The 52,298-nt window shown below is 36.2% G+C and overlaps 1 protein-coding gene, 1 non-coding gene and 3 pseudogenes across 2 annotated transcripts; 1 reads left to right on the top strand and 4 right to left on the bottom strand.

Moving 5' to 3' along the window:
* The first annotated feature begins 7,913 nt into the window (after positions 1 to 7,913).
* Positions 7,914 to 12,200, top strand: LOC122144516 (annotated as a pseudogene).
* A 3,800-nt stretch (positions 12,201 to 16,000) lies between these two features.
* On the bottom strand, positions 16,001 to 17,948 carry LOC109099475 (annotated as a pseudogene).
* Positions 17,949 to 18,882: 934 nt separating this feature from the next.
* On the bottom strand, positions 18,883 to 18,969 carry trnastop-uca. Its single transcript has one exon. It is a non-coding gene; the product is annotated as a tRNA-Sec (tRNA).
* Positions 18,970 to 24,051: 5,082 nt separating this feature from the next.
* Positions 24,052 to 33,146, bottom strand: LOC109053129 (annotated as a pseudogene).
* A 1,338-nt stretch (positions 33,147 to 34,484) lies between these two features.
* On the bottom strand, positions 34,485 to 48,534 carry LOC109053128 (integrin alpha-E-like). Its single transcript, XM_042755452.1, has 29 exons — positions 48,380 to 48,534; positions 47,999 to 48,101; positions 47,793 to 47,872; positions 47,590 to 47,663; positions 46,776 to 46,887; positions 46,627 to 46,689; positions 46,462 to 46,530; positions 46,203 to 46,324; positions 45,963 to 46,114; positions 42,721 to 42,874; positions 42,288 to 42,432; positions 41,589 to 41,659; positions 41,235 to 41,355; positions 40,895 to 41,025; positions 40,424 to 40,561; positions 40,218 to 40,328; positions 38,606 to 38,722; positions 38,015 to 38,085; positions 37,758 to 37,881; positions 37,577 to 37,663; positions 36,571 to 36,650; positions 36,213 to 36,293; positions 36,028 to 36,103; positions 35,847 to 35,951; positions 35,721 to 35,753; positions 35,543 to 35,623; positions 35,375 to 35,461; positions 35,187 to 35,297; positions 34,485 to 34,907 (listed from the first exon to the last, which is right to left on the bottom strand). Exons 1-29 carry the CDS (start codon positions 48,405 to 48,407, stop codon positions 34,854 to 34,856), a joined length of 2,781 nt encoding a protein of 926 aa, XP_042611386.1. The 5' UTR covers positions 48,408 to 48,534; the 3' UTR covers positions 34,485 to 34,853.
* Between the last annotated feature and the right edge of the window lie 3,764 nt (positions 48,535 to 52,298).

Raw genomic sequence — 52,298 nt, 5'->3', positions numbered from 1 at the left:
AATTTTGTCATTAATCACTTACCCCCATGTCGTTCCAAACCCGTAAAACTCTGTTTGTCTTCGGAACACAATTTAAGATATTTTGGATGAAAACCGGGAGGCTTGAGACTGTGCCATAGACTGGCAAGTAAATAAAGGTGGAATTATTGAATAAAGTTATTTTTGTTTTCTACGCTTACAAAAAGTGTTCCCGTCCCTTCATGTAACCCAGATTGCACGTCTGATGGCAGATGGAGTATTCTGACGACGACTTTCATACCTTTAATTGTGGCTTACTTAGGGTAATGAATAACAAGCGTATGTACGGGATTAGCGAAGAGCGCGAAATGTATGCGAGGGCAAAGGAATCAGGCACTATATAAGTACACATTTTAAATTTTGAGAGTCAGAAAAAGTGTGCCTGTTATTCGCAGGCCTCTGAATTTTCTTTTATATGTCCTAAAACTTTATAGCATCTCAGCTTGTAAAACTTAATCATGCTGACATCAACTTGTCTAGCAATGCGGAGAATGTGCTCAGTCTTCTACATGAGAAACTAGTTCCCATTACAATCACACTCCACGCCGGACCACCACTGTGTCACGCCAGTTCTTGCTCGCACAGTTGACAGTCCAAGAATGCTGTGAGATAAAATGTCTGGTTTGTCCTAATTTTATTGGCCATGCACGTACTATCGGAATTGATTAGGCTTTTCTTTTTATTCGTTTAAAATTAAAGGCACTGTATTTATAGTAAATCATACTGGTGCAGTTTAAAATCCAGACATCGTTTTTTATTCATGTGTCTCCAGAGTTGATCAGTGGCTATTATTTGGATTTTTAAAAGGTGTGACATTGAACTCATATATATATATATATATATATATATATATATATATATATATATATATATATATGCTATATATATATATATATATATATATAGAGATATATATATATATATATATATATATTATATATATATATATAAAATACCTAAGAAAACTTTTGATTAATCCATATGAAGTGCATACTTGCTCCTCTGGTTTAGCATGAATCTCTGACCTTAAAACAAAAATGTTTTGTGGTTTTCCAATGCAAAGACTTTTGCTACCATAACTTACTTTTGTTTTTCATATTTAATAATATTAATACTAAAATTGCTTGAACAGGTTGGTTTTGGTTTAAACTTATATAAACTAGACAGCTTTTACATTTGAGATTTACATTTTGTTGGACAAAAACAAAAAGCTCACTCCCTTTTGATTGATAGGTTGTGAATTTTTTTGCCTATTATGTAGTGGCATATTTTACAAAACTAAGAAGAGAAAGGACATAGAAAAATCTGGTTGACAGGTGAAGGCTATATACAAAATAGACACGTTCTCTATAACCATTTCTGGTAATTGGCTTTGGCAGAATTTGGATGATACACCGAGCCCCAATCTCAATTTCACTTACATGTGTTCCGCGTTTTCACCTACGTCTGATATAATCCACAATTGGTTCGGGAGCTGCAGGAAAGCAAATGATTGTTTTATAGAGCTGTGTTCATATCACTAAATGTAATCAGGTTTAATATGACACAAGATATTTTGTATATTGCAACATCAGTTAAAAAGATTTCAGTGACTTCTGTCATAAGGATGCTCTGTGTGCACTCTCTTGTAGGTTGTCATATTATTTCTGCTATCAAAGTTTTCCATTAACAAAGCAGTGTTCTTTTGAAATAAAGTGAGTTAACATTCAACTCTTCAATATGGCGGCCCCTATACTGCGACCTGCTCCATTTAAAATGTCTATCATGGCGATCATTGTCAAACCTTCTCTGCCCTCGTTCCTATGGGTAAAACGTGCTTCTTTACGACAAAGACAGCTGAAACAGCTTTTCTTTTGACTTATCAAATTAAAGTTTAACTTTATGTCTCCTCGTGCGATTTGTAATCGATCTTTAGATTAAACCAAGACAAAATATCAACACAGAAATAATTAGCATATGCACAAAAGTCTCCCGCGCATCTAATATTAAAAATAAACTTTAAAGTTCTTTTGACACTTTTAACAATATTTTGGCTTAACAATAAAAAGGTTTACAGAATTAAACTTACATATACATTACAAATTCAAAAAAAAGAAAAAAAAACCCTTAAACTAAGACATGTTCGTGATCGGGAGGCTCCATATTGGTACCACTCGCGGGGGGAGGTGGATTGGGGTGGCTGTGGGGAAGGTACACAAAGTACAATTGAAAGTTCATTGGCCAAGCTGATCTCGCGGGTCGGAGACGACGCTGGTCGTCGTTCCCAGCACAAGACTGAATAACAACACCCCAGCGATTGAGGGCGTGTAGATTATACCCCACGCCGCGGACAAACACCCTGTTCAACACTAAACATTGGCAGTTTTTAATCCGTGGCTATGCCGTGCACCGTGCATGACTGGAGGCGCGCGCGCGATGTCCCAGCTGATATGCAGCGCACTTGTCCAAAGCAAAACGTGTCCGAATGACCTGCTGGAGGTTTAGCACGCCGCGAACCGCCATCACAATCGTTCAGATGTTGTCTTTTGTACTGGGTTTCTTAGGAGTGTCACGTGGTGACACCGCCGTCACGCGCAAGATTTTTGATGGTTTTTTGCAGGTGGGCCGCAGTGAGGTCAGCCCAGAAAACTCTGCCTCGAGGCCATTTGTTTTTTTTCACTACATTATCACTTTCTTTACAACAGCATTCTGGTCAAAGTATGTGCCTTTGAACACCAGACCGAATCCCCCCGCTGCCGAAGGCCTGTAGTTCGTCGCCAATGAATCACCGTGAAACGTGTTAAACATAGTGGGCACGCGCAGTTTTTGCCAGTGGGCCTGCCTGCACGCGCCAAACGCCCAGCCCAAAATCCTTTGGCATTAGTGATGGGGATTGGTGACGGCACAGTTAATGGTAACCGTGAACCCAAAACACCTGGGTCTGCTATTTCGGGCCCTGCTTCGGCTCGTGGGAGAATTCACAGTGCTCGTCTGTCATATGACTCTCACGTGGCCAAATGTGCCAGGCGTTTAATTTGTATGGTTTTTATGAAACTATGCTCTCGGTCGGGTAAGGGGGCATAGTTACATATGAAAACCCTTTAAATCAAACAAAGCAATTTAAACCAGTGCTGTACACCACTCGGGATCTGTGGCCCAGATATCATCTCTTTCGTTCGAACCTTAGCTAGTGCTGTGTTATCAAAGTCGGCACGCAATGATGAAACCAACAGGCGCAGTGTGCCCAAATCAACCCCCTAATTACTAGAGATCATGTGGCGATAGCAAACCGCTCCACTCGCTGAGCTGGTACCGTTTGTTTAGAACGGTGGTGTGTGTATTATAATATTAGTCAAATAGTTAATACGATTAATCACACACATCCAAAATAAAAGTTGTTTGTTTACATAATATAGGTTGTATACTGTGTATATTTTATTATGTATATATAACTTTTATTTTGGATGTGATTATATCGTGAATAGTATTTGACAGCCTAATATAAAATATAGATACATATATCTAATGTGTGTACTTGTGTGTATGTTCTAACATGTTACTCTTATTTGTTGTATATATATATATATATACCCTGTCATATATATATATATGTAACAAAACTTTTATTTTAGATGTTATTAATCGTGAATTATCAGTGACAGCCCTAATATATATATATCGAATATATAGTGTGTGTTGTGTGGTGTGTAATATTGTATATATGTATATATATATATTTGTATATATATAGAAGATATATATATAGATATATATGTATGTATAGTATATATATGTATATCTATCTAGCATCTATCTATCTATATATATATAGATATATATATTGTATATGTGTGTATGCGATTGATGTATTAATGTTTATATTCATCCAAATATTATATATATATTAGCCTATACATTTTTTAATGTACTTAATCACCCAAGAAGCATCCCATCGACCTTTAATAGATTTTCGATTTTATTATTAATGGATTAATTCATTTATTACTATCTATTATAACTGATCGTATCGGTTAATTTTAGGGACGGTTGGTGTAAAATTACATGTCTTGGTTGCGCTCTTCTTGAAACTCACCGTTTGTTAGTCGTGTCATGGTGATGAACTTGGGGTTTCCCCAGTTGTGCCGTAAAGGGGATTTACACCCACCAGATCAGCCTCTAGTACTAAGAAAAAAAAACGGGGGGAAGGAAATACGGAAGCGAAACGGTGTTCGGCTTTCGGTTGTCATGTCCAGTCGGTGGCGGCCTGCAAGCAACCAGATAGCGGTCTCTCTTTTTTTTCATCGGGATTTCTTTACACAAAAAAAGTCCAGTTAACTTCTCAGCCTTCCAAAAAGAAGGAAAAACAGGCGACGCACCAGGAAATGAGGTCCGTAAAACGCGGTGATCTCGATCACGGTTTCGGAGGGAGATTGCGATTCAAACAACAATAACGACCTACGAGAGGTGGTAACGAGATCATTTCTGCTGCTTCATTGTACCGGCAATGAGAAAACATGAGCGTTCGGAAACGGCCGCACAGCGGAGACAGGGGTCAGTCACTTCGGCCATGCCCGGTTGTCACTATGATTCAGCATGTTTTAGCAATATTTGATCTACCTTTTTATCCTAAGCCCGATTTATTATATACTAATGTGCCAACTGAGCTTGAACGGCAGCTATCGCCACATCACTTTATATTACGTTCATGCACAAAAGTTAATCAAAGTTGGTTTTCTTAGAGAAGGGGGGTGTTTTTAAAGTTACAGGCCTGTATGAAACACTAATACAGAGCCCGCGAATGTCTTTCCTGTTTGAACGTCGCAGAATAACTATTTTAGCTTGTTTCTACTATATGTGGAAGTATTCATGTTGATTATGTTTCATGACGTCGTTTTAGGCCACGGCATTTGTTTCTTAGCTGATAATAAATTCTATGCCCGATTCAGCTACTTTGTCATTAACTAAGTTTTATGTTAAATAAATAAATACATAAAATAGAATAAGTTGCTTGCAAGGTGGGCGGTTTCCGAATGCGCATGCTTTAAAAACTGATTGTTCTTCTCTGTTTTTTCACGCATCATGTGTCCCGCGTGGCAGACGGTCTTATCTAGCGTGTGAGTGTGGGCAGATGTGACGTCAATTGTGAGGTGGCCTTGGTTGTTCCACTTTGTTTCTTCTTGCATACATTGCGTGTTTTATATGGTTTTTAGGGATAGTTTGGGTCAAACAGTTGGTTGGTAGTTAGGTCAACTCCAACTTTATGCCTCCCCAATCCTGTCCCTTTCTATGGAACATCAAAAAGGAGATGTTGTGCAGTCCGTGCACCTACAGTCTCCATGTTTATCCGATGGGCAGTAACAGCAACACAATCATGTCATTTCTGCCTAAGCATCTGATCTTGTGCTTATATGGGGGAAAATGCAGTTAATTATAAACTGTGATTTCTTCAAGCTAGAGCTCTTGTTTAATAATTTGATTAGAACAACTGTCCTTGCAGATCTTATGAGCCAGAGTAGCTCACGGTAGGGAAAACGATCAAAGTAACGGACGCGTGGATGGCTGCCATGGTACTCCTCCTCCACCCTGTGGACGGCAGGACATCCAGCGGTTGATCCTCCGTGTTTGGGGGAATTTTTCGGCTAGAGGGCAGGAGAAGCACCCGCCCAGTGCATGGTCATCCAGAGGAGAAGCTCCACATGTGAAGTCTTTCTTGCTGGTACACCAAAACTGAAACCAAAAGAGCCAGTTGTTGTATCCGTTGCTTTAAAGACAGGCAGGCATTACTATTAAAGTACTGAAACCATTTTAAAGTGATATAGTTAACGCCAAATAATTAAGCATAATCATTTACTCCGCGTCATATCATTCGCAACCCTATATAATGAGCTTTCGTCGTGGGCGAACTAAAAAACAATATATTGAAGGTATGCTATGTAACCAGATGGACCATGCGTGACTTCAAAACGATCTTCTTTGGTCGTTTGGCATAAGGTCATACAGGTTTGAAATGAGCAGCGATGACTGAGATGATAAGTTTTTTTGGCTCGATTGCTGTCTGCTTCAACCCTAACAACATTAGGTGGCGGTCACTCATCCTTTATGGTTTGTGCTATGGATGGAACGATGGCTCTCAAATTCTGATGGCATCCTTGTACTGTATTTGCTCAGTGTTTTTTGGTAGGGAGATCGAAAACCTTGTGATTCATTGACATGCTAGGGCGTTTTTTTTTCTCTCTCATATCAGCGGTGATTGTAAATCGCGATGCCTTACCATTGCAGTTAGGCGTTGCTCATATGGCTTCTCATCCACTTCTGCCTCCTATAGCAAAGAGAGTAAGACACTATACCGCTGCCTCGGCTTCCTCAGCACGTCTCTTCGCATTGGCTGATTTTGTTCGGTCCAGGCTATGTGAGCTTTCCTGTTTCTTCTTCACACTGGCTCGTATGCTGGCTCTTCTCAGGCAGCGTGCTCTCTGTGTACGCGCTCTGAGTCAATCCTCAGGAATGTCCAGAACTTGGTGTTTGTGATGGTTGTTCTTGCCTTCACAATTCATTGTTTTTATCCCATATGTTATATATGAAAGGTGCTTCTGTGTGTTCGAATATCTGCATGTGATCAGGACAAAACTGTTTAGGCTCACTACCTCTTTCGTTCACCTCTTGTACCACACCTCACTTTCTCTTTGCCTCTTTTCTCTCGTTGCTGTTTGTTTTTGTTTTTTTGTGGGGGCTTTAGATGTGTAAATGAAGAAGAGTGAGCTGAAGGTGGGGGAAAAAAAAAAATTGTTTGTCTTTTCCATTAATGATTTAAAAATGATATTGGGGCAGAAGTGCAGGAGAGGGGGAAGCGTGTGATTCCAGGCGTAGTAGTATAAAACAAGGCTGAATGTGTTCTTCCTGTATGCTTTGTGTTGCTCGCGTCATTTATGTGGGGGTTGAAAATGAATCATTCAGTGGCTGGCACACCATTTATTTTTAAGCTTAAACATGTAAACCCTTTTATCTTTTTTGTTTTAAATATTGTGTCTCTTTGCTCTGTTCAGTTGTTTGTTCATTATTTGTTATCTGAAAATCCAAGCTGTTAAAGCCACACCAAAGTTTTAATAGTCATGTTATAACTATATGATACCTATGCGTCAATAATGACCAGAGGACTTAATCGTTGGAATCACTTTTTTTTTTCCAGCAGGATAAGCTGATTAAACATATAACAGCAATTGAAGCTAATTGTACAAAACACGCTTTTGCACCTGACTTTAAAGAGGCTACATCATTTAAAGTGGTATACACAACAAAGCGGCAGCACATGCTTATGATAAGTTACATAATCGTCTGGCGTTTTTGGGTTATTTGGACACTCATAAAGGTATTGTTATAGTCATCTTTGTTACTTTTCCTTGGTGTGAACTATCTGTTAAAATCTCTTTAGAACACATTAGCAAACCACCACTCCAAACAACCTTAGTAACTGCATAGTAAACACCCATGGCAACAGCCTGGATCGCTGGAAAATTCCTAGTAAACACCATAGTGATGTGATTAAAAACTATTCAGAACACTGGCAACCTTTAAAACATTTTAGTTACCTGGAGGTAGCAACTCCTTAGTAACCACACTAGCACCACCTTGGCAACCATGATAGAAAACCTTGGAAGAGCTAAAACATCTGTTCAAAACTCTTTAGCAACACCCTGGCAACCGTGCAGGAGACTATAAATACTGTAATAGCACTTGCTAAAAGTGATTTCAGAAATATTTGCAACTGAATAACCAATGAAGCTTTTCTACAGATAAGCACCATTCATTTTCTTCATATTTTAACATTTAGCTTGCCTCTCTCTTCTTTTCAGGGGCGAGAGCCCATACATCCTTGACCAGACCCCAAGTACGGCGCACCAACTGATCGTATGGCACCCATGCATTCCATGCGAGGCCAAAAAGTGCCATCCTCAGCGACGTGGAGACAGTCATCTGCAGCGACAAACAAGAGACTTCATCCTCCGCAGACTGGAACAGAACATCTGGAGGCGCTTCCTGAAAAAGCCAGTGCTGGTGGTGGTGAGTGGAGCAGCCGAAGGAGCGTGGCATGCGATTGCGGCTATGAGTGTGTAGGGACGATCCGCGGGGCAGGCATACTTGGAACCTCCAGCACTGACTCCAGCAAGACGCTGCCTAGGCCATTGAAGTGATGTGCAGAGGAAGAAGGTTTGGGATGGATGCTAATGAATGATCAAACAACTGTATTTTTAGGAGTGAGAATAAATGTAACCCTCTAAAGCCTGACATATGAAATAACAGGTCTGAAAACTATACCTTTTTTAAAATGGAATGTTTATTGAAAAAAAAGTCTAATACATCTCATTATGTGTGTTCTTGTTGAGTATCATACTTGATATATCAGGCTTTTGATGGCTCATATAGTATGATATAGGAGAAAAATGTAACACTAATGGCAAGTAAACCTAAGTTTCTTCAGTTCCAGTAAAGTACCATACTTAAAATATTACTAACAATATAAAATGTATTCTTACATTTTATGTTACTTTATAAACATCTGTAACGATTCACAAGAAGAAGACATGTTTTTACCATGACCTGAAGGCCGGACATTTTTGGAATTATACTAAAAGGCCTTTTGACTTTCTTAAAAAAGTATAAACTGCAATCAGTTTGTTTTCATTAAAGTTTTCATCATGGGCGATGATTTAGAGACCATAGAATTCAGTGTATAAAACAGGTAGGCTATAAGGGTTTAAAAAATGTTCATCAGTTAGACCTTGTGAAACTCTTATTTCATTTCCATTGTGCGTGGTCATATTTTTCCATTTACATTGACTTAGAAATTAATTCACACTCCCTTAGTTGATATCAGTGGGCAGTGTCTGGAATCCACCGTCTATCCCATAACAGTGGGGCATCCCCCTATCAAACTTAAACTTTTAATTGCAGTTAAAAATGAACGTACATGGGGGAGGTGTGTGATGCGTGGGCACACAAACAAAACATGTGCACACCGCTCATCTTTGGCCATTGTGAAATGGGTACTTTTCAACACAAGAGCCTGTGCCAACCGTGGCAACCACAAAGAACCGATTTCAGCAATGTTGTGGAAACAAAAGCAAAAATGTATTTTATCTTTTCACTGTTTTAGATTGGCAAGGCCCCATTGATAATATCAAGAAAGTGATGGTCACCGTGTCTCTTGTGACAAAGGACATCCCACACCGCCCACATCCACACTGCTTGGTCGGGAAAGGACTGTCGGCAGATGGCATCTGTGTCATCCCACATCAATCCCCACAGCACTCGCAGCTTTGCGAATCTGGGCATCCAATGTGTGCGGAGGAAGACAGTATGGTCAGTAGAACATGATCTGAGAGTAAAAATGTTATTTCCTGCCTGAGTGTGTTTGTGTTTTCCAGCTTTGCGAATCTGGGCATCCAATGTGTGCGGAGGAAGGAACTTGATGCCTCACTTCAGAAGAGGAGGAATAAGAATATTGATCCGTTTAACAGTGAGTTATTGAATGATATTGCAGACCGAATGCCTCTGTTCTGAATTCTCCGAATACCTATGATTCCTTCATAGCAGGTTCTAATAATACTCTTCCACTGTAGCGGAGTATGAGCATTTGTTGAATGTTTTTGTCTCGTTCGTCCACCAGGCGGGCCACTCTAAGACCATTGAGGACATGGACATGAACGTGGTGAGACTGTGTGTTCCAGTGTGAGCTGGAACGAAAGGACGGAGAGCGAATTCCCCTCGCACCAACTGTGGTTTTCCAACCCCATTTATGACAAGAGTAAGAGCAAAGATATATATGGGGCCAGAAACATACTCTACTCAAGTACACAGAGTCTCTGTAGTTTGCTGGTAGATCATGTTTGGATTGTTTCTATTTGTCTGATTAGACGCGACCACAACAGCAGAGCTGAAGATCAACGGCTTAATGTTGTCAGGGAAACGGCCCCTGCACAGGAAAGGGGGGACTGAAATTTACATGCTCTGTGACAAAGTGCAGAAAGGTAACTGAAACTTTGAAAGGTTCATATTTAATTCACAAGCATCTCGATTTGCCAATGCAGTTGTGCTGAAATAAATCAATTGTGTATCTGGAAACCTCCATAGATGACATTGAGATAATCTTCTGCAAGGACGATGGGGAGGCCAAGTCGGAGTTTGCTCAGACTGATGTCCATCGACAAATCGCCATCGTCTTCAAGTCCCGCCCTTCAGGGAGCAGGAATATAACGAGGAGGTGGAGGTCCGGCGTGTGTCTACTCGCAGCATTGTCTGACCGGATGGACCGCGAGCCAAGTCAATTTCACATATGTTCCAGACAACGCAGGTGAGTCATATAAAGACAAGATTATTAGATAAACATAAGGTGACAGATGATGAGGGAGCTAGCTGCGGTAGATTTCACTCTAAAATCAAAAGGTAAAAATATTATAAATCTTAAATGAATAAACTATTATGCTGGCAGAGGCAGTTTGAAGAATGGATAGATGGTTTATAGGATTATACTGTTATTAAATATTAAATTATTAAAATTAAGCACTTTAAAAAAGTATATCAAATTATATAAACACTCTATGAATGTATATATTGTTAGAGTTTTGAAAGAAGGGCTGCAAAAATAACTGTATTTGATAAAAAAATACAGTAATATTGTGAAATCTTATTACAATTTAAAATAACTGTATTTAATATATTTTAAAATGTCATTTATTCCTGTGATGGCAAAGGGTGAATTTTCAGCATCATTACTCCAGTCTTCAGTGTCACGTGATCCTTCAAAAATCATATTACAATACGCTTGATTTGCTGCGCACAAAACTTTTTTTATTTTTTATGTTGAAAACAGTTGTGTCTGCTTAATATTTGTGTGGAAACCGTGATGCATTTATTCCAGGATTCTTTAAAATAAACAAAGAACAAAAGAACAGCCTTTATTTTGAAACGGAGATCTAAAAGTCTTGATTCTTTATCATCATTTATAAATCCATTTAGTGCATGCTTCCTGAATAACAGTAAATAAATAAATAAATAAATAAATAAATACAAAAGGTGTAATGGTCCTAAAAATGTTAGTTATGTGGTGCTTTCAGGTTTCCTGTGTTTAAAAGTGATGGCATACAAAAGAAGACCAGTAGAACGGTTAAATGAAGCAAAACGCCTCACATCCCAGAAATGAATCAGACTTTCTCTTGCTAGTTCATAAAAATATTGTAAAAAGAGGGTGTGTCACCATGTCAGTTTTTCATTATAAAATAGCAGCATTATAATAGTTTAAACTGAAAAGTATGCATGAGGAAACGGTAATGCTTCATAATAGGTCTTATAGAACACAATAGAACACAAACCATTCTGTTACAATCAGTGCCATTTTAGTCAGCCCCCATCACATGCTTCTGTCACCCTGTAAACACGGAAGGAAGGTTAATCTGATTTGCACTTTTGATCTGCAGATCCTTACGGAGTCAACCGCAAGAGGAAAATGAAATCTGATGTGAAGTTCAGCGAGCCATGCAGCGTTCCTCAAAGTAAGGATGTTTGTAAAATAAACAGATACCTTAATATTTAGCAAAACTTTGTTGACTGGCATCAATGCTTTATTTCCTCCTCTCTCAGATCAAGACACTGTGAACGAAACTCGGCATGCCACAGCATTTGAAAACCCATTCTACACCTCTCCCGATTTTAAACATTCCCAATGCTTCCATGGCAGTCCCTGTTATGGATGGAGGCGTCCCACATGCCATCCCAGGTTATGGAGAAAATTCATTACAAATGACGACTTCAAACAAGAGGATGGTTGTATTAGCATGGACCTAGACACTTTAGATACTGTCTTCCAAAGCATTTCCCAATGCTTGGCCAGCAAGGTTCAGACCAGCTTCTAAATCAGTTGTTGTTTCCTGGCGATCTCAACTTTGGGTTAGACGGCACAGATACGAAATTGAACGTCAATCAACCGATGATGAACATGTCGTCTATAAACGACGTGCACTTCAGTCAGATGGTGAATGAGAGTCAGGTCTATCCAACAGATCTGGAGAACATCGAAGGCCCTCATTTTCTCCACTGTGAAGAACGAGAATGACCTGGACCACTGAATGCCACTGTGGACTCTTATGTCTTAGATACTATTGGGACTTTGTACATACAGTCAATGTTGACTATAAAATAATTCTGGACTAGGAAAAAGACACCGACTTCAGAAGTCAAACTTGCTATTGACTGCCAAACCTGTTCAGCTGGCACTATCTGACTTCCTGTTTGGTAGTATGAAGTACTAATGAAGTAAATAACCTGCTCAGCTCGACTGGTCTTAAGAATGGACAAGACACTGAGGCTAATGATAGCCAATGAAAGGCATTCTAGTAAAAAGGGAGCAACAGCTGCTGCTCAGCTGCTCGTGATGTGCCAGTTATGAAATGTGATCCGTCATTCATTCGCTAATTTATTGTGTGGGTTTCAGAGCAGAACCCTATTAGTATTGTGTAGATGGTCCCAGACCCAAATTCACTTCATTTTTTAAGTGTTATATGTAACATATTTGTTTTGAGCATTTCAGAATAGTTCATCCATAGAGGAATTTCAGTTAACAGCATTAAGGGGACAAACTGAGATATTTAAAAACACAATTCTGAAGTAGCAGTTGGATTAATTCATACCAAATCTGATAACATGATCAAGCTAGGTGTGACGACATGGTAAAAGCCATTTCTAATCAGCAACAATAAAATCCTGCACTGAATCCTCTACCCATTGGTGGCTGTTTGTAACTCCTGATGGTTAACCGGGTTGGCACACTATGCTAGGCTGTTAGGAGCTGTTCACACAGAACACATTCTTCAACTTCACTGTGATGCTTTTTCCATTGTTTTTCTATATAAACATGCGCTAGATGGATGTGTTTGACTGTGCACTTGTGTCTTGTGCAGCGTAGTGTGCATGACACAATGTTCTAAAAACAGCACTCAAGTTAAAAAAGGTCAGCTTTTAAAAAACGTGTCTCTTGACCTTGCGCTTTTGATTTAGTTTTTTTTTCATGTCTACTGCCTGTGTCTCATGCTTTTAAACACAAAGAAATCTGTGTGAATGGCTTCTAAGCTTGATAACCGAAGTCTTAACTGAAAACACAAATTAAGGTAAATGTTTCATTTCTTTGGCTTCGGTAATATAAATGTTTATGTAATTTAAAATACATTAACACATTTTAATAGGTCAGAGGGGAATTTGGATTGGAGCCCCACCCACAAAGAAATCTCATTGGTCTATTAAAGTTCTAAAATTGGAGTTAAAGTTGTATATTTAACAAGTTCTGGTTGGCTGCTTGCACAGGATTTTATTTTTTCAGAGATAACAGTCAAATTATCCTGGAAACTTGTCACGCCTGGTCATGATGTGAAGTTATTGGGAAACTGAAATGAATGTTGTTTGAGTCAGTGGCAAAAAGATTCCAGTGATTTTTGTCTGTCTGTCATATCAATGTTTGAAGGAAGCTGGGTACACAGGCATAACTATTGGAAAGCATTTAGTTCTTTTATACATATATAATGTCTGTAATACTGCTGTGATTTTTATTGTGCTGTGTAAAATTCCTTTAGTTGCATTCAAATATTGTCACATTCTGCTTCTTATAGTGTGTTGCTGCTGTCTATATTAAAATCATGTGTTCTGGAAAATGACTCCATTTTGACTCCCCTTTGTTTTCTGTCTTTATTAGTCACCGGCTAATTCATAATTTCTGTCTCGAGAGTGGGCGGCACTGAGGCCAAAGTCCAACCAAATCTACCTCACCGCATTAACATTAGCTACATTTACTTGCATCCAAATAAAAAAAAAATATCAGTAATCTGATTGAAAGGCCTTCATGTTAAACACTGCAATCAATCCAGAAATAAATTTCCATCAGTCTGAAAGGAATTCAAACCTTGATTTCATGCCATATATGTTTTTATATTTAAGACCTACAGGGGAATCAGAAAAAAAGAAGTTCTGTCACTTCCTCATTCACTACAGCTATTGTGCTTTGTTGCACTTCTCTGATACTATATATAGAGTTCTGAGCAATAGCTAAAACACATACATGTCAAAATCTCTGACGAAATCGACTTCTAGTCTTTCGTCAAACTTTAAGAACTTAAATTATTGCTTTTAGTTATTTTATTCAAGCTTTCATTATTACCTAATAGCTTTAATGTCAGTGACTTTTAAACAATAGATCTATGTGTGTGTGTGTGTGTGTGGTGTGGCTCCCGTGAGAAGTGATTTCACACCTCGGTCCACATGACCCGAGATGACTCAATGTGAACAACAAAGTTTTCTCTGTCTGGTCTCTCTCTCTCTCTCTCTGTGTGTGTGTGTGTTGCAATGTTGCAAAGCCTCAAAGAAAGTCCAGTATTGGGCAATAGAACTGTATAAAATGCATGGCGCCAAAAAAGGAAGGCTTTTAGACAACACACATTTGCACTCCTAAAATAACTATTTGCTTTAAATATTTTGCAGTGTGAATTCACATTTCTGAATTTTTTTTTGACAGAAATGTCAAGCACTGTGTTCAGAATGTAATTCTGTCATAGCTTCTAAACAAGCAATAAGAGTGCTTAAAAACCATTAAGTTAATGTGTAAATACATTTTAGACCCAATATTGGCATTTACTTGACTCTATTTTGTTAATTGTATCAACAACAGTTCCAGAAATGTGTAAATAACAGTGTATAAAATACACATATACACAGCTTCTTCACCTGCTGCCATCAGGGAGGAGACTACGGAGTCTCCAGGCCAGGACCAGCAGACTAAAGGACAGCTTCATCCATCAGGCTGTCAGGAAGCTGAACTCTCGCGCCCGAACTTGCACCTCCACCCCCACCCCATCCCTCTTCTGCCCCAGGCACCACTGCACTATGAACCCCAGACCCCCCCCCCCCCCCACCCACCCAGATCCCACATCCCCAGGTCCTTCCACCCCCCTCCCACTAACACAAGATGACATGCACCAGTCACTTTGTGCAGCATTGGTCTGCTCACTACCTCATTCACCATGGAACTGACGTCATTCTACCACCTCATCAGTCAGTTTAAATAAAATAACTGCTCTTGAGCCCTTTTGTCACTTTAATTTTTTTTTTTTGCACTAAAAATCTTTTTATCTGTACTGTTTGTTCACTGGTTTGCACTCTATCTGCCATGTGCCTTGCGCTGCTTTAACTTTATTTTTATTTTTTATTATATGTCTTTTTTACATTCCCTTATTGTATAATATTTTATATTTGATCTAGATTTTTAGGCTCTACTGTTAGTGTTATCTGTATGCACCAGGGGTCTGAGAGTAAAGCAATTTCGATTCTCTGTATGTATGTACTGTACATGTGGAAGAATTGACAATAAAGCAGAGTTGACTTGACTTGACATAAGTAGCTTGGATAAAGCGTCACTGAAAAACGCTCACCGGTAATTAAAGGGATACTCCACCCCAAAATGAAAATCGTAATTAATCACTTGCCCCCATGTTGTTTTCCAAACCCGTAAAAGCTTTGTTCGTCTTCAGAACACAATGTAAGATATTTTGGATGAAAACCGGGAGGGCTTGTGGACTGTCCCATAGACTGCCAAGTAAATAACAGGTCCAGAACAGTATGAAAAGCATCGTCAGAATACTCCATCTGCCATCAGACGTGCAATCTGGGTTATATGAAGTGACGGGAACACTTTTTGTAAGCAAAGAAATCAAAAATAACGACTTTTTTCAACAATTCCTTCATCAGCGGTCTCCTCTGTGTCTCTCCATTTCACCGTATGCTGCGTATATTCTTCTGTGTCAGCCGCGCCACAAGGATGCGCTGTTTCTTATGTGTATTTTAGCTTTGATTTTAAAGAAAACAGCGCATCCTTGTAGCTCAGATGATCTAAAGGATAACCAAATGGGAACCAATGTTAGTAGGACATTCCAGTTTCCAAACAGCCAGAAAATAAGGAATTCCAGTCAGATTAGCTGATTCAATTTATTATGAAGTAAAAATGACATATTTACAGAAAATAAGCACGTTGTTGATGATGTTAGTACAAAATAAATACATTATCGTTTATTCTTCTGAGGATGGCAGAGAAGAGAATAGTCATCATTTTTTCTCCACAATCTGAGGCTCTGAGAGCTTCTTAATGGTGAGCTCCTCCACAAGCTTCTTCACCAAGCTGTTGTGAAGAGGCTCTGGATCCTGAGAACGAGAAAACGGAGTAATATTTATCTGATGACAGCTATTGGACATGCAGTGACCATCTTTCATATTCACCTTCTTTTCCAGTAGTCTCTGTTTCTCTACTGCTTCCTCTAGACTCAAGCCCACCCATTCAGCCTCCTCCTCTGGGATCTCAAACTGCTGCTTGTAAGAATTGAGAGAAAGGCAAATGAAGAAAACACACGGGATGATTATCAACAACATATGGCTGCAAATATACAGTACATAACCACCACAATAAATAAACTCATCTCACTTTGTAGCGGTTGTAGATTTTCTCCCTGCGAGACGGATCATCGGGGTACAAATCCGTGTCTTTCCGTGCCAGCCGTAAAAGCATTGCACGTTTTAGATCCATTCCAAACTTGGAGTTCAAATCTTGCTTTGGGGTCTGCTTTAAAAGAGATGCACACTATATATCGACCACATTTTGCAGTAAAGATTTTCTAATATAAATTATTAAAAAAATGGATTCTTATGTAAATGGTTACAATACACAAAAATGTGTTCTATATATAGTAAATTACATATTTGAGACAATAATGTAATATAATAATTCCAAAATTTTATAAAAAAAATATATATATTACTATATAAACAACATTTTTATATAAAACTATTTAAATTCATCCAAAAATAATAAAACCATATCAAAATGCCACAGACTTGTAATAGTTGAAATATTTTATACAATATACATTAATATATAAAAAAATATATTAGACAAAACTATCATAGTTTTGTAAAATAATAAGAAATATTAAATGCCACAGGTGTACTTCATTTTTTGTATAATAAAATTATATACAATTATAAATAAAATGACTTTATACAATATATTCCATAAGCACATATTATTATATAAAATTATTGTAATCTTTGTGAAATGAAAAAGCACACTAAACGCCAAATACAGAAGTTTAAATATAATAAATATACAATAAAAAAATGTATACAATGAATATTACTATCATTTTAAGTTTTAATTTAATTGTGAAATTGTAATTTTTGTAAAATGATAAAACACATTAACAAAGACTTTTGAGGACTTCTCAAAAAAAACAAAAAAAAAAGGACTGCTCACCTCAACATGCTAAACGCCACAGACTTTTGAGGACCTGCTCACCAGGTGAGCCTCACCTTAAGAATGTAGAGAGTCGAAGCCAAAAGCAGCATCAATAAGGTCCAGTGTGCGAGCTGTGACTGTTACAGTGAACTTCTGGTCGAGGATCTCACTGTAAAGCTCTCTGTTAAACAGCTGCGGCTTCCAGGTTTTGCGCAGTCTTGTAGAAAGAGCTGGTGTGACAAGTACATATCACATACAGGATAAGTCATCTTCAGGAAACATTCTGATTTATCCACTATTCAAATAAAAGAACCAAAATCAATATTACTGTAGCACAATATTACCTTGTCATCTTTGGCATATCTAAAGCCAGATATCCAGCCTTCTCCACCCCAGAGTCCGTCCTGTGATTGTGGCGGATAATAAACAGGGACAGGCACATCCTGGACTCGCTCTCTGTATCGCGTTTTAGGATCGAGTCTGTACTTGACACCCAGTGGTTTCCAGTGCACAGGAGAAGGAGGGGTATTTGTCCTGCAGAGAAACGCAGGTAGTGGCTGGGGTAAACGGGCATAGATGCCCTTCTGCAGCTTCAGGACTTCCCAGATTTTGGTGGATACTTGTGTAGAGGCATTTTTATTTTACGAAGAACGGTAGAGAAGGTACATAAATCACACACACACATGCATGCATCGCACACACGCTTTTACTACGCTTTTTACCTCTACTATATAATAAATATATATCTAATACATACATATACACACCATATATGGGCCATTCTACATATACATAAAGTTTCATAATTTACAAAGAAAACTAAAATAAATAATTGATAAATAAATTTTACTTTTTAAAGGAATCAAAACGATATTTTTAAAAACAACAATGGAAAAAAATACAAAAATTATTTCAATTTAATTTTCATAAATTGAAATTCAGGGGTTAGATTCGGGACTGCCACCTCCCCAATTGAAAGTACCCAATAAATTATTTTATAAGCTATATATTAAACTTAGTAATATTTTAAATATTATTGTGGGTTTCATAATCTTAATAAAGGATCTAAGATTTGGATACTTCAATGCTTTTTAAATGTTTTTTGGTTGCGGGACAGCAGTTTGCACCGATTCTAGAATGGCCACCGTTTATTCTAGATGATAAGCTACAGCCAAACATGCAAATATACGAGTTATAATATAAAAATCTAAAGATGCGAAACCAATAACGATAACGAAAAGGCATGCGTACAGTTCAGCATTCTTAAACCGAGCAATGACGCGAACAGAGAAAGATTAATTTAATTTCACATGATCAGTGTTAGCCTGCTAGCCTCTCAGTCAAGCACACGCTGTCAAGCTAACCAAGGGCACCTCACGTCACTTCCTATGACACCCTGGTGTGAGCATTGCGATTTGGTTCACTGGAGTGTTTACGTCACTGGTTGGTTTGTGGCGCGGCTGAGCTTCCGGATGTTTTATCAGCAGGGGTCTAAAAACGTTTTTAATCACATTTATTAAAAAAAAAACGCATTTGTGTGACACTCCGGTTCTTGCACAATCTCAGCACGCCCGAAAGGTGGAATTGAACCACTCTGCCGCTAAGCAGCTACAGGTTTGAAGCCTGCACCCCGGACCACCGAGGTTCATCCGGGCATCTATCACAGGTGAGGCTGCGTCAATATAAAGGTCGCTGCCGCGCTGTGTGTCCCAGCGATGGTGAGGGTAACTTGTGAACCTGTGTTTAACAGCATGTCACGATTAATCTGTATGATAGGCTGTTGCCTTCTGTAGCATGAAGTTTAAGGAAATACGAAATTTGCAGAAATTCTACACTGAATCCAGAGTTGCAGCACATGCAAATATATTACTTTCTATTGGTTCAGAAGCAGGGCGGAGATTTACATACTTCTCTCGTTTTTTGTTTTGTTTTTTTGTTAATCATTCTTTGCTGTGAATTAAAACCAAAACAAATCTTTTTCATTGTATATTGCTATTTCCAGATGTAAGAAAAGATATTATAGCCTTTTAGCATGAACAGATGTTTTACACATCATAGTTTTTTCTTATGTAATGAATTAAGGGTGATCGGGACATAAGGTGAAATGGGACAATATAACTAAACAAAACATAATTTTTTTCAACCAACTAATGAGTGAAAATAAAAACTTTTTTTGCTGAGCCCTAGCTGTAAGACCAAATAATTAACGTGGGATGCCCCCATTGGTGTGACATCATGTAGGTGGGCGGGGAAGCTTTTGCTAGTTTTCATAATAAGTTCCTAAAATTGTCATAGCTACTATAATATACAAACTTTAGTTGGAGACATAAATATGATGCACTACTTCTACAAAATCAGTAAAAAAAAATGTGCTAGTATCATGTTTCTATTTTTAGAATTAGGTTGTCTTTATTTTGTCTCAAACACAATTTGGGTGGATGGGACAGCATAATTTTGGTGACTGGGACAGTGCTTAAGGCTTTGCTAATTAAGAAAACGACTGACCTTGCTCTAAATCATGCTTTCCAACTGTTTTATTTGTGCAAGCCTTAATCAACCCACAAAATATTCACGAACTAGCTAGATTTTCATAATAAAAAATTCAGAATTAGAAGCATTCTAAAAATAAAAGCTGACTTTGTTGCAGTAATAAACCATATTCATATTTCTGTTAAAGGTTTGCAGGTTAAATGTGTTATTTTGTGTTGGGGCCACCCAACAATTTTTTTGGACCTGAAGCATTTTTTTTTTTTTACTTGTCTATTTGATTTTTAAATGTTTTCAATGACTTTTGGACTTCAAGCAAAACATCAACTTACAAATCAAGTTTAACATAAAATAAAATGAACACTTAAATATGAACAGAGAAATCAAATCAGAACATAAAAAAAAACCTACTCCTAAAGAAAAACAACAGAAAAGGAAATATTGCATATAAAATTATATCAAAGTATGAAACTAACTTGTGCAATTCAGTAAATATTCTTACACTACTCTAAATCAATGAAAATGTGCTGTCCCAATCCCAATGTTACCAAAAAAAAAAAATTTGGGGCTCAGTTTACAGAAAAGTGTACGTCACACATCCTCTTTTTATTATAATATAACATTGTTTCCTCCTTAAATGGGTAGTTAACATCTTCAGTATTACAGAAATATATCCTGTGTTGGGTTGATGTTTTTAATTTATGGCAAGAAATCTTGCACAAGGCAGAAATTAAAAACTGTCCCAATCACCCTTAATTCACCCCTATATTTTCTAGTAAAACAATAAATATGCAGAGAGAACCGTTAGAGATTCAAAGAGCATTTAGTTCAATTTAAAACTATCAACTAATTTACAGTCAATTTGCTGTTTCTAAATATGCAATATTTCATTTTGTCAGTTTTTGATACAAAAAAAATTAAAATCTTTATTTGATCATGACCTAATTAGACTCACTAAAACATTCTAACATTTAAACATGCTTTATATTATATTATAATAGCTCTGATATTCAGTTAAAGATATATAAGGTATATCATTTTATTGCAGGCACAGGCACATTGCCTATTATTTGTTTAGTGTTGTGGAAACAAACACACACACAAAAAAAAACTCATATTAGCCTCATTCAAATGGTTTATTTCGCCAGTTAACAAATTATGCAACATTACAAAAAAAAAAAAAAAACCTTGCATGAAAATGGTTCCACACTCACATTTTGCAAGAACAGCAAACCGTTCCAGATCTTTGCTGTACAATGGCACACATTCACCTCGTACTTATCATTAATTCTCAAATATTCGTTGAAGCTTATAAAGCTCCAGGCAAGAAATCTTGAAAACACAGTCATAGGCAGAGCATACGAACCTTCTCAGAACTACACTTACATCGGACTTGTTGTAACAGCAGTGTGTCACACTACAGAGAACTAGTGTGTTCAGTTTTCTACTGAACTGTTTACCAGAAAGCGTATGTGGGAAGTAACTGCAGAACTGTCTTCATGTGTAATACATATTAATACTTCTAACTGTCCAGTTCACTAGGAATATTAACCATCACCAGAACATATCTGTATATGTAAGTATAAGTATAAAGTGACCTGATAAATGATGTTTCTAAAAATAAAAACAAACACAAACCTTTACATTTTAGTCTGTTTGGATCAACTGTAATGAACAAAACTCTTAAGACTGTGACAAAGACACTCTACAAAAGACACAAACAGACTCTCCTCTTGGTTTGTGATAAAGTGGTGTCAAAAAGGACAGCAAGTGCACATTATCAATACAGTATTAGAAAGAAGAAAATACTGTTGTGTCACTAATGAGATCAAATTATCACCCCCATCTCACACTACTGACCATTTCAGGATAATATATTCAATTTTATATACTTGTGTTTATATGTGTACGCAACTTTATTAGAGAAAATTCCATCAACAGATTTCCAAAAATCTTGTTTCACGCTCACTTATTGCATTATACCACTGAATGATGTGCACACTGACTTTATTACTGAAGCATACCATGTGCAAACAATAAAGTATAATTCTTAATTTCATGTAGCATTCCCTCGCAAGGTCATTCACACCATTGTTATTCAGTTTCATCATCTTCCACGACAATGAACTGAAATTTCAGCTTTTGGGACTGCATTTCATTTGATGTCTTTCCACAGAAAACCCCCAAACGGCTTAAGAATAACACAAGCACACCACAAACCTCCAACAGTGATTGATAAATATGAAAATCATAGTGCTTGTCCTAATAAAATTAAATGTGTTTACCTAGAGAAATTGCTAGAGGAAACCATACAGCCAGTAGAAACATTGATTTTAAATTCCAAAAATGAAAATGCATAAACGTAACAGGATATGACAGCACCCTGTTGTAAAACGCTCCTAAGCATGTGCACGCATACACACACACACATACACACCCTCTCAAACATGCTTAAGTTATCAATAAATAAAGTGGACAATCAAATAACACAATGTTCTCAAACACTGTTGTACATCTGGATCTCATAAAGAACGGCTTTTCAATACAATCGAAGGGAACCTTTTCACTATTTCGAATAACAATGTGAAATCAAACACTGAGGATACAAATGAGTGATTGTGCTGCATTAAAAACAGACAAAAACAAACATAATTAACAGAAAATGCCATAGTGGAGATGTACAGCTGAACTGCAGCAATGTTATAGAAATATCAGTGAGCATTTTATTGGGACGTCATCATGTTCTCCTCATTAGATTGAGTGTTTATATGAATGAAAAAAAAAAACAATAAAACATAAACCACAAAAAACAATAAAAATGATATTATTTTTTTAATTATTACACACAGGAAACACTATCAATATTAAACACAAAAAATAATCAACACTCGAAACCCAATGAAAAACTACATCCCAGACTGACCAGACACTACCAATATTTGAAATCTGCCTGCAAAATAAGAGTTTTTAATACTTTTTTGCACTTATTTAAATGCTAATAATCAGGAGACAGTTCATTCGATTATAATAAAACAGCTGATCAGTAATTTCACAAGCTTTTGTTCATAGATACTCGGTCACAATAGGGTAATAATGAGTAAACAAAAGAAAAGGCATTACACTAAATGTGCCAACAAGGGTGACCTCAGAATTAGCGGGAAAACAAGCACTCTTGTGCTTTGCTTTGGCAATTTGTGATTAGCAAGAACCGCAAGGCAAATGAAAGTTAGCACAACCTACTTTTAAAATAACTTTGCCCTACTTTACCTGAGGTTGAAGCAGTGCTTGCTTTATTCGGACTCCTGTAACTGTGCTTTACTGCTCGTTTACGCTCAGCCGTTGATGGGCAATGATAATAAATCAGAGTTGTGGCTAAAATTCATCAGGTTCGATGAGTAGGCTATGTTACAGGACCTTAGTGGGGCCACCTCATCATAAGCTCATTATACAAGTAAGTTGGCATTTTAGTCGGCATCTCAGTTTGAGACCGATAACGGAATATTCTGATCTAAAAGTGTAGTAAACACAAAAAAGAAACTGCAACTGTTACACTGACCTTCTGACCAGGTGCACAAAAAAAAAGCATTTTACACTGAAAAAAAAAAAAAAAAAAAAACGCAAACCAACAGATTTTCTCCGCAGAAAAAAGACAGACCATGACCCTTTGTGACATCTGAATGCCAAGTTGACTTTTCCTGGCATTTTATAGAGTAACAATGTCGTTTGCGATGTTTTGACGAAGAAGATAAAAACAACTGTGAAAAAACAACTCAAATAAATCCATGCTGACATGTTGTGGCGGAGAGTGTGAAAAGTGCTAATGCTAGTCCTCCACCCCAGCCCGCGCTCCTCAGTGCAAGGCCAGGTGTTTGCGGTTGCGATGGTGGGACGGCTCTCATCCCGGGTCGCGCACTGAAGATGGCACACGCCGAGGTCCAGACGGGGGATGTGGGAGGGGAAAAAACACTCGTAGCACGGCACACACAAACAAGTCCTGGGATGAATGTGACATTCCCACTGACCGCATGCTGCTGGAGATGTACACATACAAAAGGCAAACCGCCCACCATGCATACTGACTACCAATGGCAAAAATAGAATCCTTTTGTCATTTTTCCAATTTTTTTATATCTCCTATCCCATGTGTCTTCACTGTAAGGTAAGGCAGGGATTTATTTATTTTTTTTAAATACATTTTTTATCTGATGTGTGACTGTCTGTCATTAAAAACAAGCTCATGACTACTTCTCTCAGACCAGTATCTTCGAGACATCCCCATCCCTCCCCCGCTGCTGATCCTCGACAGGTACGCCGTCCTCCTCGTCACGGTCACGGATCATCTCCGGAGTCGTTTCTGCGTTATTTGCCATGTAGATGAAAAGGTTAATGTCCGTTTCGTCTCTCTTGATGTACTTGTGCTCAATGAGCCACTCGATCTGTTCCCTTGATCATTTTCTTCTGAGGGAGGAACATGTTCTTCAGGATCTCCACCAGCTCGGTCTGCAGCTGAGCGTTTGTGATCTTCTTGCGCATCTTCATGATCTGAATGATGGCCTCCTGAAATGTTGCAGCAAAAGAAACAAACGCATTAAGTCCAAAGTACACTGTAAAAATAAACAGTATTTCACAGTAAAATTACTTAAATATCCTGATAAGATTTATTACAGTTTTTCACAAGTAAGGGAATTTATTGTTAACTATTTAGCAGGTCACATTTTTTACAGTCTTTACTGTTTTTGGCATAACTTCTGTAGAGAATTAGCGCAGACGCTGAACAAGGGAACTTTCTGGAGTGTCAAAAGCCTCTGTTCACACACACAGTCTACGATTAAATGGAGTAATTTTTGAAAGGCTACACATTAGGCTGTAAGCATACCACTAAGTATTCGCATAAAAAACTGAAAGTAAAGTTTGGATAAACTTTTGGGACGTATACTAGTGACTAGTGTTCAATAAAAAAAAAAAAAAAGAGGACTAGTAATGTTTTTTGATGTTTCACACCTGTGTTCTTAATATTCTAAGCTGGACGATGCCTTCGTTCTCCTCTTCTCTCATTCGCTCAGTCGTCAGCTGCAGTCGGCCAATTAGGTTTATTTTCCCCCTCTTTTGAACCTTGGTGTTTTTTCTGAGGAGAAACAAAGATATTATGATGATTATTTCCAAATAAAAGGACAATTTCTAAGTAAATGAAAGAGCAAGCAGGAGAGGACATGTTCTTACATCAAGGAGAATTCCTGGTTAACGAAAAACAATGTACTGTCTGTAAAGTCTTTGGGAGAGCTCACTTGAGGTTCATATAACAGCACTTGGCGTTTGAGCTTTGGGAAGGCAACGAGAGACTGTACAAAAAGAGAGGGAAAATATATATATATATATAAAAAAAAAATTTAAGAGTTTAAGAATCCGCTCAACAGCGATCGAAATTCAGGTACTGTCACATTTTTTTAAATGTCAAAGTCTGTACTTTTGACAACCCTACAGTACAGCAGAAATATCATAAATATCTAATGGAATAAAAATGCGACATATCCACTCATAATCCTACCCAGAGAGTTCGTCTCAGTTCAGCATCAGGCAGCTCAGTGGCAAGTTTCAGGTTCTCAAAACTGATCTTCTCTCGTGGTCTTTGGTTCCAGGCAAAAAGTACAGCCAGCTGAAAGGTCGTGACCTCCAGGTCGTACTGCCCTACTTCATTCTTGAAAGTGATCTACCGGAGAGCACACAGCCTGATTAGATGCAAGCTACTTCAAATCGCTACTAAGCACTAAACTTAGTGCATAAAATAAACCCACAATGCCATTGGACATGAGGTGGTGCCAGTGGAGTTTGCGGCCGCTGTGGTTCTTCTTATAGAAGTCTTCCACTTCAGGAATGAGGTCTTCTAGCTCGGTGGGCAGAGACACAAACACTTTCTCTGAGCTGCGTGACCACGCTCCAGCATTCAAGATCTTTATGTTCACAGAGTCCGCTGGGTAACCGAAGGAGTGTGAAAGAGACCACTTCTGATATATTTAATGCATCCTTGCTGAATATAAATATCAATTTCTTTCAAAGGTAGTGTAAATGCATATATTGAGAGACAAATGGGCTTGTAAGTCACCTGGTAAAGCCAGCTTGTTGTGTTTGTGCACTTCCTTGAAAACCTGGTTAAGATCTTCGGACACTTTGATGTCCTGGAACATTCTAGCTAGCTTGTTCACATAGTCAGCAGGCATCCCAACTTCCTGAAACACATCAGAATGAAGCAAACAGTAAGCCATTTGAGTATAAACCACTCAAATTGAATTTTTCAGGCACGCTTATTTCTCTTTTATTCTTACCCTGAGCCACTCGACAATGTTCTCTCTCAATCTCACTGTCCGCTGAGATGTCCAGGATGAGACGTCTGGTCAGGTGGGCTTTGTGGTACCTCATGAACACATCCTTATTCTGGACGTATTTTAGCACAAGTAGCTATAGGAAAAAAAAAAGATTTCAAAACACTTGAGGACAACAACACAAGCACTGAGTCAACAACATGTACTTTTTACAAGAGCCCCTCACCACTTCCCTTCAGTTTGAGCTCGATCTCCTCTGAGGTCAGCTTTTTGCTGAGTGGCGTCTTTCTTAGCAGCATGTCACAATAGTTAGCCAGCAGCTCTGGACACTTTGATTCTGGTTGTGTTTTTAGGCCCCACTCTGCATTAAAAACATCAAACACAACCTGATTCAAGTTGATACAATACAGCAGGATGATTATATTTAATACTGAGACCATAAATAATTTTTGTTACTGGAAATAGAATAAACTTCAACTTAAATAAAATATAAAAAAAAAAACAGCTTATTTTATTTCAGATAGTTGCCACATCAGCTTGTCTCATTTTCATTTAGTTTATGGAGATGTACTAAAATAACTAAAACTAAAATAAAAATGAACTGAAATAAAAATGGAAAATGAAAACCATACAGAAATAACAAATCATACAGACAAAATAAAAATGACAGAACAAAATGAAATATGACAAAAAAAGCACAAAAATACTAAAATTAAGATGTAAACAAAAAAATAAAAACCAATTCAAAATATTAATAAAAACTATATTATTATCTCATTGATACTAAAATAAAACTCCTCACTTACAAAGAGTGAAGACGCATTTCCACAATTAATTTTGTAAATCTAATGTTTTCTTATTCTTTCCACTTTTTAAAAATGTAATGTACATTTATAACAATACACTTTGTGTTATATTTCCTTGGCATTAAATTATAGAAATCTGGTTTATTCTGCTTCAAGAGTATTTCTAATACAACAGCTGAGGGAGTGACAGCAAATCTGATATATCTCTCTCTCTTTTGACCATCGTAATCAATCTCTCCATACTTTCTCCTAGCTTCTGAGTTGCCTGTAAATGTGTTTATCAGTTAAGCAGAAAGAAAGTTATTCTGTGCATCTCACTTCAACGGACTGTCAACAGAAGCCCAGACACAGCCGTTACTCACCCCTTCTGTTTCATTGGCAGCTCCAACTTAAATATTGTGGCATCATTCACAACTGCTTTGTACGCCTGTGGGGAAATTCAAAACTATATGTTAAACATCATTTAAAAAGGTATGTGAGATACAAAAACTTCATTCATTCAAAATAATAAACGACTCTATTCATTTTCCAGTCAAATCAACAGCATTTCAAGTTGAGTTATTGTTATATAACCTTCCACTGTATCCCTGTGCCATCACAGATCTCTAGTAACCATCTGCGGTGTGATCTAGTCATGCAGGCTACTTACTGTACGAACTGTACGAAACTGAGAATGATTATGGAAAGGGCGGTATGCTCACTTTGTCTCTGGCTGTAAGGAACCGAGGATCATCCTGGAACGCTTCCTTCACTAATTTACTAAATCGATTGAACAGAGTCAGGAGCTGCTCCACATACTTCTCCGAGTCCTGAGGAGAAACATCAGCACAAACGTCAACACCCAGTTGGGAATAAATCAAGTAAAACCAGGACCCTTAATCACATATTAATCTTATCAACAGTTATCCTTTATTTATATATAACAAGAATAACAAGAGCCAGCTAATGCTCTAAAATTCATAAAGCTCACAAAGTGTATAATAATTCTGCAAATGTTGTGCTCACAGTTGTGATGGTCTCGGCAGTGGCCACCATGTCTGCCAGTCCAGCACTGATGATGTGCTCCTCCAAGTCTTTCAGCATGGGTTCAATCCCATTGGGCACTTTATCCATGAGAGAGAACATGAGGTGCAGCTCTGTGGAAGAAGAGTTCGCAGAGTTATAAAAGATTATATTTAGAGATATTGTACAGCTACATAGTACGCAAAGTCTATTTTTGTGGAAAGCACAGGACCATTCAAAAGCATGGGGCCATTAAGTATTTGGGATGAAAGAAATGGATGCTTTTATTCAGAAAGAACGCATTAAATTGATCAAAAGAGACAGTAAAGACATTTCTAATGTTTACAAAAGATTTCTATTTCAAATAAATGCAGTTCCTGTGAACTTCCTAATCATCAAAAAAAAAAAGTATCAATTTCCACAAAAATATGAAACAGCACATGTTTTCAGATTACTCTTGAGCAGCAAATCAGCATATAAGAGTGATTTCTGAAGGAACATGTGACACTGAGGACTGGAGTAATGATGCTGAAAATTCAGCTTTGCATTACATAAAAAATAATATTTGAAATATATTCAAATTCAAGACAGCTATTTTAATCGGTCTATTTTAAACCTCACAACATCATAAAAAAAAAAAACCCCACAAAGCATGCTGTACATACAGTACATGAATCTTAAAAAAAAAAAAAACATCCTAAGGACCCCTAAATTTGGAAGGGTAGTGTATATAAAGCCTAAAATGGTCATTTTAAATATCTATCTAATATAAGATTTCAAAGTAGTCTCATACTCACTGTCAGTCTCATTTCGTTTGATCATGCCTGGACATTCAGCCAAGATAGTTTTTCTTTAAAATGATGTCACCAGTGCATTCACACAACATTCCATAAGCTGAGGAAAACAACAAAGCCACAATTTTAGACTCACACACCTGGTTTCATTTTAAATTAAATATTAAACATTGAATAACTTAAAAGTAATATCACTTTGAATATTTTTACAAATATTTTAATGACCTATGCCCTATTTAATGGAAAATTGCTCAATTCACTGCCTTATTTCTACACACAATGTATCATCATTTAAAACCCAAGCATATACTCACTGCTTGTACAGAGTTACATTCACGTCTTGTCTCTAAATATCGTAGTGCACGTTTCTCCTCTTCTCTTAATTTAGCGTCTGCCTGTAAACAGGGACGTGAGAATATATGTGACCCTGGACCACAAAACCAGTCTCAAGTCTCTGGGGTATATTTGTAGCAATAGCATAAAATAAATACATTGTATGGGTCAAAATTATAGATTTTTCTTTTATGCCAAAAATCATTAGGATATTAAGTAAAGACCATGTTCCATGAAGATATTTAGTAAAGTTCCTACTGTAAATATATTAAAACGTAATTTTTGATTAGTAATATGCATTGCTAAGAACTTCATTTGGACAACTTTAAAGACAATTTGCTCAATATTTAGATTTTTTTGCACCTTCAGATTCCAGATATTTAAATAGTTGTATCTCGGCCAAAAAATTTCAAATCATAACAAACCATACATCAATGGAAAGCTTATTTATTCAGCTTTCAGATAAATCTCAACCCTTAATTTCGACCCTTATGACTGGTTTTGTGGTCCAGGGTCACATATGGCAGCAAACACAAATGCAGAGTGTTAGAATAACTCTCCTCTCAGCTATGCAATCTGATCCAGTCTGATTGCTTGAAGATCATGTATCTTAAATCTGATGTCTGGCAGGCCGTACATATTTCATGTAGTTTTGTACTCCGTTCTGCTGCAGGTAGGATGGCGCCTGGGTCCTGTAGAACCTCTCTGTGGAGTCTAGGTAGGCTTTCTCAAAGTTATCCCTGTAGATCTGCAGCTTATCATCAGGATTGGAGCACAGGTTCACTGAGAAAGAGATGCTTTTCAGTTTTCACGAATAAAAAGATTCACTCGAGCCAATAAAAAAAAACCTGGAGTGAAGCTCACCATACGACTCTCTGACCCCGATGACCAACTGCGAGTCGAAAGCTTCTCCCAACCGTTCAGCGTGGACCAATTTCATCGCACTGTCTTGCAGTCTATTCTTGATGTTGGAGAATATAGATTCGTTCCAAGTATCCAGCATCAGCTTTGAGAAGATAAAAAGCAGAACAACCCGATGAATCCCATTCTAGGAAATCAACCTAGAAATCCCGCTTTTATCCCGCTCACCTTCCTAACAATGCTGTCCTCCACATTGGACTTCTTGTTGCTGCCCTGTTTGCCCATCAGGGTGATCTCCAGCTGGCAGAACGGCTTGGGCAGAATTGTCACACTGCGTGAAGAACTTCCTCCACTCCACGATGTAAGCCTTGAGGAGCGCCGTGTCATCTTGGTGACTGAGCACTCGCTAAACACCAACGTTCAAGAATGAGACACGATTCCGCTGAAGAACATCAACAGGTGGCTTAATCCTGAACCTCTCTTACCGCTTGAGCTTGTTTGATAAAATCTAAGATGTCCTCCTTGAGGGCCTGGTGGATCTTTGCTGGTCCTTTGTCATCCCATAGACAAACTGCATGAACATCTCTGTGGGAACCGAAGAGAACAGGAAGACAGACTGAGCGTTCAGACTGAAGTTAATGTGCAGGATATAAAGATCTGAATTCACAGGGTCTTACGAGAAAAGATCAAACCACTGTTGCTTCGTTACAGACTCTTGGCGAAGCAACTTAAGGACAATGGGGCGCATAAGATCCCACTTGTCCTCAAACTGGAGGGAACCCTTGTTCTAAGCAAAAGGACATGGAAGAGGACACAGACAGTTAGAGAAAAAGACCGTGAGTGCATTCACATATAACACAATGAACCAGACCTCTCTGTCTAAACATGGCCAGAAAATCAGCAGCCTGGTTGGAAATGCTTCTCAAAGTATTTACTGTAAGTTTCTTTTACCTCTAATGTCTCTAAGAAACTTGTGTCTTGGGAGTTGTTTTTTCTTTAAATTAAACATATTAAAACTTAACAGAATTTTTGTATTGTTTTTTGTAATTTTTATTTAATTTTATTTATTTCTTTGGTTTTATTTCTTTCAACATTCATAATAAAAAGCATTTGAAAAGTATAGTCCTTGTTTTATCCAGACCTAAACTTTCAATCATAAAATATGAAAATGCATCTTATTAAAAATATTTTTAAAAAAATTTAAAATAATTCTAATTATTTAATTAACAGATAACAACCACGCCTCAACTGTGGATTAATTTCCAAAATAAAAAAAATAAAAAAATATATATATTGTACTTGTTTACCAAGGAGACAAATGGCAAAAAAAAAAATTAAAAATAAAATATATATATATATATATTGTACTTGTTTACCAAGGAGACAGTGAAGAGCTTGAAATTAATTATGAGATATAATGGCAAAAAAAAAAATTAAAAATAAAAATAAAGGTAAATATCACTTGTGAACAGAATATTTTATTGCTGTAGAACTTCCAATTACTCAAAAAGTGTAAAAAAAAAATGTATTTCATTATACGCATTCAAGATGAATCAATGCTAGCTAATTAGTTTTAGCAAGAAAAACAAGTCTATGTTTAAAATTTCAAGTCCACAACAGACAGATGGCAAGTAACAGCAAATCCTCAAAAGACAGAAAGGTTTTTAATAAAAGCTTATGACTTAATTGTTACAGATCTGCCTAACTAGACAGCATCTTGGACATCCCTGCTGCATTTGAACACATCTATGATGCCCAAATCGTTGTCTAGGTAGGCAGCTCACTGGGTTTCGAGTCAAAGCCACTGTATTTAACTGCATAAAATCAAACTTCATCTATACAAATGGAATGCCTCTACTCTTTATTCATACTCCCTGAATGATTTCTTGACATATTTCAAGTACTTATAATATCTGACACTAGCGACATGACATGTGCATCTTTTCTCGACTTACTACAACATGTAACTCTTAACAGTAACGGCACACATTCACATTAAATACCATTAGCTCAGCTGTTACACTCAAGAGTCATTTAATCATTGGCCAAGCTAACAACAAGCCTGCTAACTGTCATCAGGAACAGGTCCCTTTATCATATATATTTATAAACAACATAACAGCGAAGGTCAACACCCACTGGAGTGAATCATGACTTCAACTCGTCTGCATGCAGTCCAGTATTATTGTGATTACTGGCTTTATTAATCTCAGCTAGCTCAGAGCCTGCTAGCTAAACACAGACTCTCTTCTAAACTCAATGGACGTTCACGTCCGAATCCGAGCAAGCCGCTAAATCACAAAGGCACAACATAATCATTTGGAGGTGATAGGTGTGACTGTTTATGGAGAGTTTGGAGGCTACGAGCTTAAGTGTTTCTTACCTTTAACAAATTAGACATCGCCGTGTTTCCTTAACTTATCCCCTCGTCCGTTCTCGCGAGATTTGGTTCGGTATTAGAACTGGTGACGGGACTTCTGATTCATTTCTGCGAATGTATTCTCTCGAGCGGTTCGTTTCAAAGAACTTGAAAAATCGACCCAGTTCTTCTTTTACGTCATGCAAATACGATCCAGCTCATGAAAACATATCTATTTAGAACCTATACATTATACAAAATATAGCAGATTTTTGCATTTTTTTTGCGTTAGTAAATGTTATTAAAAATATTTAATAAAACCACCCTGTTAATAAAGAAGTCAATTGTAAAATATTTACATTACTGTTTATCTGTAGCATTCCATCCATTCAGGTATTAAATGAATGAACATGGTTCACTCAATAAGAATATAAATAAATGAAAAAATATAAAAATAAAATAATTAGGAAATTTGGTTGCAAATTTTTGGCTTAAAAACAATACTTAAAACAAAAATCACTACATAACAATACATAAACTCCTAAATAAAATTGATTCAACTTCCTCGGTTGACCGAAAGAGAGTTCGGCTCTCGGTTGAAGGACGAGTCATGTGATGAATCAAACGGATTACCAGACTTGTCCAGAAGAGTCGATTCTGTCGACTCGAGACTCCCTGACATATTTCAGTCCGATTTGTGAGCGAACCGTTTCAACTGATTTATTGAAAAGCTCCAATTCGTTTAAAAAAATCTTTGCTGGGTGGCCATTTATTTCCACACATCAAGCTGTGACATTCAGCAACGTTAGACAGATGCGAGACTAAACATAGCCAGACATGTGAGAGCACCGTGCAAGAGCATATCACATGACCACGTGTATGTGTGTGTGACTGTTTATGTGTGTGTGTGTACACCACGTGGAGGTGATTAACCCCTAGTTAAAAGACTTAATCAGCAGAGTCAAAAGTGTATGACAGGGTTATTCAAATCTTGCCGTGCAGAGTTTGGCTCCAACCCTGATCAAAGTCACCTGCCTGTGATTTTCTAATGATCCCAAAAACATTGATTAGCATGCTCAGGTGTGTTTGACTAGGGTTGGAGCCAAACTCTGCACCGCATTGGCCCTCCAGGGCCAGATTTGAATAACCCTGGTGTATGATGTCTCTTCTGGTCTCCCAACCTGGGCAAGTCAGCTGGTATGTTTATTTGGTTTTATAAAGAGATTGAGAAGTTATCAGCACTGCGAGTCAGCTTGTTAATCATGAACTTGGCCAGGTTGGGAAATCATCTCAAGTTGTCAAATCATGGCAAGTTCAAGCTCAAGCTGCACAATGTTTTGCTACGGTTTCCGGTTTGAATGACATGTTTCCTGGAAATGGTGTGCAAAGGGGTTTGAGATATGTTTTCTCTTGTTTGGTTGCTGTGTGTGTCAAAAATGTCAGCCCCCATCAGCAGCAACGTGTGTATAAACCACGCATTTTAAAGAGACTGCTCGCACAATTTTATTAACATCAACATAAATTCACAAGAGCAAGTATATTGTTTGCACATGTTTATTCACATTAAAGGCAAAATAACTGAAATAATAAGAGCACACGTATAGATCTGGAACTTTTTTAAGTCTGTTTAAATATCATTTAGTAATTGCAATGTCTTCTGGTCCAGATCCTTTCCTTAGGAAGGTGTGCTAGACACTGATTAATAATGTAACAAAAATACTATACATATTTATATATTTTGCTATTGTATTGTGGAGTGACACATGCATACACTTTTCTATACTCCTCTGATTATATAATAGTAAATATTACAATATCATAGCACAACAACAGTGATCAGCAATAGTGATAAGCCTAATACTCACAATAAAAATAATAAGGTCATATAGATCATAACACAGTCTCGGAGGTAAGAAGTGGATTATCCTTCACCTGAAAACGCAAATGTTGGATCACAATAATAAGGAACCACAGTTTCCACAAATCCCTTCACTCGATTGGGATGTTCTCTTTTAATTCTGAATTTCAAGTAATTAAACTGAAACACCACAACAAAATTAATCATTACTAAAAAAACAAACCACCTAAACAAAATTAAAAACATCACACAAATCAAATGATATGTTTGGAATGATATGGGGGTAAGTGATTAATGACAATTTTCATTTTGGGGTGGAGTATCCCTTTAAACACATATTTATACCGATTTCATCAGGCTCCGTAAATTCTTCAAAAAGAAACAAATCATGGCCTTCTCAGCTGCCATAGTTGCAACTCTTGTGTTATCAGAACAGGGTGTTCAACGCACCACCGTTTCTGTTTAAAAAACATTTTGCACCGTTTTGTTGGGGCTGAACACAGCCCAGATAAAACTAACCACGAAAACAGGCTACCTTTTTACATGCAACAAAACTGGTTTACAGATGTGTCTTGCCATAGATGTAATATTCTAAATCACAATATATACAATATAAAATTCAATAAATCCTTAAAAAGCTGCTTCTTAATAGTACATTTTTTTGACGCAAACTTAAGCAAGATATATGGTAATATATGGTCCCTTCTGGGCTTTGCCAGTCTTCAGTTTGGACTCTGTGCTTGGTCCACTTTATGGCGGCGACGGAAAAAGCCACACTGAAAATGAGATCACATAGAGTCAGTGCATGCAGAGATATTTTTGAAATAGCATAGAACCATACAACCTTACAACTTTCACTATTTCTTTGGTATATAGTATGCACAGAATGCAGATTGTAAGCATAAAATACTCAAATGACCAGCTATATTCACCAAAATGTGCAGTACACAATTACATGTTCCTGCAAGGAATACAGTATCCCAAAATGCAATGCACTTGACTTGATCTTCCTTGTAACATCAAATGTGGAGACAGAGAGGAAGTGATTGTTTTACCTTAATGAGAACGATGATGATGATGAAAAGGAGCAGAAATCCTCCTATGGATCCTCCAATGATGGGACCTATAGATGTCGTCACTTGCAGCTTCGTAATTATCACCTCCACCTGCATGGCATGATTAAATCTATCAGTAACTAAATACGTGATGACATGTTTGCATGCCTGAAAGAACTGTCGCTCACCGGAATGGTTCTTGAAGTATGCTTCGCAGCATAGATGCTCTCATCAAAGCTGTATGTTCCTACGGCAGTGATCTTGTCTGATTTTTCCTATTAGTTTGAAAAGAAGTATTGGATAAACAGTTCATTGATGCATATGATTATCAGTATGCCTGAATTATATAACTATACCTGAACATCATGTATCAAAACATTGGCATCAATGATGATTTTCTGCAGCTTTGTCATGTTACATGTGATGATACAGTTTCCCTAAATGCACAAAAATATAAAATATATATATTTATTTAAACGACTTTTATTCAACGTTTTTTGAAAGCATGGTCATTGTTTTAAGGTAATATCTTACCTCCACTTTGGTATTTTTCGGAAAAACACACTCCTAATACAAAATGAGCAATAAATGTTAGTTTGAAAGCTTTCGTGCTGTTTATTGTCACTTTTTATTTCATAAATATTTCATTTCATGTGATACCTCTTGTGGTTTGACGTTAATGATTTCCAAATCCGTTTTGAAGGTGTCCTTTATTATGTTTACAACTACTTTGATTGTAGCACCATACTTATTTTCACCTTCAAACTAAATCAGAATACAGGAGAATATATTTAATGTATGGCATAAATATTTTGTGAGATTAGATTTTTAAATACTGTACCTGAAATATAAACTGCATTTTTTGATTTTCTACTTTTTGCCCCTCTTCAATACGGAGTCTGTTTGGGATGGCTGTGCTGTTGTTGAAAAATAAATAATGATAGTAATAATCATAAATACTGTATGTTTAAATATTACAAAATCAAGAGGTTTCATGTGAAATACTTAAGTTGTTTTTTCACTTACCCAGTTAGCTGGATTGGTAGGGAATGCATCACAGAAAATTCATATATTTTAGTGTCCAGAATTTCAAAGCCAAGATTCTGACTAAAACCAGAGAAAATATTTAAAAAAAATGCACATTTAAAAATAAGAAGCTGAAAATGTATACACTGTAAAAAATTTGTAAATAAAACATATTTAATAAAAAGATTACTGAAGCACATTTTACGAGAAAGTACTTCAAAATTTCACATTTTCACATTAAATGTGTGACGTTTCTCTGTAATTAATTGTGAACTTTACTAGCAATTTCTGAGTAAAAATAGTTTCTTCACCAAATTCTTTTCATTATATAAAAAGTTTGGAAAAGTAGCTCTCATACCTGGTTAGATTAGCAGTAATCCCATAATTCTTCAGCTCAGATTTGGTGTCACTGAGCTGCCATGAGATGAAAAGGTTGGTCTGGAAGATAAAAAATACTTTTCATTAGGGATGTCCCGATGTGCCCCCGATCAGATCCAAGTCATTGAATAATGAGTATCTGCCGATACTGAGTCCTGATCTGATACTTGTATATTCCTACAGGAATGTGTGTTTGGTGCAAAGTTCAAGTACATTATAGTTCTTAAAATCAGAGTTGTGCAGAGGGTAAAATGTGTATATAAATTCACACACTGTAGACATTGGCAGATGTATACAATTATATATAAATGTGGTCACAATTATGAATATGGGACTACTGAAATAAAGATCTTGTATTTTATATGTACAGTAAGCAGAATAATTGCAAAAATGTGGAGGGTAAGTCTAGAAAAAGCATGCAGCGCGGACACAGCGTAGCAGTGTCAGATTGTCAGTGTCAAGTCCCGAATCATGACGCAACCCACGAGCAACGCATTATGACAACAGCATGCTCAGCTAGTCTGACGGCAGATAAAGAAACGTAAAGATGAATAAATAAGTGATTGTTACAAAAGTGCGCATCAAATACATTAAACACAGAAGCTAAAATGTGCATTGGTCCCAATAGAATAGACCTTAAGGTGATGCAACATTTTGAGCAATGTTGCCATCAATGGGCAACCAGGTGAGACACAGGGCCCATGACCGATCTAAAGTATCCAGATAAAAATCTGTTGCCCATTCTCAATGGGAAAGTGCCCAAGCAACATTGGGTTACAAGTCCAACTCTCTAACCATTAGGTCACGACTGCCTAATGGATTGGACTGAGGAGAGGCAATACCGATCAGTTAAAAAAATGCTTGATCGGTCCCAATCCCGATCCTTGAGATCACCTCAGGACATCCCTACTTTTCATTACTGAAAAACATCAGGTGCAAATGACATCGGAATTCTAAAGTTTCAAAGATGTGTGACCGATTCATACCTGTGTGCCACTTTTGAAAATAGGGTGTTGAAGATTACATTGTATTTGATTGTCATTCTTCACAGGACAGGTGGCACCTTCTATTTTCTGTAAATGAGACACCAAACCAGGTTTTCATGTATCTACTAAATGTATCAACAGCAGATGTAATTGGCTTTTGAAGATGAAGTCATGTTTTTACCCTCTGACTGAGTATGCTGGGGAAGGTCAAAGTCAGGGTGGTCATATAGGAAGGGTCTCCAGTGTTTGTAAGATTGATATTGATATTCAAGCTTTGAGTTTCTCCGATAATGATCAAAGTTTCACTGAAATATAAATTATTTTAGTTACAAAAAACACAGAACTATATTTTTACATTTCTTTTAAATAAATGTAGCCGAAAAAGCCCCCATGAGTCCCTTTTAAAATCGAAATGGAGTACATTTCATCTGTACATACCTAATTTTTGAATCAGATAATGTAATACTTGGTTTACAATCTGTAGTCTTACATTCTTTTTCAAAAGAAATCTAAAAATGAAAAAAAAAAAAAGTTAAATGTTATTACAGAAATTTAAAGTCATTTAATGAAACATTTCACAAAAATGGATAATGACTTGATGATGGATAAGATATATAAAAAAAACTTTCATTCAGCAAGGATGCATTGAATTGATAAAAAGTGACAGTAAAGACTTTTATAAAGAATTCTGAAAAAAAGCATCATGGTTTCCACAAATCAGCATATTAGAATGATTTCTGAAGGATCATGTGAAGCTGAAGACTGGAGGAATGATGCTGAAAATTCAGCTTGACATCACAGGAATAAATTCTATTTTTAAAGAGAAAACAGTTATTTTTAAATTGAAATTTTATTTAAAATATTAGTTTTTACTGTATTTTTGATCAAATAAATGCAGCCTTGATGAGCACAAAACACTGCTTTTAAACATTTTAAAAATCTTACCAACCCAAAAATTTTTGAACAGTAATGAGCAAATGGTGAAAGATGATTGAATGTTTGTTATGAATATGCTTAAAAATATTTTACCTCCTGTACAACCTCTGTTAGAGTAAATGCATCAAGAATTCGTACAGGGTCTTCTTTTTGTTGAGCCAGTGCAAAATTCAGCTTGATTTTAATAGGTGAAAAACAGTCAGAACATCCCTGCAAGGAAGACACAGTTCTTCTCAGTCAACATCTTAAAGAAAGAGTCATAGCTGTCAAAGGATTTTTATAATAAATAATTTGCTTTTACATTTATACTGTTAATTTTTCTTACAATTTGTAGTAGTAGTACTAGGTTTAGGTTGTTCCACTTGTAACGTTTTATTTTCTTAAAAACTTGACAAGTGGGTTAGGAAAAAATAACCAAATAGAACCAACCAGGGGGGTTGGGGTGGGAAGTACCAAAACGATGAAAGTGGTTTCTAAGTGTTGATAAAAGGTGTACACTCTACGTCTGGTGTCAAGGTGAAAGTGGTTTCTAAGTGATCTTTCCCGTCAATAGTGAGGCGCTTTTTATTTACATCAGAATCCAAGACAATTTGGTACTTAATAGGAAGTTCAACTTAAAATGACAGAAAGTGAATGTGGTTAAAATAATCATGAGGATTGTTTTGGATCGAAAATACTCACTGAACTGAAAGAGAATACTTACTTTGAAGCTTTTCATTAATCACATTAAAGCATATCTGGTACGTTACGGGTATTTCACTCTAACCTTTTAACAATAAAAAATAATTCCCGAATAAATTTTAAAACCTGTTTTAAAAAAAAAACACAGGAAAATCCCTCAAAAAAAAAAAAAAAAAAATAAAAATAAAAAAGTATAAACATTAAACAACATCTAAAGAAAAGGTTCCCCAAACCATTAATGAAACAGAAGGTACACTGAAATATAATATGCAAAAAGTAAAAAATTGTTTGCCACTTTAATAATATAAAATTTTTTTTTTTTACTCACTCAAAAACATGCACTCCACCTCGACTTCCAACAACAGAGATGGAGGCCTTATTTGATGCTGTAGCAGGCACAACACACACACACACCAAAAAAGACAACAATCATTCAAACAAAAATATGATGAAAAAATTCTCAGAAAAAACAAAAAAAATCAAAAAAACAAAAAAATTTTTAGAAAAAAAAAAAACAACATTTTTGTGTCTATGAAAGAAATGGGGTCATAACTGTCATAAAAAAAAAATCTTTATTTATTTGCATTGTTTTTTGCACATTATGTTTTTTCGGACTTATTTTTGAAAGAATTTATGCTATAATGGGATTTAATTGTTTTTATTATTTTTTATTTCATTTCATTCATTTTATTTAAATAAAATATAAATAATTAATATGAAAAATTGTTATAATAATTCAGATAATGTCCAATTCTCAGACAAATAAATAAATATTACATGTAATATATGTTATATATTACAATAAATATAATACATAAAACATAATGAATATAAAAATAAACTTTAGTCTGTCAAAACATGTAAACACTAAAAACAAATAAAAAATAAAAAGCTCAAATAATAAAAACATAAACCCAAACCCACAAAACAAAACCCAATCCCATAATCCAATCCAAATATAAATGTAAATGCTTCCAGAAGAATCTGCTTCCAGTGGAGCTGAACTTGTTCCCTTGTTCCCAACTTGTTTTTGTCCATCAATATCTCCTATAGAGGCAATGGCCGCGCCAAACCTAGCAAAGGTCTGTTTTGTATCACCCTGCAGCTCCGTGGCCACACTCTCAAACCTGTCCTCCTTTGGCATGATTTAAAAATAACCCCATGAGACACAAATCATGTTAAACCATTGTCCACATATATCCAAGAGCTGAAAGGAGAGTATGATCTTACCTGATTCAATCTGTACACTAGCACTTTGCCTTCTTCCCCACTTTGATGGAAATGTGGAGCTCCAACTAATAGATAATCTGTGTATTGATTTCTATCAATGTCCAAGCTACAAAGAACTGATCCAAAGTAAGATCCAACCTATGACAATTATACATCAGCAAATGCATAAACTGGGGCTTGATTGTGAGCTCCAAATCAATCAGAAGAAAAACAAACAATCCTTTCTAATGTAATAAATGGTTTAAATTAATGTATTTAACATATTAATTTTTTTTATTTCATATTTACTATGAATTCATATAATGCATACCATTTAAAGATTACTCTATTCAATTTGGTGGAAACTGGTCATCCACAAATAACATACAAATAACATAGACTTTCAAACATAAAAAAAAACTTTAAAAAATGTTCAAAAAGCAAACAGTGGGGTGTGTTAATGTAGTGTGTAATAGTATTAACTACAAATACCTGATCTCCCTGGAGCACATACTTTTCAGAGCCACTGAAAATAAATACTCCACCAGTCAAGTTATACCGTGGTGCACCAGATATGTAGAGTGTTTTACTTGGTCTTACTTTAGCAGAAGTGACACTGTAACCTGTGATCAGGAAGGTAATTCAACAAACATGAACCTGAGATGACTTTCAATTATCCAGGTGTACAATATATATGTAAAAAAATCAACTGTTTTCACAACATTTCCTCTAAAGATGTTTCAATTCTCACCCAAATAAATGTGAAACCTCCTCAAAACCCCCTTTAAAAATCAATTTTCTTGGACTTTTTTGGTTTCCAACCATCACTCACCTAAATAGGAAAATTTGGGTCCATTGTTAGAGTCATTCAAGAATTTCACGGTTTTATCAGATTGCAAAATGACTCCACCACTCCAGCCATAGGCTCCAACTGCTCCAAAAAGAAATGAATTCTACACACACACACACACACACACACACACACACACACACACACAAGGCAGTAACAAAACACACACGCACACACACAACACAAAAATACAAAGATTAGTTTCTAAAAAATTAGTATATCAATTAATCATCTTGGGAAAAGTTGGTGCCAACAGCCGCACATTCTTAATAGTGTCTGATACAAAGATTAGTTTCTAAAATAAAAAAGTTATCAGAAACCAAAAATCCTACTTACGTCCTGCATGAGATGGGAGCTGAAGCCAGCTTCAGCGAGCTGGAACTGAAATCCTCCACCTTGCTGACTGTCTGAGACACAAAGTGGTCAGATAATAGCATGAAATTCATTTCACACGATAAAACTCACATTAATATTATACTGCATATTCAGTTACAAAACAGTCATTTCATTGTCCATGCACACCCTTGACAGACTGTCAGTGGGGATATTTCAGTGACTATTTCTGCACGTAACATTGATAAATGAGTAGATGGCAACAAGTGAATTTGTCTTCATGAGTTAGTCATTGTTCATTTACTCTACTGATTCATTAAAACATTCGGAAACTAAACAATTAGCTTTTTATTGAGGAGTTACTGAATCATTCACTTCTTTCAAGTACATAGATTCATTCACAAAAAACCATGCATGTGTTAATTGGAGACACAACACTTGATTCTACTTTTTCTTTGTTTAGAACAATGTCTGCTGGTTCTACATAGAAAGTAACTGGGAATACTGTATTTAAAATGTTATACTCAATATTTACTTATTGTTCACTGAACTGTTAAGTAAAAACAATAACCCTCGGAAATTATCATTATCAGCAAGGCTTAATTTTACAATGGCTGTTTATCAGCTCATACAATCAGATTTTAGCATGGGAACTATCCACAAACCTGCCTTCCACGTAATGTTTGATGAAAACATTCTTACCTTCAATTCCTGTTAAATTTTGTTGCAGTGATGACAGAATGTCATTTAATGCAGCATAATTGGAAACCTTATAAAATTTATCAGGATCCGCTATTTGTGTCATCTCTTTTATTGCTTGAGTATCATTCAGAATACCTTCACCAACCTAAAGATAACATTATGTTATTGCAAGTGTGTGGGTTTTATGATTTATTTTGTTAAACCATAAAAAATCATTAACTATACAATAACAGACTATGAGTAATATAGCAGATATGAGTGTTTTAGTAGGACTGTCAAACCTAGAAGTGTCTTTAAGAACAGATTAAAATAAATTATAGTAATCGGTATACTGTATGTAACTCCAGCATATGATGACCTACTAATAAAAACCTTTAAAATGTGATTTATTATCTAAAATGCTGGTGTAATAATCAGTAAACAGGACACTTACTCCTATGGAATAGCGAGTGACACCTTTCATTTGTGGCATGTTTAAAACATCTGTAAGTTTCATTGGGTCTCCCAAAATCTTCCCATCAGACAATACAATTATTATCTTTTTGGAGTTCTTTTTTGATCCATTCTCAGGGATGAAAATATCTGTGCTGTAAACAACCAATGAAACCAGTGAATCCGTGACATCAACGTATCAATAACAACAAAGCTGCATGCCAATCAAACACTTAATGTGAAAAATGTGTAAAATTTCACTCATATCTGTATAAACTCACAGGACATGATGGATGGCTGAGGCGGTCTTTGTGAGCTTGCCAAGTTGCTGTATTTTTTTGACCTTTAGCAAAGCGCTGGCACTGTCCTTATTTTCTAGCAGTGAGAGCTCGGTCTTGATCTCTTGAACAAACTCAAATACACAAAACACACAAAACAGAGAAAAAATATACAAAACTTATAAAAAAAAAAACAAAATGGCTATAGAAGTGTTTCATAAAATGCTTTAGTTTTTTTTTTTAAAACAAATATAATATACCATTTAAATTGTACTTTAAAACATAATGGCTATAAATGTGTCTCATTTAAATGCTTTAGTTTATACTTGCATCGAAACATGTGTTCCAAACGTCGGACATGACATTGTGCATGAAGTCTTTAGCTCTCTGAAAGTCGTCAGGTGTAATGCTACCCGAGCCGTCCAGCACAAAAGCAATCTCTGTCCCAGGATCTACGAAAGATGATTTTAAACATCATTATAGAAATTATGATTTCTTTATAGGCATTGATCTATGCATATGTAGTATAACACAAGTCTGTATGACATAATAAATGCTGATTTATTTCAAACGCTGAACAAAAATTAGTACCATCCTCCTCCTCTTCTTCATCTGCATTTGTGTCACCATCCAACTGGGTGTCTCTTCTCATCCTCTGCTTAACTTGTGGATATTGGCAGAGATGTAAATTATCAATCAGATTCCTTAAATGAGTCACACTAAGGCAACAGTTCATTTCAATTCCAGATGTGCTCCAATATCTCTGAGGCATATTTTAATGCACAGTGGGGATTTAACTACTCTTATCATTTCAATTCTTATGAAAAGGTTTTTAATGAAGTGAAGCAAGATTTAGTTTTAGAATTCCTATCAAAGATAATCTTAAGAAAAAAAAAACCTTTTACAATTTGTCTTTAATTTGTAGTTTATATCTTTTGTTTTAATTATTATGATAAGAATGGTTTATTTAGCTTTTTCTATTTTCTCTTGCCTCTCACTATGAATATAATCACGGTAGCTGGCAGGACACTAAACTATAAGCAAACTAACCTTCATCGATCCCTTCACCTCGATAATGATTATTGTTGTTGTTGCTGTTAAGTTTTTCGTTGTCAATTTCGTTTGTAACAGCAGACAGAAATCTCGAAGATCTTGTTGGTAGTGGCACATTCACTGTGACAGAAGAACATTTCAAATCTTTGTTATCTTCATTCAGTACTTTAGTAGTTACAATACATATAAATGTTTCACTCAAGTGTTAACTGCACAAACAGGATGCACATTCTGTATTAAGGAATGTTACTGTATTTTAAACTTAAAACACTGTTTACTTCATCTTTGTCTCTTTATTATATTTGTTCTGTTGTTTGTATTTTGTTTCTTTGTTCAAGCAATTAATTGCAAGCTAATAAGGCAATCTTGCATGGTTGCCTAACATCACCTCTGTGATTGCATTAGTTTTCGATAATTCAGTGCAACCTTGACACCTCTGTGATTGCATTCATTTTCGATAATTCAGTGCAACCTTGACAACAATCCCTTACTGAATCCATGTAGTTTATGTCAATTTTTTTCTTTATAATGTTGTCTTATACACCCACCACCACCCCCCCTCTCGACGCCCCTGATGTCACAGCAGTATCTTAAATAAATTCCCTTAAACACTATTCATATTAACATCAAACAAAAATCCCTAAACACTATTTGATACCATTATCTAACATCAACACCTCACTTTTATTAACACTCATAATAATAAAAGCTAATAAGACAAATCGAATAATAAAAGCTAATAAGACAAAGATATTGCTTTTGTAAGTGGACCTATCAAACTGTTTCTTCTTATGAATGACTAATAAAAGCTAATAAGACAAAGATATTGCTTTTGTAAGTGGACCTATCAAACTGTTTCTTCTTATGAATGACTTGACTTGAGGAATGAATCCAACCCCCCTATCTACAAATTACAAATTCCCATAACAAAAAACAATAACGAAACAGAAACAGCTACACAAAAAAAAGACAAAAGATATGGCAGTATGCCTCTGATCACCTGTGGCTTTGTGTCTATAGCCGAATCACAGCCATGATGATATAGAGCCATATCACACTCCTTTAAACCTGTCTAGAGTCTGCTGGTTGTGTTGTGAGTTTTTCGAATTAGATTTTTGAATGGGACCTCTCCAGTGTATAACAGAAAATAATAGCTTTTCTCTGTTATATAGCATAATGTTTGATGAAAACTTTCTTACCTTTAGCTCCAATTAAACTTTGTTCCAGTGAGGACTGAATGTCATCTAATGCGGCATAATTGGAAACTTTGAAAAACTTCTCAGGATCCGCTATTTGTGTCATCTCTTGAATTGCTTCAGGTTCAGACAGAATGCCTTCACCAACCTTAAGATAACATGATGTTACTGCAAGTGTTTGGGTTTTATGATTAATTCTGATAAACCATAATAAAATTAAATAAAATGTAATTTAATGTAATAAAATTAACCACACAGTAACAAACTATGAGTAATAGCTGATATGAATGTTTTAGTTGGACTGGCAAACCTGTCTTCAAGATTAAAATAAATTACAGTAATGTATAATTGTAATTCTAACAGAGGATATACCTTTTAAAAACATTTTAAGTGTGATTTATTATCTAAAATGATGCTGTAATAATAGGTCACTTACTCCTATGGAATAGCGAGTGACACCTTTCATTTGTGGCATGTTCAAAACATCTGTAAGTTTCATTAGGCTCCCCAAAATTTTCCCATCAGACAATACAATTATTATTTTTCTGGAGTTATTTTTTGATCCATCCTCAGGGATGAAAATATCTGTGCTGTAAACAACCAATGAAACCAGTGAAACCATGACATCAACGTATCAATAACAAAAGAGCTGCATGTCAATCAAACACTTAACATGAAAAATGTGTAGTATTTCACATCATAATCTGTAAACTCACAGGACATGATGGATGGCTGAGGCGGTCATTGTGAGCATGCCAAGTTGCTGTATTTCTTTGACCTTCAGCAAAGCTCTGGCATGATTCTTACTGTCTAGCAGTGAGAGCTCGGTCCTGATCTCCAGACCATATTGCACTATCGCAAAATCACACTGAAGAGAAAAGAGAGACAAAGTTTTTTGTACTTAGAAACAAAATGGCCATAGAAGTGTTTCATAAAATGCTTTAGTTTATACTTGCATTGAAACATGTTTTCCAAACATTGGACATGACATTGTAGATGAAGTCTTTAGCTCTCTGAAAGTCATCATGGTCAATACTACCAGAGCCGTCCAGCACAAAAGCAATCTCTGTCCCAGCATCTACAAAAGATGTATAGAAATTATATCTTAAATAGCTTTTTTTTTTGGTATCTGTTGTACAACACCATCAGCATGGCATAATGAAGTATAATGTTATTTTTTATTTATAATATTTATTTTAAAGTCTAAACAAGTACCATCATAATCCTTATCTTTATCTTTTGTGTCACTGTGTGACTGGGCATCTCTTCTCATTCTCCGTTGATCTTAGATATTGATAGAAATGTAAATTAGCAATCAGATTCTTTAAAAGAGTCAAACTAAGATAACAGTTTATTTCATTTTCTCTCAGATGGGCTCACCTTGACCAATCCATCGAGCTTGATAATGATTGTTGTTGTTGTTGTTGTTGTTGTTGTTGTTGACTGAGATGAAAGAGATTTTGAAAAGTAAGGGTTAGGATTTTATCTGTTTGAATCTGAAATACTATTATTAAATCATCCATTCTTACCTAATGCAACAGGATTAAATTTTTTAATGAATTTTCCAGTGGAGTCCACTAGTTTGCAATCTCCGTTCAAATCCTCAGTTGCTGACTGCTTTACACGAATTTGATTACACATCATAAGAAAAAAATAAATAAAATACACATATCTAAATATTTCATTTTTGTCTTTCACAAAAGTCATTCCCTTTCATTTTCATTTCCGTATCTTTTCATTCTAACAAAACGAACAAAGTTGACCTATTTTATTTAATGTCCTATTTAAATGATAACATATTTCAAATCACAAATAAAAAATACAAAATGAGCCTAAACTAAGAGTATACTGTTTTCACTGAGGAAGTGCTGTCCCTATGGTTTTGAGTGACATCACAGTTGACTCACAATGCTGCTGACTTCCTCCTGATAGTCACATCATCCTGAACAATTACCCAATGTCCCAATAAATAAAGCAAATACAACTCCCCGGAAATATCTGTGGTACTGTCCAGACACTTCTAGTCCAATTTTACTTTTCACAAACTATTTTCCCAACATTTTCTAGCTCTCTTAAAGACTATTTCCTGTTCTCTGAAGGAGAACTGATACATCTCTGTCTGTCACGTATGTAAAGGGGAAACCACACTGTGGTTTTACTGTGAAAATGCTATGTGACAGACTCAAAGCCTTGTGCAAACTCAAACTATCTGATTATAAACAGTTTACTTCTTGTTTGGTTTAGCTTTCAAAAGCTCAACCTTTTGTAAGTGAAATCAGGTTAAGTATAAAACAATTGACGGCCATATCTAACATCCCTGTATTTAAGGATCTTTATACATACCATAACATGTTGTTCCTCTCCTGATGTCAGACTAGATACTGATGCTACTGGTCTCAGGCCTTTAGGTTTTTTATCTTCAAAAGAGATATTGATGTAATAAGACTTTTAGAGTGAAAAAAGTAATTGTGTAAATCAGTGAGAACATTATTGTGAAATTAACAAAGTAAAAAATCTTTATTATGAAAAGACAAAGACGAACTTACCATCAGAATTTACTTCAACGCATTCATTCTCTAGAGTGCATCTAAACAATTTTCCAAGTTTTGGTGAAGGAACAAAAACTCTAGAATAGAACAAATTCAGACAATGTCAATAAATGTTCTTTATAATGATCTTATAAAAAAAAAATGTAAATAATACATAATACAAATATATCTAGAATGATCTAAAACTCTTATAAATGACCAACCCATCTGTTGATTGAATAATGGTTTGACCAAAGAGTGGATCGCCATTTGTGAAATTCTTCACGGGAGATTTTTTAATGTTGAACCCGGTCACACTGTATATCACTAAAAAATAAATAAATAAATAAATAAATAAATAAATAAATAAATAAATAAATAAATAAATAACAACAACAACAACAACAAAAAAAAAAAATTAGACCACATACTTTTATTTCATAGTGACAAAGTAATATGATCAATTATTTTTTAATAATCTTGTTTCTACTTTTGCCCAGACATGTTCAGATTCAGATAAATAAGAGTTTAAAACATGCCCAAACTCAAATAATTGTTATCTTTAATTAGAAACATTAATATCAACAGAGTAAATAATTACATACCAATTGTAAATAGCAGTCCTCTGTACATTTTGTGAATTTGATGAACTCCACGCTTTAAAAAAACATCAGCACAGTGAGACAGAAAGCAGCTCGTTGTGGTCTTGAAAAAGTAGAACAGCACACAGTTGCTGCTGACTGTTAAACCCGCCCCCTCCACACACTTCAAACATAACACCTTTTCTCTACAGTGAAGCTGAATTTAAAATTATTGTCTTATTATGCAAAATGTTACAAGTATTTTTATTGTTTAAGCTGTGTAATCTTTAAAATAATGTTAAATACACACGTTTACCAGCGCCGTCAGAACATAACTAGAAACTAGATGCTTGGGCAGGATCAAAACAAGTGTTAGCAAGGCAGTGACAGAAGTCTAACTTGTCTGTATAGGAATGCAGTTACAGTTAATAAAGATCTTATGTCACTGACAGTCACACTGACTAGAAAAAGTCAAAATTAAAAGGTGAAAAGTCAGTGTTCCGTTTTTAAAGTGGTTATTAATTACATTGTCCTCTCAAAGGAAACTCTGTGGTTGACTGGTTCTCATGGTGTGGTTCTCATAGAGATCTGAAAATAAATTAATTTATGAAGGCTATTGGCTAGACATATTTTGACTGCTATGTAGTTTGTTTTTAAACAAAACAATCTATTGTCTATTTAGAAAATTGACCACTGAACAAATGACCCTTTTATTTAACAAATCTGCCAATCATAGTAAAATGAGTGAGACGTCCATTAATTATTATCACTGGCATACTACAGGTACACACTTGTTTTGCAAAAGAGCTTGTCTTTTTATGCTGACTTTGTCACAGGATGTGGTGAACACAGAAACCTGCATCTCTTAACTGAACAGAAACCATGAATCAACCCTCAGCCCTCATTTTTCAAATAGACTTCAAATCATTTATTTATCACCTGTCTCTCTTGAATACTTGATTCTGGTAAAGAAAGCTGATATAACAATCTGACAGCACTCTCACTAACCACTAACTATTTAACTCACCCTGCCTGTCTTTGCATGTTTTACAATAGACTGCCATAAGACGCCCCTTAATGCAACCACAAGACATTTCATACCATACTGCACTTAAAGGGAAAGTTCACTCAAAAGTGAAAATTACCCCATGATTTACACACCGTCAAGCCATCCTAGGTGTATATGACTTTCTTCTTTCAGACAAATACAATCTGAGTTATATTAAAAAATGTCCTGGCTCTTCCAAGCTTTATAATGGCAGTGAATAGGGATCGAGATTTTGAAGCCCAAAAAAGTGCATATGTCCATCATAAAAAGTACTGCACACGGCTCCGGAGGGTTAATAAAAGCCTCCCGAAGCGAAGAAATATACATATTTGCAACTTTACCAACAGAAGCTAGATACCAATCTCTATTAAACAAAAAATTCAAAGCATATCATTGCATTGCTTTTTGCAATGTTAGGATAAAGTACAGCAAACTTCAGCTAGTTGTATACATTGATTTAAGTTCTTGAAATACTTCATGGCATTTTGTGGAATAGAATAGGCAACTAATTTGATGTTAACCAAATAAATTTATTAACAAATGTTCATAAGTGTGCTTGTTTTGATATTATTATATACATTACTGTTCTTAGGTTTTGTATTTGTAAGGTTCTTTGTTCGTGTTCACCTACTGCATTTATATGATTAAAAATAGAACATTAATATTGTGAAATAATTTTACAATTTAAAACAACTGATTTTTTATTTTTTCCGTGATGTCAGATCTTGACTCTCAGTGTCACGTGATCCTTTAGAATTCATTCTAATATGCTGATTTGCTGCTCAAGAAACATTTCTGATTATCATAGTTGAAAAAGGTTGTACTGCTTTATGAAGTGTGGAAACCATTATATACGACAGGATTCTTTGATGAATAGAAAGTTCAAAAGAACAGCATTTATTTGAAATTGAAATCTTTTGTAACATTATGTCTTTACTGTAATTTTATATACAGGTGCATCTCAATAAATGAAAATGTAGTGGAAAAGTTCATTTATTTTATTGTGAAACTCGTGTATTAAATAAATTCAATGCACACAGACTAAAGTCTTTGGTTCTTTTAATTGTGATGATTTTGGCCCACATTTAACAAAAACCCACCAATTCACTATCTCAACCAATTAGAATATGGTGACATGCCAATCAGCTAATGAATTCAAAACACCTGCAAAGGTTTCCTGAGCCTTCAAAATGGTCTCTCAGTTTGGTTCACTAGGCTACACAATCATGGGGAAGACTGCTGATCTGACAATTGTCCAGAAGACAATCATTGACACCATTCACAAGGAGGGTAAGCCACAAACATTCATTGCTAAAGAAGCTGGCTATTCACAGAGTGCTGTATCCAAGCATGTTAACAGAAAATTGAGGGAAAGGAAGAAGTGTGGAAGAAAAAGATGCACAACCAACCGAGAGAACCACAGCCTTATGAGGATTGTCAAGCAAAATTGATTCAAAAATCTGAATGAACTTCACAAGGAATGGACTGAGGCTGGGGTCACGGCATCAAGAGCCACCACACACAGACGTGTCAAGGAATTTGGCTACAGTTGTCTTATTCCTCTTGTTAAGCCACTCCTGAAACACAGACAACATCAGAGGCGTCTTACCTGGGCTAAGGAGAAGAAGAACTGGACTGTCGCCCAGTGGTCCAAAGTCCTCTTTTCAGATGAGAGCAAGTTTTGTATTTAATTTGGAAACCAAGGTCCTAGAGTCTGTAGGAAGGGTGGAGAAGCTCATAGCCCAAGTTGCTTGAAGTCCAGTGTTAAGTTTCCACAGTCTGTGATGGTTTGGGGTCCAATGTCATCTGCTGGTGTTGGTCCATTGTGTTTTTTGATAACCAAAGTCACTGCACCCGTTTACCAAGAAATTTTGGAGCACTTCATGCTTCCTTCTGCTGACCAGCTTTTTGAAGATGCTGATTTCATTTTCCAGCAGGATTTGGCACCTGCTCACACTGCCAAAAAGCACTAAAAGTTGGTTAAATGACCATGGTGTTGGTGTGCTTGACTGGCCAGCAAACTCACCAGACCTGAACCCCAGAGAGAATCTATGAGGTATTGTCAAGAGGAAAATGAGAAACAGGTATGCCAGGTATGTTTACACATACGAGGAAATTGTTTTCGTGACAGAAGCTCCGCAGTGCAACAGAATGACGGCGACACAACAAAAAACACATAATAAAAGAATAAAAAATACGTAGGTAAGGAATGACAGTATACAAATTGACAATTGTATGTGCAGGTATATTACAATAGGCAAATATGTATGTACAGGTATATTATGTGCAAAAATTTAAGTGTACACTAAGTATGTGTGTTAGATAAATAAGTGTATGTGTATATAAATATAAATAGTGTTGTGTGTTCCACAGTTATTATCAAGTGTTCATTAGATGGATTGCCTGGGGGAAGAAACTGTTCCTGTGTCTGGCCATTCTGGTGCTCAGGGCTCTGTAGTGTCGACCAGATGGCAACAGTTCAAAGAGGGAGTGTGCTGCATGTGAGGGGTCCAGAGTGATTTTGCCAGCCCTTTTGCTCACTCTGGATAAGTACAGTTCTTGAATAGAAGGGAGGGTTGTACTGATGATTCGCTCAGCAGTCCGGACTACCCTCTGTAGTCTTCTGAGGTCAGATTTAGAAGCTGAGCTGAACCAGACAGTTACTGAAGTGCAGAGAATGGATTCAATGATGGCAGAGTAGAACTGTTTCAGCAGCTTCTGTGGCAGGTTAAACTTCCTCAGCTGACGAAGGAAGTACAAACTCTGCTGGGCCTTTTTCACAATGGAGTCAATGTGAATGTCCCTATTCAGGTCATGAGACATTGTGGTGCCCAGGAACCTGAATGACTCCACTGCAGTCACAGTGCTGTTCATGATGGTGAGTGGGGGGAGAGC

This window comes from Cyprinus carpio, unplaced genomic scaffold (genome assembly GCF_018340385.1).
Source record: "Cyprinus carpio isolate SPL01 unplaced genomic scaffold, ASM1834038v1 S000006701, whole genome shotgun sequence".
Taxonomy (NCBI): Eukaryota; Metazoa; Chordata; class Actinopteri; order Cypriniformes; family Cyprinidae; genus Cyprinus; species Cyprinus carpio.
This window is presented reverse-complemented; position numbering and strand designations above follow the sequence as displayed.

What these genes read in the sequence shown, in the direction of transcription:
- LOC109053128 (XM_042755452.1), bottom strand. Translation starts at nt 48,407, where the DNA reads ATGTACAGAGGACTGCTATTTACAATTG. An exon ending in TCAGCCATCCATCATGTCCT is followed by an intron (nt 42,875 to 45,962) that starts GTGAGTTTACAG and finishes GGTTGTTTACAG; the next exon opens with CACAGATATTTTCATCCCTG. An exon ending in TTTTGATACATGATGTTCAG is followed by an intron (nt 35,462 to 35,542) that starts GTATAGTTATAT and finishes TCAAACTAATAG; the next exon opens with GAAAAATCAGACAAGATCAC.